We start from the raw sequence: 72,089 nt of genomic DNA, 5'->3' as shown, positions 1-72,089 counted from the left end.
AGTTCATAAGAAGAGCCATATTCCATAGACACTGGAAGACAACGTAGAGACACTCGACCTCCACAGTGGTATATAGACTTGGTCGCATATGCATTGTCTGTTGCAGAAGAAATAGGGGGAGACAGTGAGCATCTACATATTCAGACGCAATTCAGCGTGATGATTCTGTTAAGTGGATAGCGGCAACGAATGAAGAAATTGAGTCTCTCCACAAGAATAATACTTGGGTTCTTGTGAAACCACCTCCAGGCAAGAAAATTATTGGAAGCAAATGGGTCTTCAAGAAAAAAGAAGGCATTCTAGGGGATGATAAAGTAAAATATAAAGCACGGTTGGTTGCAAAGGGCTATAGTTAGGTGCAAGATATTGATTTTAATGATGTTTTCTTACATGTTGTCAAACATAGCTCTATTTGTCTTTCACTTGCTTTGATTGCCATTGAGGATTTGGAGTTAGAACGATAAATGTTAAGACTTTCTGTATGGAGAACTTGAAGAATATGTTCATATAAAGCAACCTCAAGGTTTTGAAATCAGAGGAAATGAAAATCATGTATGTTTACTGAACAAATCCTTATATGGACTGAAGTAGTCTCTGAGACAATGGTATAAGAGGTTTGACTCTATTATGTTGAGTAGTGGATATTTAAGGAGTACTTACGATAGTTGTGTTTATTTTGGAAGTTAGCCGACGGTACTCACATTTATCTATTGTTGTATGTTGAGATATGCTTAGTGCCACCAAAAATATGTCCGAAATTCACTCTCTGAAGTTGCAGCTTAGTAGTGAATTTGAAATGAAGAATTTGGGAGCAGCGAAAAAAATTCTTTGCATGAATATCCAACGTGATTGTGGACAGAGAAGATTGGTCTTGACTCAAGAAAGCTATGTTAAGAAGGTCTTGGAGTGTTTTGGCATGAATAATGCCAAACCAGTTAGTGTCTCTTTTGCTAATCACTTTAGATTATCAGTTGTTCAGTCACCACAATCAGTTGAAAAGGAAGAAGAAATGGCGTAGGTTCCCTATTCAAATGCAATCGGCAGTCTTATGTATGCAATGGTATGCACCCGTCCAAATATTTTGCAGCCAGTTAGTGTTGTTAGCAGGTATATGTCTTATCATGGAAAAGCACATTGGCAGTCTGTGAAGTGGATTTTGAGATACTTACAAGGTACTTTGAATGTCTGTTTGGAGTTTGGAAGAAATAGTAGTTCTCAGGTTGGATATGTAGATTCTGATTATATTGGCGATCTCGATAGAAGAAGATCTCTCTCATGCTATGTATTCTGCATTGGCAGCTGTGCAGTTAGCTGGAAAACATCCTTACAACCAGTTGTGACATTGTCTACTTCAGAGGCAAAATATATGGCAGTGACAGAGGCAATTAAAGAAGCTTTGTGGTGGAAAGGTCTTTTGAGCGAGCTCAGTCTACATCAGGGTACTACTGTTATTCATTGTGATAGTAAAAGTGTGATACACTTGACTAAAGACCAAAGACGTTATGACAGAACGAAGCACATTTTTCGATGTGAAGTATCATTTTATCTGAGATATCATTGCTGAAAAGAAGGTCTGCGTTCAGAAAATTGATACAAAGGAGAATCCTGCTGGTATGTTTACAAAATCTCTTCCAGTCCTCAAGTTCAAATAGTGCTTGAGTTGGATTGGAGTCCAGTGTTCGTGATTCAGCCCGATGGGGCTTTCGTGGAGAAAGTGGAGCAAGCTCACCATTTTGTCAATGTTGGACACGCCAAGGTGGATATTTTTTTATGTGGCTTTGTCCCACATTAGGGTATTTTAAATTAAAGAAAATTATTTTTCCACATTCCTTGTGGTGACAAATTTGCCATAAGTCGTTCCCTGTAAATTGGGAGTGTTTGGTTGAATTAGACACACCAAAAATTAGACAAGTAGTCTTTCCATACATATTTGTGGGTCACTTGTTTTGCCTTGAGGGTGTTTTGGGAGTTTGAGAGTTGTGGGTTTTAGAATTATTATTTGAGCCTATTTTATATTCTCTTTTGATAGTGAAAGTTTTCTCTGTCTTTGCCCATGGATGTAGGTCATCTTGATCGAACCACGTATATCCTTGCGTCCTTTAAAATTTTTGTTCTTTTTTTTTTCATTGTTTAGGTTTTGCAAATATTTGTTTAGGGTCATATTCCTAACAGTATTTTTTTCTTATCCTTATTTACTTCTGGAGGACTCGACGGCTTTAGAACTATGGTCCATCTGGCATGTATTAAAGTATCGATTACGACGGTCATCATGTACAATTTCTTTGTCAAATTTCCATGGTCTCCCACACAAAATATGACATGCTTGCATTGGAACTACATCGCATTTTACCTCATCGTTGTAACCTTGTAGCTCATTTCCACCAACACTTGGTTGGTGACGTTGATTTTCCCAAAATTATTAAGCCATTGTAGTTTGTAAGGCCTCGCGTGTAAATTCAACCTCAAATTGAGTCTTTTCACTACGAGGTCACTAATGACATTAGTACAACTACCACCGTCAATTATAAGATTACATACCTTAGTCGCGATCTTACACCTTCCATGGAATAAATTTTATGTTGTTCGGCATCATCAACCTTATTTGGAAGGGTGCTAAGAGCTCAGAGAGTGACTAACATTAAATTGGACTCTAGTATAGATTCTCCAGTCTCTTCCGGGATTTTGCCTCATTGACTTTTTCAATTTCAGATTCAGAATCATACTCAACAGAGGTCGCAAGAACCATAGTACGCTTGTTTGGACATTGATTCCAAAATGTGGCATTTTAAACATAACACATCTCATCTAACAAGTGGTGGTCTTTTGGGTGTTTTTTGCAGCTTAGGGCACATCGAATCAATTCCCGCTACCTTTTTGCTTTTGTTGATATGTTGTGGAAGCGGCGCTTTAGAAAACCCCACAATTTGAGAAGGTATAAATGGATTACCTTGCATCCGCTTTGGTATTAGTTGTTTCTCCACCTTTATGGCCAAGTGTACTATCTCTTCGAGATCCACGTATTGGTATATCTTCACCGCATCAGCAATATCCTTTTGAAGGCCATTCGGAAATCTAGACATTGTTTGCTCCTGATCTTCACATATATAAGCTTGTAAAAGAAGTGTTTCAAGCTCCTGATAGTACTCCTCCGACCGGGAACCTTGTTGTATATTTTGTAATCTCCGCAATACTTCACGATGGTAATGAAGGGGCACAAACCTCTCTTGCATGAGTGTATGATGTTCAGCCTAAGTCTGCACTAGAGCCTCTCTATTTCTGAAGAGGTTGATGTTCAATTGGTCCCACCAAGCAAGGGCATAATCTGAAAACTCCATTACGACCACATGGAGCTTTTGTTGGTCAGTTAATTGTTGAATATCAAATTTTTGTTCTAACATTCATTCCCATTGCAAGAATGCATTAGGTCGGATTTTCCTTCAAACGGTGGCACTTGAAATTTGATCGAGTTGATAGTCTCATCTCCATCTCATATGTTATCGTTATTATGATGCCTAGGTCATTCCCAATTTCCTTCAAACTTCTCATCATCGGGCTCGTCAAAGTTGTGTGAGGGTGGGGGTGGGGTGGGGGCTGGATGTTGCGTCTTGGCCTCAAAAGCGGTTAAACATCATTTCGCCTATGAGCTTCAAGTAACGGTCTAATATTCTCTTGTAACTTTTGTTGATTCTCTTCCAGTTGATCCATCCTATTATTCATCAATTCCAATCCAAGATGGGAAAGAGTTTTAAACTCTTGTAAAATGGTACTAAGAATGCCCTTGTACATCAACTTATTAGGAATTGGATTCTTCGCCCCTACCATTAGAAAAAGAATAAAGAAAGAATAACCTCACAAGGACTCTCGTGTATCACTCCACACCCTATGTACATCTCTGTCTCTCAAAAAGGACTCAATTCAAATCGATATAATTCTTCCAACGACAATAGCCAAAAATCCAAAACAGTAGTGAAAGCAAAAGAGATTTGAGTTGAGAATAAAAGTAGAAGAGAAATATGAATAGATTTGTTCTTTTATATAAAAGGAAGTATGGTTTGAGAATAGAAGTAAATAAAAAATATATTGAGATTTGATAATAAGTTTTTTTTTTTTTTTTTTTGCTTTTTCTTGGCTTTTTATTTTATTTATTTTTTTTGCTTTTTTGGAACAAAACTTGACTATGATCGACTCAAATTGATAGAAACTTGAGCGCAAGGCTCTGATACCATATTACATGGCCCGACTGTGTATACTTATAATCAAAGTATTTTTTTATCCAAAAATTTCAATAGAACCAATGGATTTAGAATATAGATGAAAGAAAAGAGAACGAATAAGAAATGATAGTGAAGAAAATGTGAATTAATATGGATGATAACCAACCAAGAAAATAAGTCTCGGACTTAAAATCAAACCATACGCTAAAATACAAACAATAGGCTAAATCCCGCTGCAAAGGATTGGAAGCCACGAACCGATGGAATTACTCCAAATGTCCGATTTTTTTAGACTCTAAAAGCAATAAAATCACTTCCTAACACTAGAAAATTATAAAAGTAAAATTTGATTCAAGATGTAAAATTGTCTCATTACAATGATAGGCAATGACCTTATATAGAAGTCCTTTAGGAAATAATGGCGAGGGGTTTTTTTATTTATGATTTTAAATTTAAATTTAGGCAAAGTAGCATAAAACAAAAGACGAGGGGTTTTTTTTGTTTATGATTTTAAATTTAAATTTAGGCAAAGTAGCATAAAACTCCCACGTGTTTTTCAAATTTAGTGAAAACCCTCATGGTGTTAAAATTCCATAAAACATACTTGTTGTTTAAAAAATATTGCAAAAAATTCCATTTCTGTTAGAAGTTAATGGTGAGTGCATCTCACGTGTCCAGATTGAGATTTTTTTTTGTACAAAATTGAATATTGCTATGTAAATTTACAAAAATACCCTTCGTAAGGCATTTCAAGATCTATTAATGAAAAGAGAATGGCATTTTAGTCATTTTACATATATTTTAAAAAATTCCTAATTAAATAATAATAATAATAATACTCTCTCCATCCATTGGAAGGGTGACATTTGCTTACAAAAATACCCCTATTAGTATGGTGTAATATAAATGTAATGATATTTGTGTAATATATTGTAAGTTTGAAACAGTATTTATCATGTTAGGTAGGTAGTAAAATTACTAAATTAGGAAATGGTAACCTTGTTTTGGGACGGACGAAAATAGAAAATGGTAACCTTTAAATGGGACTGAAGGAGTAATAAATTTAATTTCCTGATTCTTTTTCTTTGTTCTTCTTCGATCTAATATCGCGCACCGCTCTTCCGCCGTCGTCCGCAGCCGCCGATGGCCGAGTTTGCCCATGCCGTGCACCACTCCTCCGCCGATGACAGCCGCACACCACCACTCACCTATCTTCTTCTTCTGTTTTTTTTTTTTTCAAACACATTATATATTATTCATAAAAAAATGGTTGGATCAAACTACAATTCCTTCTTTGAACAAAATAAAATCGAATTCAAAGACAATCGTATCAATTTCAGAATTTCACAGCCTCAAATCATTTTCTATCATTGAGTCAGAAGCTATTGAATTTGCATTATTTTCATAGAAAATCCAAGAAATTTTCATGGAATAGAATGGTTGGGATGGAATTAATAAGTGAAGTTGGGACGGCGACAACTCATGGTGCTCCCGGGGACTTTGTGGTTCGTCGAATAGATCGGCGTCCTCCACCGTCCTCCCCAGACAATTATCAAACAATTTCCCTCAATATATTGTATTAACGCACCTGCCCCATCCTGTTCTCCTTTTCTTCTTCTTCTTTTTTGACCGACGCCAACCACCACCAGCCACCGGTTGCCATCCCAAGTCCGCCTCCAGATGCGCACCGTCGACCGACCTTTCTCTGCGCGCCGCCGCACCACCATCCCTCTCTCCCCCTCATTTCTCCTTCCAAACCGACAAGCACACCAACGTCTTCACCAAAATATGCATGTCGTCAATTTCCACAACAATCAGTGACAACGAACTCTCTGTTCTCGCCGGGATAAACCGCCACCATCGTCGAATAGTTTTGGAAGGTTTTGCAAGGACGGAGCTGCGGCTCCGATGCGTAACTGATTTTGGGTTTAGGTGTTTGGCGTTGCTGGTTCGTGCAAAAGAGTTTTAATCGGCCGGCGGCGCATGGTTTGCTTAGAATGTAGTTTAGAGTGGTAGTTGTGTATTGCCGGTGGTTGGTGGTTGGCAGCTTCTGGCATGCGCGGTGGGCAATGTGGGTTGGTGGAGGAAAAGAAGGGGGGAGGTCATGGCGTTAGTGAGAGATAAATGGTGAAGGAGAGAGAAAAGGGATGGAGTAGAGAGATTTGGGAATTTAATTTGGAATTCAATTTAGGGTTAAAGCATAGACATAACGACCAGTTCATGTAAATGTTTATCACAGTTAAAGCAGCTTAAAAGAAAGAGGCGAGTGTGCAATATTTTAAAAATTACAAATAAATTTTATGAAATTTTCGAACAACCAAGGATTTTCAGCCAATTCAGCAAATCACAAGGGAGTTTTATGTCATTTTATCTTAAATTTATTATATTCTTTACTCAATCCAATTTTTAATTGAAAAAAAATATTATTTGTTATTTTTTAATAAAAATACGATAGACTTGGGGCAAACTCCCAAATTAAAAATAAATAAATAAATAAAATATATAAAAAAATATAATATAATATATAATAATAAATATATGGATGTGCAATATATATATAATATGTTAAGTATATGCATATATATATATATGCTTTATAATTAAATATTTCATTCGTCCGTCACATTTAATCCTTTTTCGTGTTTAATCTGTGACATAAAAGATGATTCATTTTTCTTTTTAATAAATATATTTATCTTAAACATGTCCATTCAAATAGTTTTATTTATATTTAAAATTTCTCATTTTTTATAAAAATTAGATTTAAATTAATTATAAATCAATAAATTTTCTTTTATTTATTTATATTATATTAAATTTTATTATCTACAGAATATTATTCATATTGCATATATTTTATTTATATAATAATAAAAATATTTAAAATACTAACAACACTACTCATATAAAAAATAATCAAATAATATCATAATTTATTATTAGTAACTTACTAATCTACACTACCTAAAATATTGTGTCCCTAACAAAATAGTTCATCTTTGCCTCGAGGAATAAAGTATATTTAAAAGAGAGAGAGTATTGATAGAGAAATAATGAATGAAAAAAACTTTATCGGATGCAAAAATTACTTCATTCATTCTATACAATAGCCTGCTTTATAGGCAAAAATACAAAGTTTTAGTCATTACCCCTAATATCATGGCATAATAATATTATGTCATATATACTATTAAAATGACACCTACTATTAATTTGATTAGACATAACACTCCCCATTAGGTGATATTAATTGCAATGATACGACTAGCTAAAACCTTACTAGGAAAAAAACTCAGTGGGACAAAAATCATAGCGAAGAAAAAAAAGTACGTAATTCATTCATTAAAATATATTCCCTCTGATATGGACATCACTTGAAATCTTACTCTCCCGGATGTGGACATCACTTAAAAATTTCGCAACCGACGCATCTCAATGTTCTTTATCAATTTCTCGAATGTTGCAGTCGGTAAAGTCTTGGTCAATAAATATGCTAAATAATTAATGAATCGAATCCGCAGCAAATCTATTTCACCATTTTTCTGAAGATCATGAGCAAAGAAAATTTTTGGTGAAATATGTTCCGTAAGATCTCCCTTAATATATCCTTCTTTCAGTTGCGCTATACAAGATGCATTTTCTTCGTATAAAATAATATGAGGATTATCATTTTCAAATCTCACACCACAATTTTTTAAAATATGGTGAGTCATTGATCTCAAAAAAAAATATTATCGATATCCTTATGAATTGTTATTATTTAAGCATGATTCGAAGATGTTGCGGTTAATATTTGTGTAATGGATCTCCAGGATACCACCGTACCACCACAAGTAAATATATAGCCAGTATGAGACTTGGCTCTATGCAGGTTAGAAATATACCCAACATCGGCATATCCAATCAACTCATGTTGAGAATTCTTTAAATATAATAAATCAAGATCAATCGTTCCCTAAAGATAAAACTATATATATATTTAATGCCTTTCCAATGTCATTGTATTGACATTGCACTAAATCTTGTTAATAAATTTACAGCAAATGTTATATCTAGTCTTGTGTTGTTAGCTAGATACATTAGTGCGCCAATAACACTTAAATATGGTACTACAAGACCAAGTGTTTCATCACTCTCTTCTTTTGGTCTAAGAGGATCCTTAAGAGGATCGAGAATTCTAACAACAACTATTGGAGTACTTAATGAATGTGCTTTATCCATTGCAAATTGTTTCAATACCTTCTGGATATATGTAGATTGATGTATCAAAATTCTATTTTTCAAATGTTCAAGTTGTAGAACAAGGCAGAATTTTACTTTTCTGAAATCCTTGATTTCAAACTCTATTTTTAAATATTCAATAACTTTTTGAACTTCTTCAGGGACTCCAATTAAATTCAAATCATCTACATAAATATCTATTATCACAGGATTTCTCTCACAATTCTTTATAAAAACACATTGGCAAATAGAATCATTGGCATGTCACTCTTTCAATAATGAATCACTGAGACGATTATAACACATGCGACCAGATTGCTTGAGCTCGTACAAAATTTTTTTGCAATTTAATAGAATAACATTCTTTTGGCTTTGATTTGTACACTTCAAACATATTGAATCCTTCAGGGATTCTCATATAGATAGCAGTGTATAATGAGCCATATAAAATAGACAGTTACGACGTTCATCAGACGCATATCCAAATTTTCATGAACTGCTAAACTGACAAGATATCTAAATTCTATTTCATTCATTACTGTAGAATATGATTCATTAAAATCAATTCCAGATCTTTGTGAAAAACCTTGGGCAACAAGCCTTGTTTTATATCTGGAAATTTCATTATTCTCATTTCATTTTCAAACAAATACCATTTATAGCCAACAGACTTAATATCTTCAGGTATTTGTACAATGGGATCGAAAACTTTTTATTTTTCCATTGAATTCACTTCGAACTAGATCGCATCTTTTCATTTTGGCCTATTTTTTCTTTTCCAATATTCATTAAGTGATCTAGGTTCAGGATCCTCATCATTTTCTATTAAATCAAGTGTTACATTATATGCAAAAATATTATCAATAATTATATCCTTTCAGTTCCAATGTTTTCCAATAGTAACATAATTTATTAAATTTTCAATAACATAATTCTCTTCAGAAGAAATTATATCTGGATCAATTTCTTCAAGAAGTTTATTAGGATCAAGTTCTTCAGAAATTTGATCAATGCTACTACTTGTTTCGTGAGAATTTTGATATACATTCAAATCTATAACTCTTCATTTGTTCCTCTTTTCTTTTAATATTCTTATCTTTAGAACCTCAAGGTCTACCACACTTCAGGCATGCATTCGATTCATCAGCACTTTGTATTTGTCATTCGGGACAATAATTTTAGTCACTGAATTATTTGCAGCTATATATGATCTGGTGACTCTGCTGGCGTCATAAAACCATCAAGCAACTGATTTTCTATTCACTGCAAAATGAAAATTTGTTGCACTTCTAATTCACTTTGTCTATTACGAGGGTCAAGAAATTGAAATGTACTTTCCAAGTAATATGTTTTTTTAATTGATCAGTTTCTCCCCTTAATGTCGGAAAATATGACTCGTCAAAATGACAATTAGTGAATCGAGTTGTAAATAAATCACCAGTTAATGGTTCAAGATATTTAATAATAGATGGTGATTCATACCGACATATTTCCAATCTCCATTTGGGGCCCATTTTTGTGCATTGGGCGGTGCTACTGGCACATAAACTGCACACTTAAATGTTCTCAAATGTAATATATTGGGTTTTTCATTATACACCAATTGTAATAGGGAGTAGCTATGATAGCTTATCGGTCTTGATCTTATTAGCGTTGTTGTATGTAAAACTGCATGTCCCCAAGCAGATATGGGACGTTTAGATTTCGTTAACATATGTCTTGCAATTATCTGTAATCTCTTGATAAGTGATTCAACTAGACTATTTTGTGTATATACGTGAGGTACAGGATGGTCAATATCAATTCCAATAAACATTCAATAACTATCAAATGTCTTAGATGAAAATTCACTAGCATTATCAAGACGAATTTCTTTATTGGGTGATCAAGAAAGTTTACTCTTAATTTAATTATTTGAGCAAGTAACCTCAAATTTCAAATTGCGGGTGGATAATAAATATACATGCGGTCATCGAGTAGATGCATCGATAAGTACCATAAAATATCAAAATGGTTCACATTGTGTATCTACAGGTCTACATATATCACCCTGAATTCATTCTAAAAATGTAAGGAATTCAGTTTATGTAACCCACAACCCAAAATCAGCCCAAACTTGGCGATGGACAGCAGTCCAAAGTTGGCCCAGCCCCTCCAACTTCCGGAAGGTCAGGTCGTGGCATAGATTATATTGGAAGAGGTTGTAGCTGTTGAAAAGGCCGACCCAACGTAGGTGCAGCCCAAGGATATTCGCGGCTCAACATACGCCCCAAAGTACAGAGACAAACCTGCTAACTTGTCTGGCTCATCGTTCAGGGGGGTCCAGCTTGACTTGGAAGTAGCCCAGCAGAGGGGTCAAGAAAATTGTTAGAAAATTGTTGGAGTTATTGGAGAAAATTTAGGGATAAGATTTTATCCAAAAGAATTAAAAAATAACAAGATTTAAAGAAGATCAAGATCAAAACACGAGATCACACGCCATTCAACATCAATCATCTTCTTTTTCTTTAATTTTTTTTACTCTGCATTATTTTTACTCTATTTTTTCCAAATTTTTGCAGCATGATTTCATTGATTTTAGATTTTTTTTAGCTTTATTCTTGTTTTATTAGTATTTTATTCTTTCTTTTTATATTAAGTTTTTTTTATCATCACGAGATAGTCCGAATCCTTTCTTGAAGAGGCCAAAGAACCCTACAATTAAATCAATTCCGATAGGCTTTCTGATTAAGCCGTCGGTAGCGTTCTTTTATGACAATAGAATTGGCACGTCCAATAGGACACTGATGTCTCGCGACTTTTGCATGCAAATTTGGAAGAGAAAACTTACACCGCCAACGACGATGGAGATGTCAAAAAACAAAGAAATCACCAGCGATTCGTCATCGCGCCCTACGCGACGAGGCTTCCGCGGCTGCTAGAAGGGCGGACCAGATCATTAGCCTTCTAGTCAATGACTTTCAGGAGCAGATCCATGGGAAAATTCAGTTGTCCTTTCATGGATCCGCCGTAGTACTATCGCGATACATTACCAACATTTTGAAACCCGTCATTCAGAACAAGTTTGTGCTGCTACTAGAGGGAGAAACTAAAAATGGCAAGGCCCGGAAAGTCAATTTCAGTCAGCCAGAGATCTAGCCTCCCACGGGCCTTACAACCAGCTTTGCACCAGATCCGGCCTCCCAAACACTTAAGTATGGGCATGTTACTCTGTTCGGTAGGGGTGTCGGATCTGGAGGACCTCCGATCACCACCCTGAAGGTCGGAGAATCTCGGGCATTGGTCGGGCAGACTTTCTTTGGGTTGCCTTCAACCAACAGATTTGGGATGACCTTTGGGTCAGTCCTATCAACAGCACATGAGCAAAACAATCCCTTATTTGCTTGAACTACTTTTAGCACACCAGTCCCCACTCCGGCCCTTCAAAGAAACTTCAACAGCCGGACAAGAGACTTCAAATGCATAGGGGTAGGGTTGACAGCGATTCCAACATCTTTCTTTGTCTTAAAGCCTTTTGAAATGACTTGGGAATCAAGGGGACCAGTCCCAACACCATCCCTATACACTGGGGGACAAGGAGTTGCTGAGGAAGGTCAACTTTCTATTGGTTCGGGAGTGCAACAACCCTAAAAATATATTGCCCAACCAGTCCCTAAAAATACACCATTGCATCATGCTTCAGTTTTTAAAGAACCTACGGAAGGCCCCCGAGTTTGTTTCCCACAGCAGGGACCTACTCATCAAGCCTTTCCGCAGCCGATGTTTCGCAATCTGCCGTCCGTTCAGGCAACTTCTAAACATCCAGGGGAGCAGGCAGAGATGGTGCCGCAGCCATATCCCATCATAAATCCACAGGTAATCGAAGATACAATTCATAAGATGTATGGCGATCGGCGAAGCAAGGAATCAGTTGAGCAGTTCTTGGAACAATTCAGAAAGGCAGAAACTGAATTCCAGGTTTGTAAACCGGACGATCAGGTGGTGAATGTTGCGATAAATAACATGACACACCAGTTGTGTGACAGGCTAGCTCTCCAAGAGTACCATGAATTTCAGCAGGCAATGTCCAAAGATGTAGAGACCGAACAACCCTTGAAAAAGACTAAAACGGTCCGAAACCAGAAATTTTGGAGCAGAAACCACCCTGTTCAAGACCAGAGAGAAGCTGCCGAAGACGAGGCTGTACCGAAGAAGACTTTCTTGGCTGAGTCCCAATGGAATGCCATCAAAGAAGGCCATTTAGGGCTAGCTGAAAAACCTGAAATGAAGGTTGATACTAAACCATTCTCTGCACTAATAAATACCATCGGAATACGTCTGACAAGGCCTAGAAAGTTGGCATCAGGATCTGGAAAAATAACATGAAGACGGAACCTAAAAAATTGGTGCTCAAGAGGCTCAGAAGGATGATCAAACCTTCGAGAAGGAGTTCACTGTGGGATAGATTTTCCCCCACTAAAACGGTCACGGAAGTGAGCTTCGAAAAGGGTGGTAAGGTCTGGCAAGTGACCTCAGTGAATTAGGTGGTAATTACACCATATCAAACCCGTCTTACCGGGAAAAATCCAGATAATGGAAGCTGGACTAAGAACCAAAAGGGGCAGGTGATGCGACCTCCTACCAGGACCCAAAAAAAGAGAATGTAGCGACAACGCTTGACTGTTTGCCTTTCCAAGGAGGATCGGGCTGGGGGCAACAGGTCGAGAATCAGGAAGAGGTTGTTGTTGGAAGGTCAAAATTAAATAGGGAGGACTTACGCCATCAGCTTTGGGCCCGGAAATAGTAGATGCCGAAGCGTGTTTAACTAACAATGATTGTCTTGTTAATTCGCAGGGCCATGCAGCACTTGGAACAGTCAAGATCCCAGAGGATGAGCCGATGATCGGAGTATTCGATTGCGATGAGCTATCTGAAGCAAGTTTGAACATGATTGCCACTGATCAAGACCTAGAATGAGTTTTACATTTCGAGGGCAATTTCAAAGTCAAAGTGATCAAATTTTTGCCTCAAAACCGAGGCCAATACACAGCCCAACAACTTATGTGTTCGTCATAAATGACTACTTGATCCTGCAAGATCTGAAGGCAAGAGCAGACAGGTCCTACTTCCCATTCTTATAAGTTGGAAATCATGTTGCTTACCTTTCTGGCAGACATGCAGGAGCTTCTTCCCAGCCGCCTTTTTGGATCAAGGCAAAGATAAAATTTACTTTCCGATCTGACGAGCTACCCCACTGTTTGAGGCGCAAGGCCCGTTGGAGGAGGTTAATTTAGGGGACGAGGCAATCCTTCTGATGATGCAGATTAGCACCCTTTTGAATGCCGAAAAAAAAGGAGCAGGCCTTGTTCCAAGAGCTTGATGCCCTGCCCGAAGAGATATTGCAGGCCCTCGGATGTATTCAAAATCAAAAGAGAAAGGTCGAATCGACCTTCCGAAAGCGCATAAGGTCTTAGATCTTTCATAAATTTGACTTGGTACAGAAGGTCGTCATCTCGGAAGACCCCAAAGATGTGAAGCTCGGGAAGTTGTCCCCACTTGGGAAAGGCCATTCATTTTATTGACTAAGTCATGTAGTAGCGCATATAAATTAATAGAGCCCGAAAGAGAGAACTTGAAGACGTTTATCGATGGAAAATATTTAAAAGGTTCTATCCTTCTTTTTGAGAGCTAGAAGGAAGGTACGACTAGGCTGTGGGTGACTACGATCTTACGGAATGAGAAAAAACAGATGGACAAACCAAGTAACTTTTAAAAAAAATATCCAGACTATAAATTAATTTTTGTCCAGACAATTTTGTGGGGGGCATTTGTAACCCACAATCCAAAATCAGCCCAACTTGGTGATAGACAGCAGCCCAAAGTCAGCCCAGCACCTCCAGCTTCCGGAAGGTCAGTTCGTGGGAGAGAATCTGTTGAAAGAAGGTTGGAGCAGGTGGAAAAGCCGATCCGGCGTAATTGCAGCACAAGACATTCACAGCGCAACATACGGCCCAAAGTACAGAGACGGACTTGCTGACCCGTTTGGCCTATCGTTCAGGTAGGTCCAACTCGAGTTGGAAGTAGCCCAACCGAGGCAGGAAGGTCAAGAAGTTAGAAAGTTGTTAAAGCTGTTGGAGAAAATTTGGGAATAAGATTTTATCCAAAAAATTCAAAACTAAGAAGATTTAAAGAATATCAAGATCAGAACACAAGATTACACGCCATTCAACATCAATCATCTTCTTCTTCTTTAACTGTTTTTTCCTTTGCATTATTTTTACTATATTTTTTCCAGATTTTTACAGCTTTATTTCATTAATTCCAGCTTGTTTTTCAGCTTTGTTCTTGTTTTATTAGCCTTATTTTGCCTTTTCTTTACATTAATTTCTTTTTATCATCGCGAGATAGTCCAGATCCTTTCTTGAGATATCCAGGAAACTCTACGATTAAATGAATTCCGGCAAGCTTTCCGATTAAGCCGTCGGTGGCAATTTTTTTACGACAACAAGTTCTCACTTTTGCTGGTGATGGTCTGAATATTAACTTTCCTTGTGAGCAAGCAACACATTTTTATTTAATATCATTTTATTTTTTAAATTATGACCATAGGTACTTTCAACAAGTTGTCTCATCATAGTACTACCGAGATACTCAAACTAGTCATGCCAAAAAATAATCTATAGATTTCTGGTTTTTCAAATATATTTCAGTTGCATTAATCTTTATATAATATAATTCGGAAGACTATGAAGACAATTTTTTGAATATATTTGTGTCCATCAATAAATTTTGTAATCAACAAAAATTCATTATTTGTCTCACTTGATGTCTCAATGTGATATTCATTTCTGTAAATATCATTAAAAATTAATGTTGGAACATTATTTCCTCCATCTTTTTTTGGCATATGGTCAATTCATCTTTCCTGCTGCTGCCTTTTTAGATTTTCATTTGGAGTAAGATGTTTCATCAGGTTGTTGCAACAGGCTCACAACAACATTGTTTGTCTTACACTCCTCGGTTGGTGAGCACACAAGAAAAATGAATAGATGTTTTTGGTGGTCAAATTACATCAGAATTATGCAGGAATACAACATTATGTTTATGTGCAAGGGGTTTTAATTTGTTTTGTCTTACATGCACAACAATGTGACTTTATATATAAGTGTGGAGTGAGAGAGTTGGTTGTTGGAAGGTTTAGAGAGTGAAGTATAGTGAGAGAAAGTGTATCTAATCCTCTCAACTCCAACCATTATCTTCTCCATGCATTGAGTGAGTGATATACACTACTATCTCACCGGAGAGTTCGTCGGTCGAAGGGAAATTAGAGTTCCGATCAGGGGAACATTCAGAATCTGTGCAGCCCAGCTTCTTGTTAGTTGTCAGTATGCGTTTGTGACAACAAATGCCTGTTGAGGGATTTTCCTAGATAATCAGCATTGTAGTTTGGGTTGAAGGAGTTTTGAGTGTTTTGTTCATAATCAGCACTAATTAATGAACCTTTCTTGGATTGGAATCCCCCGGATGTAGGTTGGTTATAACCGAATCGGGTTACCAAATATCTTGTCATTTATTGCTTTGGTCTCTACATTTATTTCGTTGACAAGATGCCGTTATAACTGTGATATAACCACGCTTCGGGAATTGGCCCTTGAATAGGTGTTCGAAGGTGATTTGGTGCAGCACCTATTTCTTCCCAACATTTGGTATCAGAGCAGTGTTATTTAAGTTGCTGAGTAGATTCTTTCACAGTTGCAAGGATGAGTAAGGAAGGTCAATCTACGTCAAGAACTCCATTATTCGATGGGATAAGCTATCGAAGTTGGAAAAACAAGATGGAAGGGGGAGTCTGCTGTGTCTGTTGTTTTTGCAGTAAGGGGGAGCCCTGGTGATTTGTTGTTGCTGCTGCTGTTGATTAACTTTTATGTGGTTGTGTGAAAGCTGTTGTGACAACCACCTCATTCGAAAGGCTATTTGTAGCCTATGTTTTATGTTGGCCTGTAACAAATTGATGAACTTACTGATGAATTATTGGATTGATTGGTTTATTGTGGGAGTAATTCTCCTACACATTGGGCGAAGTCCCATATGCCAAAAAGGGGGAGAATGTTGGAACGTTATTTCCTTCAACTATTTTTTGGCATATGGTCAATTCATCTTTCCTGCTGCTGCCTTTTTAGATTTTCATTTGGAGTAAGATGTCTTATCAGGTTGCTGCAACAGGCTGACAACAACATTGCTTGTCTTACACTCCTCAGTTGGTGAGCACACAAGACAAATGAATGGATGTTTTGGGTGGTCAAATTGCATCAGAATTATGCAGGAATATATCATTCTATTTATGTGCAAGGGGTTTTAATTGGTTTTGTCTTACATGCACAACAATGTGACTTTATAGATAAGTGTGGAGTGAGAGAGTTGTTGTTGGAAGGTTTAGAGAGTGAAGTGTAGTGAGAGAAAGTCTATCTAATCCTCTCAACCCCAACAATTCTCTTCTCCATGCATTGAGTGAGTGATATACACTACTATCTCGCCGAAGAGTTCGTCTATCAAAGGGAAATTGGAGTTCCGATTAGGGGAACATTCAGAATCTGTGCAGCCCAGCTTCTTGTTAGTTCTCAATACGCGTTTGTGACAACAAATGTCCATGGAGGGATTTTCCTAGATAATCAGCATTGTAGTTTGGGTTAAAGGAGTTTTGAGTGTTTTGTTCACAATCAACACTAATTAATGAACTTTTCTTGGATTGGAATCCCCCGGATGTAGGTTGGTTATAACCGAACCTGGTTACCAAATATCTTGTCATTTATTGCTTTGGTCTCTGCATTTATTTCGTTGACAATATGTCGTTATAACTGTGATATAACCACGCTTCGGAAGTTAGCCCTTGAATAAGTGTTCGAAAGTGATTTGGTGCAGCACCTACTTCTTCCCAACACTTAACAATATTTTTGGGGGATTTGCTATAATATAGTTCATTTTCAATATCAAATTTTACTCCTTCGAAGAGAAATATTATTGCTCTTTCAATATCTTCAATCAATTTTCGCATTACTACATATTATATTAACATATTTTTTTCCAACTTCAGGTTGTTGAAATACTTATTATTTTTCAAGATGGTGTGTGTTGATGTACTATATATAAGTCATAAATTGTCTTCGGTATTTATTATCGCACGTTCAGAATTCATATATTTTTCTTCTGGAATAAATATCTGAAAATAAATGTATCAATAATTTAAACAAAATTCATAGCTGTTAAAAATATGGGAGTAAGAGTAATTACGTATAAGGAGTTTTATATATTGTCACATGGTATTCAAAATATAAATTATCGAGAATTTAAAATATGCACCTTCAAGGCACACAACATACAATATTGGAATATTTCAAAATATGCACTTTCAGGTGTTCCATATGCAGCATCGGAGATTTTTAAAATATGAACATTTAGGGTTTTCAATATGCACCTTCATAGTGTTCAAAGTATAAAACTTCAAGATAAATTCAGTTACTGGATATTGACATCTTCGGTTGCCTTTTTTTTTTTTATAATAATTAGTGAGAAAAATCAAAGATTTATGTTTATTATAATTGTATGAAAAAAAAATTAATAAATACCTTAAAATTTTTGCAGAGTTTTCCGCAGTACTATGATGATATCTTAATAGAACTTTAGGATGAAACTTTATTTGAACATAATTTTTTCAACGTGTTAAAAAAAATTTAAAAACATAAAAAATAACACTTTCTCAACAAATTCTCCTGTTGATAACGTATTATAAAATATATTACTAAATAAAATATAATAATATATACGTAAATGAATATTATAAAATATATTACTAAATAAAATATAATAATATATACGTAAATGAATATATATATATATATATATATATAAGGATGGTCATGTGTATGTGTATATGTGTTTGCAATACAAAAGGTAAACAAGTAAGTGTCTATATATTTATGCCTAGAGAGAGAGTGAGAGGAGACAGATCCGAGAGATAAGAGAGAGACGATAGAGTGTGTAAGATTAAAAATCGTTTGTCTCATTTCACAAAATTAGCATATTTATATGGACATTACAATTAGATAAGTCATTAAATAAATGATGTGGCAAAGGTAATCAAATGACACCTATAAAAAATTGCGAGGAGTCGTAACAAATAATAAAATATATTTTTTTAAAAAAAAATTAATAATAATAAAATGATTGAGTCCCAAATGGAAATGGTCCAGATTAATTCAATGACAAATTTAGGTGTCGGCACAAATAAATAAAACCTTAACGATTTAGACAGTTACCTAACCAAATTTATTTAATTTGCATAGGAACGCCCCTTCAGATTCCACAATAGCAATTTATGAGAATAATAAATTACTGTTTACTTTCCCGTAGGGGTAAGCATTCGGATTTTCGGTTCAAATTTTGTCAAATCCGAACTGATCCGAAAATTCAAAATATTTGAAAAAATCAATCCGAATCGATCGAAATAACCGAAATCCGAAAGCCAAAAATCCGTAATTCGAACTAAAAAATTCGAATCAAACCGAAAAATTCAAAATTTTAAATATTTTTATTATTATTTTTAAAATTTTTAAATTCTTTTATATTTTATTATTATTTTATAATATTAAATATATATAATATATAAAAATTAAATATATTAAAATATAATTAATAAATTTGAGTTTTTTATATTAAAATATAATATTTTATAATAAAATATTAAATATATATAATAAAAAAATATATATTAAAATATTATATTTCGGATTTCGGATTGGTTCGGATTTTAAGTATACCGATTCGATCCGATTCGAAAATCCAAAATTTATTAAAAATTCAATCAGATCCGAAAATCCAAAATTTATTAAAAATTCAATCCGATCCAATCCGAAAATCCGAAAAATCCGAACCAAATTTTAAATTTCGATTTGATTCGAATTGAATTTTCGAATTTCGAATATTTTGCTCACCCCTGCTCTCACGTACGTACAGTTATGTAATTTAATTTAATGTAATTTGTAAGTTGAATATTTTATAAAAGCGGCGATTCGAGAACGCAGTGGACCAATTAATTAATTACACACAGAGTGACCTAATCAACAATTAATAAATAAATTATGTGTGCACTTAACCTGCCCACCTTCAATATTCAAAAGTCAGATATAATAATATCTCTTATAAAATTTAAAAATAATAATGAAGGGTTTGATACAATCTCTCATTACATCCACATCGTGATGTGTTATTTTTTGAGTTTGATATTAATTTTTTTATTATAAATTATTATTTTATGTAAAAGTATTTAATATATATAAATAGTTTTGTTTAGTGAAAAAAACAACACTCTTATGATTTATGTTTATTTTTAATACCATAGTAATTTTATAAATACATAAATTTTGCATACCATACCCGGTTCGTATAGTGTGATTTGTCTTGTGGGTTTAGTTTGTAGATTATTAGATTCGATCACAAACTTACCCAAAGCACACTTGAATGATAGTGACTGTGGTATTCCACGATAACTATCTATATATATATATAGAGAGATATTGCTCTTAGGCTAAATGTCAAAATAGAAATCATTTATAATATTATATTTTTATCTCTTTCTCTAATAAATACATGTATATCTAAAAATTTAACATTTTTTTTAATAAAATTGATAAATATAATGTAGATTTTTTCTTTTTATTTATATTATATAGAATTTTTATATATTACAAAATGATCGTATTTATATTTATATAGTCATATATTCATATATATATTTAATTAAGCTATAACTTTCAATATAGTTTAATATATATCTGAATTAAATATATCAAATATATTTCAATATTTAATCAAACATTACGAGTATTTTTCTTTAATATTTATAATTTTAGGTATTTTTTATTGTGAAGTATGAAAATTATAAAAATATAATATGAAATAATATTTTAGGTATTTTACTAATTTTTATTGTTATATATATGTATATATATACATAAGTACTTATGTTCGGCTCTAAGTGTCATATTTATTTATTTTTTATTTTTGAATATTAGTTATTAGATTAAAACGTAGTACAAATTAAGGAAAAATAACAAAAATAAACAATAAAAAATTCTATTGATGTCTTATAATAATAATATAATGACATTTGTACAAAAATTTATATAAATATAAAGATATTTTTAATGTTAAATATAATGACGTAAAAAGTAAGATTTTTCTTAAAAACTGACGGAGAGAGTATTATATATATATAATATTATACTCGCTCTTTTATTATTGTACTTAGGTTTTTATGTTTGTCAATTAAAATGGTTCTTATTTTTTTATTTAGTAAAAAATTATATATTCTCTGTTCCACTTCCATCATAGACTCTCCATTTTTCTTTTTAGTCCGTTCCACCAAATAAATTTTTTTAACATTGTTAAATATATTTAACAAATATAACTTAATTTAATTACATTTCAAACCTATTACACATTAGACTCATTCAAAATCTATTTATTATTATCTCTCTTCAATAGACAAATATTATTATCTATATTTAAAACTCTCAAATTTTTTTGTAAAATTAGTTTATATTAATTATATATAAATAAATATATTTTTTTATTTATTTGTATTATATAAAATTTATATTCTATAAAATGATATACATATTATATATTTTTTTTTATTGAAATATATAGTTTAAAATATTTAAATCCGTATTTCAATTTTTTTTCAATAATATATACTAATTTTTATTTTAAAAATAATAACAACACCACTTATATAAAAAAAAAAATTAAAAAAAAATAATATTATAACTATTGTAATTAACATATTAAATTACACTATCTAAAACATCAGTCTTTCTAACCAAATAGATCATCTTATTCGTGACAGAGGAAGTACTACTTTTCGTATTTTTTTACTATAAAAAAAAAATTACAGATCATATAAAAATTCATGCTAAAAAAAAATTAAACACATTTTTATTTGTGACGGAGAAAGTATATGTTTAATTTCTTAAAATATAGTAGTATCTAATTCAAATACTATATAAAATAGATCATCAACACTAATACACTATTCAAATTCTCAATACAAATGCTCTTTCCGTCCCATTGAAAGGTACCATTTTTTATTTTCGTCCGTCCCAAAACAAGGTTATCATATCCTAATTTAGTAATTGTACTACCTACTTCACATAATAAATACTCTTTCAACTTACAATATATTACACAAATGTCATTACTTTTATATTACACCATACTAATAGGGATATTTTTGTCTTTTTCACTATAATCCAATATAATACTAATATTCAAAAATCTACGTGCAAAAAGCAAACGCTCCTTTTCACTATAATCCAATATAATACTAATATTCAAAAATTTACGTGCAAAAAGCAAACGCGATCCTTCCAACGGGACGGAGGAAGTACACTGAATGTATATGTGCTGAAAGCAAATAAAAGTATTCTAATTATATTAATAATATAATTTAATTATAAAAATTTAAATAATTAATTTACAAAGTATTCAGCACTGAATCCATAGTCTATTAATACTACATTTCAAATCAATTTAAAACAGAATCGAATCCGAATATTCTTATGAAATCAAATCCAAGCACCAATGCCAAATAAGCTCCCAAAATTATTTCTCAAATGTCACATCAATTGGGAAAAAACGTGGGAGCTCGATACCGCCCTTTATTTGAACTCATTCAATAATAATAATAATAATAATAATAGTAATAAAAGATAGTTTTAGTTAGCAACAGGCTGAGTCAAACCGTGCAAGTCGTTGCCGTAATACTACTCAACGAATTTAAGCAATTCCCATTTGCTGACTTTTGAAGAAATTTTAATAATAGTTTTTGGGAATATATGTAATTTTGATTCCATAAGTAAAATTCCAATCATTTTAGTTATTTTATAGCATCATGGATGGAAAATTTCTCATATATAGCTTTATCCAAGTTAAAAGGGTGTAAGAGTAAAATATAGAAGAATCTCAAGGTTTGTCCATTTCAATTCGTCTTTGGATCTTGGATTTAAGTTTCAATACTAAACATTAAAAATATCTTTATATTTGTATAATTTTTTTTTTTTTTTTTACAAATGTCCTTCTATTAGTATTATAAGACACTAATAGAAATATTTTTGCAACTTTTTCTTAACTTGTACTACGTTTTGATATAATAACTAATATTAAAAGATAACACATAAAAAAGTAAATGAAACCTGCCTAACGGATGGATGTAGTATTATTTCTTAATCTTGCAAAATATCATTTTTTAATATAAACGAATTTACATTTTAGGTGTGTTCTATTATCAGATTTTTATATATTTATACTATTTGTCGAATACAGAATGACCGTCTCACCTATAAGCTCGAACTTTTAGGAAAACACAACCATTAATTATATATCCCCAACATGATAGCAGAGTGGACCTTGACGGTGGTGTTAGCTTCCGGCACGTTATATATGGTATCAAAGCGGACCTTGACGGTAGCGGCGAACGAAGTGACAAAGTGGCGGAATTGCTTGAGTGAAGGATCATGTTGGTGGCACGTCAAAGATGAGCATGTCATAAGGGAATTGGACATTCCAAAGAGGGAGTACTCATAGGGTGAGAGAGTATGCTCGACGTTGTTGGAGGGCCAAGAGATCTGAGCTTTGTTCGTGAGGGAAAAACCACGTTAAGGGCGATATTCGGACGAAGAATGCATAAGCCGCAACAAAGGATGTCCCAGATGGTGTGCGGAAACGAGTGGCGGAATGTGGATCTCATGTGGGTAGTCAATGGCAAAAAACCTCGCTGGCTGTTGGTGAGCACAAAGAGTGAGGGTATGCAGATAAGTGTCAATGGAGTGACACCGGAGGCATACCGAGGGTGCAAGAAACAATGTCAGTGCACTTGAATAGCGTCACACGAGGGCGTTTGCAACTTGAAGTGGGAGAGTATTATCACGGGTTGACATTCCTGCCCAGATTCTCAGTCATAGTCTGTCCCATGTGTGCGAGCCCATGTCCTATACGGTTGATCGACAACATATGTCTTAGTGCAGATACGTGTTCCGCATAATTCTCTCATACTGTATGGTATATCCCAGGCGTGTTGCACACAGGGGATGGCTGGTCTGGGCCTCAACGCGGGCGTAACCTATGCGTCGGGCCTGTCAGCTTCCAGACACGTTATATATAGTATTAGAGCGTAAACGACGTCAGTGCACTCAAGTGGTGTCGTATGAGGGTGTTTGCGACTTGGAGTGGGACATAAATGTTAGTCTGTGACAGTCTCCCCCACTCCAAATCGCAATTGTTCTAGTGCGAGGGCACTTGAGTGCACTGACGTTGTTTCTTGCACACTTGGCATGCCTCCAGGCGTCACTTCATTGACCCTTTCGTGCACACCACTTTTTGTGCTTACCAAGGGCCAGCGAGGTTTTCCATAGCCGACCCACAACTTGCTCATTCCGCCGCTCATCAGTCCGCTTCGTTCGTCATCAACGTCAAAGTCGGCTCTGATACCATTTATAACGTGCCGGATACTGACATTATTTATAAAAAAAAAATTAAAAACATGAAATAAAATATTTATTTTTATTTTCTATATTATAGTATTAAAAATAAATTTTACATTTAAAATATCACATCAATAGTTATTTGTGTAACATTGTACAATGATTTCAATTAAAAATTTTTACAATTCAAATAAAGAAAATATATACATATCGGAACCCCAAACAAACACACCCGTAATTGTGTTTATTAATGAAAAATATTTAATGATCAAATAACATCCTATGGAAAAACTTCAGCAAGTAAATAATACCATTCATTTACATTTTTAATATTCTTTTTATATCATGTTCTCTCCACATAAAATAAATATTTTTATTTATATTTAAAATTTTATCTTTTTTATATAATTAATTTATATTAATTATAAATACATAAACATATTTTTTTTTTACTTGTATTATAAATTATTTTTTACAAAATAATATTTATATTATATGCATATTTTTTTATTACAATATAATTTTTAAAATATTTAAATATATATTCTAATTTTTTAATTATATAAATATATTAAATTTATTTTTAAATTACAAATATTATTAATTATAAAAAATAATAAAATAATATCACAATGTACTATTATTAAGTAAGTAGACATTATTATTATAAATATTGTGTTATAAAAAGTGTCAGTTCATATTGAATGTAGGGAGTATAATTTAAAATAGTAATTTTTAAAAATAAAAAAAAAAAAACAAATATTGAACACTAAGACTGTTATTTTGTTTTTTATTTCCATTTTTTTAATCGAAAATATTAAAGTGAATACTTATTTTTCAATTAATCAAAATCAATTTTTTTTATTTAAAATATTGTTCTTTTAATATTTTTTTCGACACGATTTTCAGAAATATATATTATAGTATATTTTATCATCTCACAAAAATTCAACAATAATATAAAATATTCTTTTTTATATTACTTACACAATTTTCTATATCTTACATAATAATAAAATAAAAATAAAAATAAAAATAAAAAAATTTCTAAAACCAAAACACTCAAATCATTTGCAACAAATATATTCATCAAAGTATATCTCCAATTTTATTTTTTATTTCTTTCTTCCACCTCATATTATCTTTCCTCCAACTCAACAAAAAGATATCTATATATTTATATTTATATTTATATCAAAATTATTTTTTTTTTAAATTATTTTTTAAAAAAAAATATATCAATATATATATATATCATTGTGTATAGAAAATAAAATTTTATATAATATAAGAATGCAAAAAGGCATTTCTCCATAGATGCCCATGTCTGTTTAGTTGTGAGATTTTGGTTTTGTATTTTGATTTTGAATAAGAAAATTTTGAATATAAATAGTTGTTTGATGTGATATAAATATGTATTGATGTGATGTTTTAAATGTAAAATTAGATTTTAGTGTAATAAAAATAAATAAAAATTGGGTGTTTGATTTGATATTTTTTAAGGGAGAAGAAAATTGAAATAATAAAATCTTACAAGTTTTTTAAAATTTTTGTTTACTAACACTGATGTAGAGAAATGATGTGAAATTTTTGAATAGAAATCTCCTTGATCGAGATCTCACCGTTGCAGGTGCTCTAATTAAACAAACTTATGTTAAAAAGTTATTTATTTATTTAAAAAAGGAAGAAATTTGAAATCCAAAACACAGATAAAAGGGGAATCAACATCACTAAGCAACAACTTGACATATAAACACATTTGTTTATGTATGTATTATTAAGTCAATAGAATAGAGCAGAAGCCAACCAAAATAAAGCTACGTAGCGAAGGGAAGGGAAGAGAAAAGACGCAGAAAGTCCCAATAGTGACAGAGAAAGCAACGTCCATCCAATCAAATCAAAACTCCCATTGCATATTCATAACCAACATCATCCATTGGTTTAAATTTTTTATTCTAAGATTTACAAGTATAAGTCAGTCCTTGTTGAGTGTATAAATAGATGGATTGGAAAGGGCCTCTAACTCTTACTCTTGCCATTGCCCTTGTTAATTAATTTTAAAGAAAATTAATTTTGGTTTGATTTGAAGTGAATGAAGGGTGGGGGTGGTTCGTTGAGCTTCCCGGCGGGTTTCCGGTTCCACCCGACGGACGAGGAGCTGATGGTGCACTACCTCTGCCGCAAATGCGTTGGTCTGCCCGTCGCAGTTCCTATTATTGCCGACCTCGATATCTACAAGTTTGATCCATGGCAGCTTCCCGGTACCTATCTATATTTTCAATTTTATTTTTTTCTTGAAATTAATAAAAACAAATTTTGGAGGCAGATTGTCCAGTGGTGCTGATTTGAATAAAAGTAGACAATATATATCTTATATATGCAGTATATATTGTGTTCATCAAGTTAAATCAGTATTAATTAGTTGAGATTAACCTAAAAGAATTTTAGGTTAAAAAGTATTGCATCTATAATTAATTTACCTCATATCAAAAACCCCTTCCGTCCTGTCACACGGATGATTCATTTTTATTTTTTATTATTAATAAATTTATCAATATTAAAGACACTTAATAAATATAAATCAATTTAATTAAATTTTTAATCTTACACATAGACTCATTCAAAGCCGATTTATTTCTACATCGCTAGTCAATTAACAAAGATTTTTTATTTACCTTTGGTACCTTTTTGTTTTATAAACTAATTTATAATAATGATAAATAAATATATATATAAATATTTTTTATTTATTTGTATTATATAAAATTAAATGATAATCATATTGTATATATATTTTATTAAGACATAATGTTAAATATATTTTAAATTTCTTTTAATAGTTAAATAACTAATTTTTATTATTTAAATAATTAATTTATACTATCTAAACCCAAACAAAAAACTTATTCTTTGTTGGGACAGAATGGGTATTTTATTTTGTTATTATTATCAAAACAATTCAAAATTTAAAAAACACCTCCAAAACATACATGTAAATATATCCCAAGTCTAACACTTCGAAATTTTTGATAGATATGTCGTTATATGGCGAAAAGGAGTGGTACTTCTTCTCACCAAGAGGTCGCAAGTACCCGAATGGTTCGCGGCCAAACAGAGCAGCCGGGACCGGCTATTGGAAAGCCACCGGGGCCGACAAGGCTGTAGGGAAGCCTAATGTACTAGGGATCAAGAAATCACTCGTGTTTTATGCCGGAAAAGCTCCCAAGGGAGTAAAGACCAACTGGATAATGCACGAATATCGCTTGGCCAATGTTGATAGATCTGCCGGAAAAGGCAACAATTCCCGGGTATTGTGACTTCAAATTATCAACTTCATCTTTGCAATACATGATCTAGTATATATATATATTTATATATTTATCAAGTGACGGAACCAGCCCTAAAATTTAGGGGGGGCAAAATGTCAATTCACTTTTTCTTTTATTTAATACTATTTTTTTTTATTTCTCCAAATGCAACCGGATAAACAAGAAAAAAAAGGAAAAAATAGTTAAAAATTAAATTTTTAGAGAAATATTTAATAAAATTCAAATAATTTCTACTAAAAAATAAAACCTAAAAGTATAAATCAACAAAACTAAAAAAATATTATTATTTTTTACACTATAACATAAAAAAATTGAAAAATATGGGGCAAAATAATAAAAAAAAAAATACATAATTTTATTATTTCTTACACTAAAAAAAAATCTTATATTTGAGTGGTTGGGGGTCAACTACCCTCTAGTCCCTGTGTAGTTCCGTCTCTGTATTTATCTTATTGTGCTCTTGTATAATTAAATTGCAGCTTGACGATTGGGTATTGTGTCGAATATACAACAAGAAAGGAGCTTTAGAGAAGGCCAACCACAAGCCAAACAATGTGAGCGCGTACAATTGCAACGGCGAGCAAGTAATAGATTTGTCACGAGGAATGAATTGTTTCACCAACATCAACCCATCCGACTCAAGTAGCTCTGAGCACATTGCTTCGATTGAGTTTAAGGAAGTCGAGAGCGGCACCAAGTGGATCGGGTTTGAAAATCCACTTGAATTCAAACCAGAAAAGTACGATTTTAGGGACGATTCTTTTAACTACCAAGAGATCATGCAATATGATCAGGACATGTTTGGTTACATTCATAAGCCTTTTTGAACAACCTAGCAAGGATGTTACATTTTATAGCAGAGCCAAAGTTAGTTTAATCAATGGCGGCAAGGATGTTGTTCCATCTAATCTATTAGTAAATTAAATGCACCGAATCGATTTCGTCCGATCCATTTTATAATTGTCTATTTATAGAATCGAAAAATGAAGGTTTCGATGAATCGGAGACGAAGAAGATAAAATTCAGGGGAATTAAACAAAGTACTATAGGTTTGGAGTTGTCTTGAACTTGTAGAAATTTTCAAGAAAAAAGCGCCATAAATTCTGTTTAAGTTTGTTATAAATTAAAACTAAACTGAACAAAGAGCGGGATGGCGGCGGCTACAGTGTTAATTTGAAATTCTAGTATAGCATGCTATTATTAGACAACACATAATAGTACTAAAAACAATATATTGTATATCTTAATATAATAAAAATACAACACATGTTATAGTCTCAACAACACACAATATTACTACAGACAACATACAATATTACTACAGATAACCCATTGTATACGTTAATATAATACAAATACAACACATGAACTAAAAACACATGCTATAGTCTTATACAACACATAACAGTTGATTTAGCATATGACGTACTTGTATACAACACATTTGTTATTATTAAAAAACAACACATACATTTATTATACACAACATGTGCGATGTCTAATACTAACATGTGATATTTGTATATATAATGCGTGCTGACGTGAAAAAACCATCCTGGATGAGATCTATTACATATAGACAAGTTATCTGGGTGTGTTTGTTTGGGGGATTGGATTTAATTTTCACTATTCATCCCATTTTCCCCCCCCCCAAAAAAAACATCAAAATCAAACATCTAATCAATTTTACATTCAAAACATCACATCAACACCTATTTATATCACATCATACAACTATTTAAATTCAAAATTTTTACTATTCAAATCACAATTCAAAATTCAAACCCCCGAACAAACACACTTGCAATACAGACAAATGTATAAGTAGCAAGCCAAAGCAAATCCATCCATGTATTATTAAATAAACACAGAGCAAAAGCAACGTATATAAACGACAATCATTAATCAACAATAAGGACAGATACATAGAACCTGTACCTCCCTTGTGTAAAAACTTCTAGGGCTGCCTGCTGCAACTCAGGTTTTACTGTTCCAGTTATTATAATTATAGCGTCTTGAACAGCGATCACTTCAATCTACAACTAGCATAGCAGAGAGCATCGCAGGAGAAAAGCTAGCAAGAAGATTATTTGAAAAATGAAAAGCGGGGGAAATATGATAAATGATGATGATGAAGGAGAAGAGATAGAAATTTAGAACAGAGGCCAATTTTACTGCTCCGTGGCCATTTTTACTAACATCACCACAATTCACCTACTCTCAATTCTTTCAATTTTCCATGTTCCCACTAATAAAACAATTGACAGGTGGAAGAGAGAATATGAATAAAATTTTAATTTTTAAGTATATTTTTATTACTTATTAATTTAAAAGAAATAAAAATAAAAAAATAAAAATTAGATTCAAACTTAAAAATCATTAAATTCTTTTTTATTTTAACTTTTTATTATATTATTTTAAAATAAAAATATATTGAATGCATTTGATTTGTATTTTAAACTTAGAATTACTATTCAGCTTGAAAAGTACTAAGTATATAAAATATATAAAAATATCCTATTTAGATATATTTCAACTAAAATATTTTAATTTAATGTGATATTTTTTTTAAATGATATACATTTTACAAAAGTTGTAAAAAAATAAAAACACAAAGCAAAAAAATGTTCTTAATTACAAATCAAATTTAGATTTTTTTTTTAAAAAAATATCACTCACAAAAATAAAAAATAATGAATTTTTTTTTAAAATACTACAAAATATTTAAAATTAATTTTTTATAATATTTTAAGAATTTATTTGTATTTTTTATTTTGAGTATATATTCTATAATATATATACTATTTATTAGAAAATTTGTAAAGTAATAAACATTTGAAATTTAATTTGGATATAATTTAATTTATTATTTTGGAAAAAATAATTAAATAATGAAAATATAGTTAAACAAAAATAATTAAATCATAAATTTTAATTGTTATCTCTTTTATTTTGTTAGCACATATGTCACCGTCACTACAAGAAAAAATCATTTTTGTAACAAAATTTTTTTGTCTCTAAATCTACTTTTTCCGTTACTAATAACATTAGAGACGGAATTAGGAATGAAATTACGTTAACTACGTGAACTTTAGGGACGGAATTCTGTTACAAATATATTATTTTTTTGTAGTGCGTTTTATTAGCTGAAAATAGAGGAAATAGAGATATTGAAAATAAAGAATTTAATGTGCCATCTTGCCGAAGCTTTCTACTTGTTGGTATGAAATTTTGTTGATGTATTGGAAATCCGCAAAATGTTCATACAAGTAACTGGTGCATGTGTGTGGTTGTTAAAATATACACGCTGGTTGCTGATGTGGAATGTTTTGCCGCATATTTTGAGTTGAATTTTTTTTTTTTTTTTTTTTGAAAGATGAAAATACAAGTCAAATCCTGCATATTTTAGAAGGAAAACGTCCAAGTAAAATTGTGCTACCATTTATTTGGAAAGTAAAAAAGAGATGAAGAAAAAAAAAAAAATGGACACTTCTGTTGATAAAACAAGATTTGTTAGTAGATATGAGAAGTGATGAAATTCATAACAGAACAAAATCTATTATCGAAATTGAATATCAGATTTAAGTCAGATCCGAGCCTCGCGTAGACGCTATTTTCTTGAAGCGAATTCGGTCCGCCACCGATCGCCTCATATGATAGAACGAATCACACAGAATAACATATTACGCAAACCGAATAAGGAGGTAGAAATTTCGTGGAAGAATTTTTGAAATAAAATTTTTTTAGCAAGAAAAATTTCATATAAGAGATTTTTTCAAGAAAAAAAAATCCGCTTGTGAAAATTGATGAGGAGAATGTTTTTTAATGTGAATTACTTTAGAAAGAAGTTAAATTTAAGATAATTTAAATTTTTTAATCACCCCACTTTATTTTATGCATGTTGCATTCAGTTGCAAATACTTTAATTTATCCAATTCATCTAACATTAATTAGTCACATATATTTAATTGGATAAAAAATAAAATTAAATTACTTAGATTTCAATGCTATTGGGCTCGGCCCACGAGCCCTACGACTCCAAAGCTCAAGTCTTGATTAATTAATTATGAGCTAACCCAAGCCAATGCTCAAGCTAAGCCCAAATCAAATCAAGCTCAATCCAATCTACATCCCATTTGGTCATTTTATTGTTATTATCATCAAAACATAAATAAAGAGGGGTGAGTTTGTTTGTGTTTCTATTTTGGGACACAACCTTTTCATATTCATTTTTTTCATCTTTCACATATTCATCTAACAACTTTGTCCCTTTTGGATCTGCAAACAGATCAGACAACCAACGTGCTACATGCAACTCTGCTCAAGGTCTTGGTTTGAGGTGTAATATTTTGAACAATGATAAAATCTTAACAATGTTAGACAAAATGTATATCTCACTGTCCTACTGCATACAAAGACGAAATGGTTTTGTCCCACGAGTTTGCATGCAAATAGGGAGGTTAAATTTGAAGGAAGAAAAAATCTATCACTCTGATTACCAAAAAAATGTATTATTTGACTATCGTCTCTTCCTATAATATTTATGAGGATATAGACATGTCAGATTTTGTCCCTTATAATTAGATACATGTATTTGAATATGTCCAAATTTGTTTGACCCATTGGAAGCTTGATGTATTGATTTTTCATTAGCCAAAGGAAGAGGTGTATATTATATATATATATATACATACATATACTTTATAGGTTTATTTTTCTTTAAACTTTCCATCATTCATTGAGAGAGAAATCAAGAGTGAGTTTCATGAGCTTAGAGCTATAAACATAGAGAATTTCTTCACATCATTATTTCCTTATGAAAAGCTGAAATCTCATGTTGTAATAGTTAGTCATACTTATTGTTGAGGGGGAGTATACTCTTTTATTTTAAGGGATTTTCGTTGTGAGGTTACACCATGTTTTGAGTAGAAAAATTTGGGAAGATTTTGTCTATCACTTGGATCTAGACCTGGTCGAAGTTGCTGAAAATTCGAAACCGAAATCATATTCTGAAGGAATCACAACAGTTTGTTGTGTCGACAAACTGCCGAGTGTTTGTTTGGTGTAAGGGGATTCCAAGGAGAGTCAAAGGAGAAGGAGGCAACAAGCTGCCTACACCTTTGTCCAATCTCAAAGCACAACTAATGGAGGTCGAGGCATTGCATATTTGCATTTCCGAAGGAAAAATGCACTTGTATGTGGTAGGGAAATCAATACATTTAAGTTGAGTTTATGACTATTGATTTGTAGAGTGTGTGGGAAGAGTTTTTATATCTTGTTCATGCCTTACTCGTAGTGGAATTGCCCTGGGTTGGTATCCCCAAACGTAGGCCGATTGAGGGCTGAATTGGGTCAACAAATGCTAGTGTATTGTTTGCTTCAATTCACTCTGCACTGCACTTCTTGTTTCTTATTTGTTATTTGAATCTCAAGCAGACGACATCACCCTGAGCGTAGCAAACCTTTTGGGTTTGTATTCCATTCCGCTGCATCGTTTAAGAGTGATCGAGATTAGAGTTTAAGGTGTAAAAATACATCTTTGTGGGACGTCACTACCAAGTTAACAAAAATATCATTTTTTTTTTTATAAATACATTTCTTTGATTTTAGTTTGAATTTGAGTTTATATGTATTATATATATACTGAATTAAATACTTCCTCCGAAAGTATACATATTTTTATTTTGGGTTGTCGAATTGCTTAGGCATTAAAAATAAATTTCTAAATTTAATTGAATATCATATATTTTGAGAGAAAATAAGATTTGAAGAAAATAAATATATGATATTTAATTATGAATATATGTTAATTTTTATACAATAAATAACGAAATATGGTTAAAATGAAATATAGTATAAATATTATGCACTTATATAAAGCCATACTAAATTTGACAATAAATTAAATAAATTCTTTCGATAAACAAAGTATTATAACTAATATCTTCCAAAAATGAAGATATACAATCAAATTCTTAAAAAAAAATAAAAAAATGACAAAACGTCATTCAACAATAAAGAAAGGATTACAAAATCTTTCCGTTCGCCAATCGACAATGTTTCCTTATATTTGGGTTTGTGTGCTAGTTGCGCTTCTATGACGAGTCTTTTGTAGCTTGGGTCTTGGATATATGTGATGTCGGTTTGTTTTGATAGTAAGGTAAACTGAATCCGAACTGCTTGCTTCCGTTATAAATCGAAGTTTTGTTCAAATTTTGTTCAACATTAATATGTTAAGCAATGTATAGAACTTCAAATAAAATATTTGCTGAAATTTGTTGAATCAGCATTTTTGAATTCGATTCGATCGCGCACTACAAACCAAAAATATAAATTTATTCCTCGGGTATATCTTGTCTTAAAACTTTTCCTTTCAATTTCCTAAATCGTAATATAAATTATGAATTTCGCAACTAATAATTGCGACACGCCAGCTTCTCAAAGACTAATAAAGATCAAAATGAAGTTCAAATTGTGAATCTGATTCATTTCATTCAATTTCATCTTATTGAACCATCCCATCTTGAAAACCTGGAAAATGTTCCTTCAAGATTTGGTGTTGCTGCTGCTGAGATTTAAGCTCTTCCCATTCTTCTCTAAACAAGCCATAGCTCGACTTTTTCGACATTACGTCCACCGATACTTCCATTCTATCGATCATTCCAATCGCATATTGTGCAAACCTTTCGATGTCATCCAACAGCAGCAAACGTTTCCTCATATCCATTTCGTTCGTTGCTTGAAAAACTTTGTCCCGGGCTTCCTCCACCCGAGCCCAGAAGCATGGATCTTGCGTTAGGCCCGCATACTTGCTCCTCGGTTTCCTCTCCTCGTCTCCAACTTTTCTGTCTGCCCACCACTTGTCGAATATATCAAACCGTTTGTTCCTCCCATGCTCGATATAGTGCCCTTTCTTCGTGTGCATACCTGTCGAAGAAGACGGAGTTAGAAACTTCACATCAAGAAGTTATTAATAAGATCAGCAGAGCTCACTTCATGCTTTTACTAGAGTTTACTTTAAAAAAAAAAAGACTGATGGCAGTTTTGAATGAAAAATTAATTTTGCGCCAATAAATAAATGATACCTGCTCTGTAATAGTCGGCTATTTCTAGTGGCTCGACAAGGAGCTCGTAGAAACGGGAAGCGTTGACGTACTTTGGCTGTTTGTGGAAGTCGGGAGTGAGTTCGTTCTTCTGCATCTTGTCAATCAAGTCATCCCAGAATCTTCCGAGTTTGCGCATGTTCATCACAACCTTGAAGTCCCTTCGCGAAGCACCCCTGCGCTTGAAGGCGTCGTAATACCCTAGTTGATATTGGGCATCACAATAGTCTTTGTACCACTCTAGCTCGGCCCTAAATGGGGTGATCTTCGATAGCGAAACAGCCATTTTAGCGTTGTTAAGGTTGCGCCTCCAGTTGAGTTGCCGGGCTTTCAACAAACAATTTGTGGCCTTGCCATACACAGCATCCTACCAAAATGTATACATACACATATATAAGCCGTCATCATCGAAGCTACAATAGAAATATAAAGGAAGAGTTACTGTGCTGATTTGAAAAAATCTATATGATACTGATTTCCTCAATCAATACATCATAAATAAGCCGACACCATATGGTTTCAACTAATATAGCGCATGCTATGTTAATTGAAATCATATACTGCGTTCTCTATATAGGTGTGCTACAAAAATATATTTTATGTGATGAAATCAATAATAATATATTCTGTGTGGATAATCATCATATATTTATCGGTTCATATTAGCATTTGTATTATATTAACATAAATGATGTGTTGTATATTATTTTATCATGGGTTGTATGTTATTATATACCACTTTCGTCAGATTTTAAGGGTCTCATTTACTTTTTGTGTGTAGATCTTTCGATATTAATTATTATATCAAAATATAGTATAAATTAAGAAAAAAAATTGCAAAAATACTTTCAGTAGTGTCTTATAATACTAATAAAATGATATTTGTACAAAAAAAAATTATGATATTTTTAATGTTAAAAGTACAAGTAAATTTGACCCTCAGATGCAGATGGATTGAGTAATTTTCTGTTGGTATTGTGTTAAATTTAAAGATTCAGCGTAATAACTAGAAACGAAACATAAACTATATAAACAAACCTCATAAGATATCCCAATGGATTGCAATGCCAATGCGACGCCGGCTTCACTACTTGAGTCGGGAATAATAGTTGGGCGAAAGCTTAGCTTTTGCATATATTGCGCGCAAACTCTCCCAACATAATCCCCATACTTGAGATGATCCTCTATACAAGAACTAACCCAACCTCCGGAAAGCATGGAGTAACCAAGAAACTCGACTATAGCCCTCGAGTCATCCATGCAAACCGCGCCTTTCTCAGTGCAAAACACATAACTACCAAACGGGCAATACAAGCTTTCCTTGTCCCCGGACAATTTTAACCAATCCTCGACACGGCCCAAAAGCTCGGCAAGCAGCTCATCTCTCTCGACATTAGAGATAGGAAAATGTTGTAGCTGATCAAAGCTTGTAAACATGGCAAAGATTCGAGGGAGAAATGGAGAACGTGGAGAGAAAAGCAGTGTAGGGAAGATGTCTGTGGGCGCGACAATGTGACAGAAATTGCCGGCCCATCTTTGCTGCAGAATGGCTTTGGAAAATGGGTGGTTGGCGAGCATGGGGGAGCCGAAGGTGATGCAGAAAATTGGCGCGCTCTCGAACCGGGAAAGAAGCCAAAGGGCGGAGAGGGCAGCCACCGCTCCACCCAGGCCATGACCCGCCAAAACCACTGACTTGCAATCCTTCAACGCCTCCTCTAACTGCAGTTATTCATTCATTCATATTGTTAACTACAAAACACTTCTTCAAATTTACTTCCTCCGACTTAGATAATATGGGTCTATTACTGTAGATACTACAAGGTAAAATATAATTAGTAAGTAATTAAAAAGTGTATTAGTAAAAATAATTATTATAAAATAAAAGTAATTATAGATTAAGATAACTAAATAGTTTAATTAAGATTTAAAAAAATTTAAAATATGATTAAAGTGTATAATCAATTTTCGAAAAAGAAAAGAATACATGATGTGGGACGGACAAAAATAAAAAAATAGGGACAAATTATGTTGGACGGAGGGAGTAGTAGTATTTTTTCCGTCATTAAAAAAATAAAATAAAATAAAAACAATAGCTCTTTCTTTTTTTCTGTTTGCGGTGCCAAAAAATCAGACTACTCTATTCCGTAACTAAATATTTGTTCATCTTTTAATATTAATTATTATATTAAAATGCATTACAAAGTATTTATATTAGTATCTTCTATTATAATAACATTTGGAAAAAAAAAATTATACAAATATAATAATATTTTTAATGCTAATTACAATGACGTTAAGGGACAATTTTTTATAATTTTTGTGATATTTTATTATAAAAGGAAAAATTTACATGATACATTAAAATCTTTCCTAAAAATTAGTTTATTTTTCGGAAAGTACTACAATTACAATATATCATAATATGCTATGTTTATTTGTTTTTCTAATTTTGTTCTTGACACTATATTAAAATTTTCTATTTATTTATTTTTTTTTAAATACTCTATGTTTATATAAAAATTTTGAATTTTTGAAAATTTAGAATTAATCAAAATATAATTATATACTGTGATATATATATATATATGAAAGAAAAATATATTTCATTTAAGTTTTTGAAATACAATAAAAAATAGTGTAGAAGTTTTAAAAAAATCAATATATAAAGTTTAAATTTAATGGTATAATTTGATAAATAATTAAAAAAATGTATAATTAAAAATAATTATTGTATAATACAAATAATAATATACTAAAATTAAAATAATTTATTAATTTAATTAAGATTTTAAAAAATATAGATTATGAAATTAAAAATATGATTAAAATATATAATTATGTTTAAAAATGATGAAAGAAACAAATTATGTGGAATAAAGGAAAATAGAAATATTGAATAAATTGTATGAGATAGAGGAAGTATAAGATTATTCGGCTATGTTCGAGTTATGGGTTTGCTGACCTGAAACAAAATTAAGTCGACATGGTGTAATTTTTAAGGCCAAAAATGATGTTCATAAAGTATACAGGTTTGTATATTTTCACTCCAACTCAAACTTGCGTTCAAACTTTCATGAATGGCAAAAAAAATTGAACTAAATTTTCGATTAATTGAGCTAATTCTGTTCGAATTAGAATACTATATATATATATTATATTTGTTCGCTTAAATTCGGTTTCGATTTTTTGATGTTTTTCGATTCAGATAACCGAACCAAATATATTTATATTATTACATTTTAAAATTTATATTAATAAATATACTTGGTTCGTTTTTGGTTTGAAAGTTTGAAATATTTGCGAATATTTTTATTTAATTGGAATTTTAATTAGTTTTTAATGTATTTTTTTTCTTCATTTTAGTTCCGTTCGAATTATTTGAAAATATTTTTTATTAAATAAAATTCTCGATTTGAATACAATTCACAATTTCGAATATTTGTTCGATTTATTCGAAAACCAAATATTTGTGTATTTACGAATAACTGAACCATGTCCACCCTGAAGTCATTCTTGCACTCTATTATCTACCATAACTATTTTTTATAAAAAACATTTTTTGCAATTATTTCACTTAAAAACATGCAAACATAAATAATAATAATAATAAATAAATAAATAATACGAAATGAAAAAAAAATGTATTTCTTTTTTTTTTCTATTATTATACGTGTAATAGATAAAATTAATATATATATATAATTTGATATTTAATGTTTCTATTTATAATATCATAGGAAATATAGTTTAAAAAATATCACATAAAATACATATTTTAATATAACTAACATTATAAATTTATTTTTTTTTAATTATTTTAAAAACAATCTAAAATACCTAAAACACAAATAATACACCTATAATTTGACTTCAATGAAAAACAAACGAATCTGTATATGTGTTTATATTATATGTAATTATGTTATGTTATGTCATATATGGGTCCAAAAATTGAAAATGGCGTGCGAAAGGAACATGCTGCAGTAACGTGTCCATTTGGCACAGATACTTTGATCTTAGACGACAAAACCAACAATCCTATTTTTTTATTATATGTCCAATAATAATAATAAATATAAATTTATATGCAAAGAAAACGTGCATGCATACAAAAAAATAAAGCTGATTGAAAAGTTAAGACGGCGGTCCTCAGTAAATTGTCATATTAATAAATTATATGCTAAGTGAATACAACTGCGAAACTAGCATCTAAATTAATATTATAATTTATTTAATATTTAGTTAATAAATTTAAATAAATAATAATGGCAAAAATTATGTATAAATTTAGATAGTTTTTAGGAGACAAATTATATATAAATACATAAAAATTAATATTTTTAATACTAAAAAAATCATAAAAAATTTGAATTGGGAGTCCTAATGTAATTCCGTCCAATCCCCTTGCAAAAAATTTAAGGTTGTCTATTTGAATTACTTATATGATGTGGATTGATTTTCAAAATAATCAAATTTTACAAATATAGAATAAACTTATAAATTATACTCTCTCCGTATTTATCATTTTTGTCAGTCTTATTTTAAAGTATGTATTTTCTATTTTAATATAAATATACACCAACATAAAAATATATTTAACTTTTATTTAAATTAAAAACATATTATGACGCATACATTTATTTTTTTATATAAAATCAAATGAAAAAAATATTAAAATTTTTTACACACTTTTACTAACTAATACATTATTATTATACTTCAAATGATCTTGGACCGGGAGAAATAAAATTATCAACTTAATAGGAATTACAAGGCGTACTTACTTTCATGTACTCTGGTGGCCAGCAAGAATTTTTTTTAAATTATCCAATAAAATATTACTCCCACCGCCGTATTTTTTATTTATATTCCTTTCACATTGTATATTATTTGTTTTTTTAAAAAAAATATTATACATTCAATCGTATTTAAATATTTTAAAAATTTTAAATTTTTAAAATATTAATTATATTAATTAATTATCTTAATTTTAATTTATAATTATTTTTATTAATATATTTTATTTACAATAAGTGTGACATTATACGACGAGTAAATACATCCGATATTTCCAATCTTTAACGATAATGGTGTAATTAAATGATGAAATTAACCCAATCCCAATCCCAATCCCAATCCCATTGATTACCGCCAAATAATAAATTAATGAATTAGCCAAAACGAATAAAGAGGACAAAAAGGAATACCAACCTTCCGTTGAAAAGAGGGGGCGGCGTGGTACGACTGGAACACCTTCAGCACGCCGCCGTGAACCCTCGCCGCTCCACCCTCAACACCCCCAAACATCCCCTTACCCTCCACCTCCACAAAATCCGACGACCATCCTCCCGCCGTCGGCTGCACGGCGGAGAACGCCACCAGTGCCGTCGGCCCCACCCTCTCCACCGCGAATCCCTGCTGCTGCCCGGCCACGGCGGCACACAGCCGCCACGACTCTTGGAGCAGCGGCGTGGAGAAGAGAAATGCCGCCAGCATTTCGCCGGACTCGAACCTGCCCGCCAAATAGAAAGAATCAAATTAGATAGAGCAAAATCAAAGAGATGAACAAGGGTGCGATTGGATTACTGGGAAGCTTCGTGCGCCATTAATGCGACCGAGCGAGAGCTTATTAGGACTTTTAGGAGTGTGTTTTGTGGGATTTGCAGAATGAATAAAAAAACAAATAATTGAATTTAACTAACTAATTAGTTTTCGGAGCACCCACGCCACGCACACTCATAGTGACTGATATTTGATGTTACTAGTAGCAAGCAAGCACCATCACTTCACTTATCCACCACGTGTAAAAACCCGGCCGAAAGTGCACACTGATAAACCTCCGGCCGAGACTAATGTCCAACAAACTAAGCCCGACAAGCTACATTCTTAAGTTCAATCTCCACGCCACCACACAATTCCTTGCCGGACCAAACTATGAGTATTAACCTGACCCGACTATGATTATTATTATTATTTATAACGTAGGAATCTGCGACCGCTACCCGAAAATGCACAATGAATAAACCTCCGACCGAATCTAATACCCTGCAAATCAAACTCGATGGGCAAGTCACACTTGGCGAGACTATGATTATTATTATTATTATGAGTTGGAGTTTGTCTTTCTTTAGGTCAGTCAAGCATAGCACAAACCTCACGCCACGCCCATGCCCAATCAATGCAGCAGAAAAAGACTACTTCCCTGCGGTTGCCAAAGGTTGGTTTTGCCACGATGATCACTGTCAGTTGTTGAATCCAAACACACACCCAACCCAATCATGGCTGCTGGATCTTGATCTTGATGGATGGATGGTAATAAACTCTATATACAAACAAGCAAGTAGAATTGATCTGCAATTCCTCAACCTTGCATATTAAAAAAGATTTCGAGGCAGCAAAACAGACTGTCTGTCGCTCAATAACTAATTATCAAGTAAAGTAATGTCTAAATGACTGGAAGACAGTAGCATGCTTTCTTTCTAGGTAGAACTAGAACTACTACTCTTCTTCAATAATGTTCGCCCAACCAAATTCCTCTTCTTCTTCTTCTACTCTTTTTTGTATCAGATAAGATAAGATCAATAATGCCAGGAAGAGATCCAATCAGCCATACATACTACTACTACACAAGCCTGATAGTCCAATCATCTGCGATACCAACATTAGGCTTACGGATGGTTGGGACAGATGGGCTCTGTCCTCCTTGAAGCATGAGTGGTCCGAGTTCAATGTCTACCTTATGATTGCCTGGTTCGATGACCGCAGTCTTTGGCACGGAAGACAGGCCTACAAGTATGATTCTCTCGACACTGCATTCTGAGGCAAATTTTTTGTTGTTAGATCCCAGAGGCTGAGAAGTGAGCTTTCCGTTGGAGAATGTGAAATGACGGTGTATGTAAGCTCCCTTCTGGAATTCAAAGCTCTTTCCATCATCCATGTAGAGTTCACCTTCAGCAGCATACGAACTGTTGAGAGCAATAACCTGCAAAGGGGATGAAACTGGAAATGAAAAACCAGACATTGGAATCGGTAGTAGATGCATTCGTGGATTCTAGGGGAAACTGGGAACTTAGCCTTGATGAAAAAGTACTGTTCAAGCGACCATTCCAAAAGCCTTTTCATCCTACTAATCAATATACATTTCCAGAAAAGACTAGTGCAATAAGTGGAGAAAAATAGTACTTTAGCTAACAGAGCCCCCGAGGGTATATTTCCCCCCTACCAACTCAAGGTTTCAGACAAGGCTAAAAAATGAAGGGTCTGAAGGAATTAAATATAAATAAACAAAAAGCATAGATCTTTCGGTTGCAGAAGTTTTGAGATGAAATTGTTCTTAATATTTATATATAAAGGAGCTGAATAACTAACATTGCTCATACTGCACAACAAGCATTGAATAGATGCGAGAAAAAACTGCATTCAAACTCAAAATTCCCACATCATGCAACCCAGCCAGTGGATTAATTAGTTCACTTTGCACGTATATTGCATAATATAGAACTACAGGGAGCTGAAGTTGAAAGTTGAGCAATACCAGAGTGAATGGATCATTTTCCATCTGTGTGGAGCTTCTTCGGAATCTATCTTTTCTAGGTATGATAGAACCAGCACGTTGGAAAGAAGGTATGTTATCTTCCGAAACTGACAATTGGTGTGTAACTCCTCCTCTGTAAGGAGCTCCTGTTTTCAGGTCATACCAAGGCTGTTCTCCAGGAAGATACACCGACACTTTCTTGGCATCCTGTTTAAAAATTCCATTTACTTGTGAGTAAAGTGTTGAATATAATATAAATAATATTAACAAGAGAAAAAAATAGATGGAATGGCACCTTGGTGTAGATTCCTTGCACCAAAAGACTGCTTCCCACCATAAATGCTTCATCATTACTGAAAGTTTTCTCATCAGAAGGAAATTCCATCCAAAGCGGGCGTGCAACAGGCATACCACTGACATTCGCCTCCCTAAATAGCGTGTAGAAGTAAGGAAGTAACATATAGCGGACATGTATGGCCTCCCTCATGAGTTGCGTGTTGCGTTCCCTGCAACAGCAGGAAAACCCGAATGTACAACATTAGATACATGACTAATGGTAGTATGGTACAAATTATCCATCAGAACTATCAAAGCCAGCTCAGCTTCATCTATCTAGTTACATATATACAGTTCAGCATTAATGGAGCTCAAGTGTGCATCAAAGCATAATGACAAAAATATGGGTATAAATTATTTACAACCCAGGGGGGCAACGAACTGTAAGAAAAACGTGGAGTTGAGATTAAGGCATGTTTCTCTATAAATCACAAGTTACAAGACCCCACAAGATTTTTCCTAGCCATTAGCAATAATGATAATAGAATAAAACTTAAGAGCAAAATATAATTTTGGTCTCATAACACTCATTATTTGGCAAGTAACCTCTTATCACCTTGGTCTTGTATTTGCACATAACATTCACGCATGATTACAACAAGTGAAACTTGGAGGTCCACGATGCATGGTAAATGTCACAAGCAAATACACAACATTAAAGCGGCAACAAGTGAGATTTCACGCATAGTCTACTTAAATAACTAGAATGATAAATGTTTACAGGAAAAATTTACATTTTTCTCCCAACAATAGAGGACATGATGCTATTTCTAAGTAAAGGAAAAGAAATTATGCGTCACTTCAGTTGAACGGAAATTATATGAGAAATACGAAGGAGAGAATGCCCTCGAAACATTGATTGCTGCTGCTACTATTTGCATTACACAAGAAGATCAATTTGCAAACAATGAGAGACAAAAATAAGAAGAAAGGAGAGATGCAGATGCAAAACAAAAAGAAAAGAGTTTGTAGAAGATCAAGAGACCAAAATAAATATGGATGAAACATTATGAATTTAAGTATACCTCACTTAAAAAGCTCTAAAATTTGTTTGAAGTAAGTGGTGATAAAGATTCAACTTTGAGACCTTGTGACTTTGATAGTAATTAGAACAGTCAAATGTCGTCCAAATTGGAAAGCTTAAGGTGTAGAAGAGGTAATCATGTATTGTTTTTTAGTTGTTCAAACAGACAACAAAAACAATCAGACACCAGCCCCGTGAAAAGTTACATATGCTCTTTAGTGTTCGCTAATGATATCTTACTGAAATAAAGGGTGTTTGCTCATGATATATTAGCGAAATAAGGGCGTTTGCAAACAATACCTATTGCCCTAAAATCTAAAAGCTAAAGGGTGTTTATCTTACCCAAATAAATAAGGTTCCCGCCTTTTGGTGTCATGATGAGCATGCCCTCTAAAGAAGGGATAGTAGGCACCAAGCTGATACCATCGAACCAACAGGTCAGTATCAGGATTACCAAAAAATCCACCAACATCAGCACCTAGAAAGCATACAAAATATCACAACAAACGAAAGAATAAGATGTCCAATGATGCAAACAGAAAAATGCACTGACCAGAGAAAGACAGCCCAGTGAGACCAAGACTCAAGATCATAGGAACAGAGACCCTCAGTTGATCCCATTCAGCTGTGTTATCTCCTGTCCAGACTGCACCATATCTTTGGCTTCCAGGGAAAAATGCTCTTGATAAAACAAAAGGTCGGTCTTTACCATCTCCTCGTTTAACAAGGCCATCTGAAGTAGCCATGTGAAAATAGTATCCATAGGCATTATGCAACTCTCGATGCTCAACATTGCCATAGTGCAAAGCATCTCTGGGCATTGAAACCTGATGATCATACACAGACCTTAATTTGTCAGGGAACCGGAATCGATGCAGCAGTAGACTTTTAATACAAATATTTTGACATATTTATGATATTTTGTGAAGAAAGTCCAATTGCCAAAATCATTATAACTTAAAAAGTAGCAGCCTCTGCCCAAGAATTTCAATCTTGATCAACCAGTGCAGTAAAACGGCTAGGAAATTAAATTATTTGCAGCTGATATATGTGCTTGAGGTATCTAAAACCAATCCTCAATATGTAAATCTAGTAATATATCAATAGAGTGGATAATCATACTTGATTCAAATTAATATCAAACGTTAGATCACATATTTGGAAGAACAATTTAGCTTGAGAGAGTTAAGTCAACAATGAGAACACTATCATATTAAAAAGAGAACAAACCAATCTAACTCATCTTACTTAGAGTGGATTCAAAATGTTATATTGCATGACAGAAGGAAATCTAAGTTGAAATTTGCACTATCATTGTGTGTCCCCTAAATAACTAAGATCTAGTTCAGCAAGTAACTAGTCAAACTGCAATAATCTTTAGAACGAGCAATTGGATCAATAAGGCTTAATAATAAAGGTTTACCTCTGGGCCATTGAAGACAGAAGGCTCATTCATGTCATTCCAAATGTAGAGAGAAGGGGTGGATCCGATGTAATTCTTGTATGAGAATTTATCTCCCCACCATTGCCTAATCTCTGGATTCACCATATCTAAGTATGATGAGGAGCCAGGCCAGCACCATCCATCAAAATCCTTCCCAGTTGCATCCTTCACATAGTATCCCTTTTCAGTAGCCTCCTTATGTATATAGTATGAGTCATCCCTCTTTATGTGAGGATCCACAATAGTCACCATGCGTCTCCCTTTCGCAGCTAATTTCTTCTGCATTTCTTCAGGATTTGGGAATAACAGCTTATCCCATGTAAAATATTTTTTTCCATCAGTATGCTCGATATCCAGCCACAAAACATCATATGGAATGTCATGCTCGTCAAATTTAGAGTCAACGTTGTACACATCCTCCTCGTCTCTATAATTCCACCGGCACTGGTGATAAGCAATGGAGAACAATTGTGGCAATGCCGAAGTCCCTGTCACACTCGTATATTGCCTTACAACATCCTTCGGACCTGGACCGACAAAAAAGAATGCATCCACCACACCAGCCTCACTCATCCATAAGGTATCGACCTTCTTCTTATCCGAAGGTAACCTTAACACTGATGTGGATTCCTCATTCCAACCTGACCCCAACACATCAATCTGCATTTCGGCAGCATTCAGCCAGAAGAAGCCAGAAGTTCCCCTAGACTTGCTGTGTGAAGTCATGAAAGGAATGGATCCATACAGGCCAAATGGCGAATCGTGCAAATATTCAAATACATCTAAGTTAAAAAGCCTGTAAGGTTCGGATTCCTCAATTCCAGGCCCTCTAGTTGGCTTCAAAGCCAAACTTGCAGCATGTTCAGGGATGCCATAAACAAAATCAGCCTCATAAAATGACACATCAAAGCTTATACTCTGAGGTCCATAAGGCCTCGAATCAGTGTGGCTCCTGAACCTCTCTTCCCAATTCTCGTCCTCCTCTTTTTGGTCTTTCAACTGCTCAAAATCAAACAACCCGTTTGAATTCAGTGACAAAACCTTTCTCCCATTCTTCCCACTCTCTCTCACAAAAACCTCAAACGGATCTTGCCTAATGACGCCTTCATAACCATCAGAAAGATAAACTACAGACAGAACACCAGCATCATCATTCTCCTCCTTCAACCTCTGCAGCCACAGCTTCTTATTCAAAAACTCAGGTACGATCACATCCGGCACCTCAAATCTTTTCTTCCGTGGGTTTAAACTTGGGTCTTCGTCAATCTTGACCCTCAGCACGCCATCCTGATACGCTGATAAAACGAGAACCAATGGCTTCACGGGATTCGTTCCATTTTCAGCGCTCTCTGGATCTTTCTCTTTGGGAATGAGTTTAGCCACCAGATCGCCATCGGAGATGTGCACACTGGCGGCGATCAATGAGCACGCGGCCGGCTTCCGGGATCGGGCCCGCTTGCAAAATGGGGTCTGATCACAGTTTCTGAACTCTTCTTTCTTCCAAGAGAAAACGGAATTTACGAGAAGAAAACAAAATAGAAAAGCACACAGAAGCCTTCCCATTGCTTGTGATTGAATCACTCAGTGTTCAAGGCTTAGAAAAACCATGGAAGCGGGAGAGGGTAGCACGAATCCTGGGCAATGTGAAAATAAGTGGATCGGGGAGTAGGCGATGGAGGCGTCGCCTTTTTCATTCAATCCCTAATTCCACAGATAAACTCACTCTCCCTTGTGGTTTTCGACCAGATCAATGGGTAGTACGATATTATTTGAGTTTATAGTTTTTACTCTATTTAATTTTGATTTAGATATATTTTTATTGATATTTTATAAATATATATATATAAGTATTTTTTTTATTGAAATTTATACATTAAACAGTATTTCATCCATCTTGTTACAAGATTTTATTTATTTATTTTTATTAATTTTTAAATATTAATTAATAGTATTTTGACGGTGCATTGCAACAATGGTATAAATTATTGAAATAATAAAATAAATAATTTCTTATATTGGTAAAATATTTTATAAAAATATACAAATATTTTTCGTGTTGATGAAAGCAGGACTGATATTGTAAATATATAAGCAAAAAAATAATTAAGTACACAAATTAACGTTTAAATTACATATAAAATTATTATATATATATTTTTAAAATAAATACAAATTATTTAAATTTTAAAAAATAAACTAAAACTGTTTAAAATGATTTACATATATATAACTGAGTATTATATATATGATATGTAAACGCTCCCTTTGTTCTATAATTACGTATCCGTTTACTTTTAGATTTTGAGTTGAAATTTAAAGAATAAAATTTTTGAATGTTTGTATGATATGATATAAATGAACGTTGATGTTGACGTGATATTTTGAATGTAAATGTCATGAAGCTTATTTTGTATGATCATAGAAAGCGTACTTTTCTCGACTTTTGTCATATACTACACGAAATATCATCCAGTACTTGAAGGGTACTGTGATGCTAATGGAATATTTGATATGAAATATTCATTGTTTACCAGCGGATATTCTTGATGACCGGAGTTGGAGCAATTTCGTGAAAGTCCACGAAATAAAATTGTAAAGCTCGATCCATTTTGAAAAAAAAAATCCGTACCTCCGGTAATGATATATTGTGATAGCCAAAATACAAAAACAAAGGCTAAGAATGGTATTTACAATGGTAAATCTCGACATATCTATACATACATAACACTGTGTGACAATTGATCACTAGTGGTGTTATGAATATTGACTATAGGTCAATGTAAAACCTTGCGATCCGCTAACCAAATAGTTATATTGATCAAATGTATAAATTGCTAAAGGGAATGGATCTGAAATCCACGAATTAAGAGACAATTTCAGTGGTAGTCCTACCAAATCACTTGGAGATCTCAAGCCTTGGTTCAATGGGAAAACTAAGCTGTAATAGTTCGGCACGAACACTTGACTACCATTCCCTAAAAAATTAAGAGTGTTACAAAGTGCAAAGTGGTGAGGTTGAGTCACTGACTCTTAATAGTCCTAAAAGTATAGTTGAATACTTTAAGACATGATTACCTATATAAGTGTGAAGTGAGGGTCGCTTCAAATGGAACACTTATGAATCCAAAGAGTGATCCATGACCGAAACGGATCAAAACGTGAGATTAAAATAAGATTGAGATAGCGACATGTCAATATTATTGACTAAAATGTACACAAAGGTGGAATAGTTCAATGCATCGTGTCAACTAGGCCATCGGTACATACAATAATATTGACTAAGGAAGGTTCAAAGCCACAAACTACTTATCCAGACATGTCAGTGTCTCTGGAATTGAGCTGTGTGTTGTCCTATTAATGGACATTTTCACTCATGTGGGGGATTGTTGAAAAATCGGTTAATTATTTAATTGATGAAATTTAATTTTAAATTAAATTCATAATTTCCGAAACCGATTATTCGGTGAGTTACAATGCATGTGGGTTGTAGGGTGGTTATTGATAATGTGGTTAGGCATATAAATGCCGGTAAGTCACAGACGCGTGTGCCACCTATTCAGACCAGATAATTATATGCATATATGATAAATAATTATTTGAAATTTAAAATTCAAATAATATATTTATAACCGAAATTAAATTTGGTATTTATGACTGAAATTTAATTGATATTTATGACCGGAATTAAATATAATGTTTATTGTCGGACGTTACCGAAATTATGGCCGACGATTACAAGCCATTAAAAACCGATGGTTTCAACTCGGCATTATTTAAACTCCAAAGAGTGGAGTGACTTATAAAGGCTCTCTCCACCACTTCATTCCACACCACACCAAAAGAGATGAGAGATTCTCTCATCTCTCCCTCTCTAATCCTCTCTTCTCGGGCAAAGTTTTCGGCGAGTTCTCTGGTTAAGTTTTCCGGAGAATTTTTGACCTCTGATCTCCCAACACAGTGTGTTTCCCTCGTTTTAGTTCGCCAGAGCTCTGAAATATTGGGGTGCCACTTAATTCGGAGACGAACGTCGTTTTATCTTTAAGAACGTTATGCCACGAACCGGAGGCACTACCGGGGCGTATTCATTTTTACGGAAAGAGGTTCTACCTCGACTCGACGTGATTATCAAATTTATTTCGATAAAATTACTGTGATTATCAAAATTATTTTGATAAATTGATTATCGAATTTATTTCGATAAAATTATTAAATTCGATAAAACTAAATTATTGTGATTAGCAAAATTATTTTGATAAATTGATTATCGAATTTATTTCGATAAAATTATTGTGATTATCAAAATTATTTTGATAAATTGATTATCAAATTTATTTCGATATCAAAATTTATCTTTCGATAATTATTTGATATTGTCGCCGTACAAAATTTTTTCAACATGTGTATGCGATTTTTGTGTTATTATCATTTTTATTTCTAATAGTTGAGCTACTGCATGCACTCATATAAGTTATGAAATTTGACAGCACATATTTATGGAAGTGCCTAAAATACATTACATGTGCTTATGTGTATGTGATTTTGATTGTTATGAAACTTAACAATCATGTGTATGTGATTTTCAGTTGGGACAATTGTGATAAAGCCACCATTTGTGTATGTGATTTTGATTTTGTTATGAAACTGGTTAACAACATCACGGGGGTTTTAGAGACTCTAATTGTAGTATTGATTCAATGCAATTAGGGATGACAATATATATATATATATTATAAGTTTGGATATAGATGAACCCAAGACCCTACCATATGTATATTACTGGGCTCAAGATCCTATCAAGACACTAATATATCCGGTTCCGTATGTACCCGGACCCTACACCTGATGTACCCGCCAGACTCGCTGGACCCGCTAGACCCGTCAAATTCAAAAAATTTCAATACGAACTTGACTCACCCGACTTACCTAAAAAAATAATTTTATTTCAAAATAATAAATTAAAAAAATATATACAACAAACAAATCTTCATCTATACGGCCTTGACGCCTCCTCCGCCACGCCGCCACCACCACCACCACTCATAAGGGATGGACTTGTGACCGTGAGATTATGGGTTCAAACCCCCGACGCCTCAAGTCACCTGCTACACATGGTTCGCCTAGTGTGACTTTCCCGTCGGGCGTAATCTGCAGGGTATTATGTTCGGCCGGAGGTTTGCCCAACGCGCACTTTCGAGTAGCGGCTGCGGGTTCCCATGTCATAAAATAAAAAAAAAAAAGTTATAGGTTCAAACCCCGACGTCTTAGGTCACCTGCCACACATGGTTCGCCTAGTGTAACTTGTCTGTCGGACCTAGTTTGCAGGGTATTAAGTTCGATTGTGGGTTTACACAGTTCGCATTTTCAGGTAGTGGCTGCGGGTTCCCACGTCCTAATAATAATAATAATAATAATAATAATAATAAGTCCCGTAAGGGATGATTTGGTGGCGTGGGGAGTAAACTTGTACATGCACATTCATATCTTACTGCTCCAAATTTATCATCATAAGTCGTTTAGGCTTGCAAATACAGCTGTAGGCATTTCATTAAAATGATTGTACATCTAGATTTACATAATTATTTTCTAAAATAATGGGACATTACCAAATTCTCATTATATAGTTTTAAAGAAATATATTCCCACCCTAAAGGACATATGCACAATTGATCTATGATATTAATTTAACACATCATTCGTCAACATGGATCCTTCCATTGAATCGAAATCCACCAAACATAAATAATTCTGCTCAAAGTGCTAGCCAACAATAATAATTCTATCATAAAATGGATCCCCAACAACAAACATAAAATACAAACAACATTTCCAGATAAATATGTAATACACAACAGTATTGTATCTCTGTGTCGAACGAGGTCAAGCACAGACAATAATATAGGGGAAAAATAATGAAATCAAGCAAAACATAAGTAAATTCACACATGCTGCTACAATATTTATAATACCAATAGTCAAGTTCTTGAAATGACCATTCAAATCGTTTTGATTCCATACTAGCATGTAGAAAATATAGCCTAAATAATATTAACCATTTTCGGCAACAATGTTGTGTCTCTGAGTCCAATTCATTCAACACACAATAAATTGATAACAATATTAAGTAATTTCAATCAAATTGAGATCGATTTATCTCATCCACTATCCATCCTTCTCTCAATGTTAATGTTGGGGGAAATATAGGAGGATAACACAAATGGAATCTACTGTTTGAGAGATCCATGCAGTGGGTGATTAAATACAACGAGACAAAATATATAGAAAGTGTGTACATAAAAAGATCATATTTTACTCAATTTTGTAAACACTGATGCTATGGTTTCTTGCAACATATGTTTAGTTTGAAAGCAAAAGAACCATTCATAACAATTGCATGATTGAAAAAGGCTATGCAAAATCATAGAAACATACGATGGTGAAGGAACTCCGAATGCAAATGTAGATACTCCTTGTCGATGCTTGTGTTTGGGATTGGCATAACACAAGACATAGACACGCCCACAATGTTTTCCTTTCCGAAAAAACTCACATAATTGTTTGACTGATGATCGAACCTTCTTCCCTGTGAAAAGGCAAAGGATATATGCACAAAAAAGAGTAATAGTTGAGAACAATTATCATTGAAATAAATAATTAGCTTATGGCAACCAAGACATAATTCAAAATCCATGAAATTATGCTAAAATTGGGTATTTTAGAGGGGGTGCGAAGGTAGAAATATAAATAAATCATACAATGAGAGTATGTCCTAAAGAAACAAGAGAGAACTTGAAACTGATATTTCCACAATGGATTAAACTCTTTTATTACTACAACATTACATGAATTCTCCATCCTCTTCTTACATATTATAATCTCAAGTGAACTTTTTTCTCCCTCTGACACAAAGTGGAGAAAACTACTTATCTTCGGGCCACTAAAAAGAAAAAAAATGCAAATTGCTAAACAAGTTTAAGCAGCAAAACCACCAAATGACACAAAAAAATTGAATATAATTGAAGGTGGACTGAGAATTTAAGCACATATTTGTTTTTAAGCACATCAATATTTAATAGAACAAACATGCAATCGAAGAACATATCATATATAAACCTAAAATCACTAACAGTATAATAGGCTATTGATTGTATTTTAAAATGCATAACACCACACCACCATATAGAGATGAATAAGAATTATTATAATTGTATTGATGTATGACAACAACACTGCTATCAAATAGAAGAGTTATTTTTTTGCACCTCCATAAGCTCTACAAGCTAAGATCCATTCCATTGTATCGAATAAGCCACTAAATCTACTATCAACTGTTTTTCAAATGAAATTCAGACATTATTTTCTAAATTGTCAACTATGGATTGTCTTTGCTCACAATTGAACCAAGCCATCCAATCTAAACTCCTTTATTGTCATGAATCTAAAAAAGAAGAAGACATTACAAGCCACTCATACATTAAATTCAAATCTAATCATCCGGTTAATTGCATAGTCCTATGTTACACAAAGTCAAAGACACATTTTCATGTGATGCAATTGGAGCAATGGTAAAAAGATACAAACAGAAAAGGCACCATTTTCATGTGATGCATAGAATTTCCTCAACATTATCAAATTGAGAAGCATTGAATGAACGCAATTGAACCAAGGACCTTACCTAAGATGATGTTTCTTTGTATAGTGCAGATCTTCAATCTTCATCACGTTACAGTATCCGCAGCCTGGAGCTTTCTCTCCTGCCTGAAATTCAATCACTTTAACTAATTAAAGCCAAAAAAAAAAATACTTGTATCAATAACCGAATAAACAAACATAGAAATATTGCATACACGGAGGGGCTTGTTCGTAGTCTTTCCCATGGAGGTGAGAACAACAATGGGCCTTTCCTCAGGAAAGCTGAGGATGAGATGAGCAACCTCTATCATTCTCTCCGTCGACGCCACCAACGACCCGCCGAAATTCATCATGGAAGTCAATCCCTCGGAAACATTTTCCCCAAAAGAGAGACTCGATTAATCAAATGTATCAACATCCATATCTTTTTTGCTGCAGATCAACGTTCTCCGAAACGCCGTTGAGGCTTTTGTGGAAGAAGCCCCTTCGCACATTTTTGTGTAAAAAGAGAAGGGACAACAGAGTGGTGGAACAATGCAGGATGGCGGAAGGAGGCCAGCGGTTGCGGTGATTGGAGAAGGAGGCAAAGGGGAGCGGGTTGGCGGTAACAGTGCTGGGTTTGGGGAAGTTTGGGAAGAGAATAGAGAGCCACCCAATGTGGGGGTGGGTGGAGGAAGAAGGCGGCCCAGATTGTGCTTCGCCACCAAGCCCAATCAATTTTTAATCAAAAGGAAAGTTAAGACCACTGTGTGAGATTTTTTTCCGAGAGAAAATGCCTCAAAAAAATTGAAGATGGGCTTTATATATGTGAGGTATGAATTGAAGCGTATCTACAAATAATTAAAAATTTAATTTTTTAAAAAAAATAGAGTTCAAATAATAAAAAAATTGATTCGCTAACTAAATAAATATATTCTTATATTTTTTAAGTTCTAATTGTTGGATTGCAAACCCAAGTCCCATATTGGAAGTTGCGAAGAAAAATTCGACACTTTATAAGTTCTAAGTGAACTCCACTAGTATGAGGCCTTTTTGGAGAATATCCAAAAACAAATCTGTGCGGACTCAGCCCAAAGCAGACAATATCATACTAGTAGTGTTGAGTTGGCCCAGTCCCAATACTACTTGTAATCCACTTTTTCATTTCATTCTTCCAACAATTAGATAATGGATAATTATTTGAATGGATATACTATACTCATACGATTAGGTCTTCCTTTTCGAGGCCATGTAGTTACTTTTGTTAGGCCTTAATTTTTTTTTATTGAATTGTTAGGCCTTAACTTTTGAATACGTGGGCGCTGGTGTGCTAGGGTTTTTCATTATTATTGATATTTATTTTTCAAACTCATCTAAAATATAGGGTGCTTATATGAAAGTATTTTTACTCGTAACTTTTTATGAATATTATTAAAAAAATGTAGTACATATATAATTATACATAATATATAATACATATTGATTTATAAAAAGTTAAAAATGCAACATAAAATATTACATTGTGTGCACGATAGAGCATTTCATATTATATTATACAACTTGATACAACAATCAATATTTTAAAAAATGTGTGACAACATTTTATTATTTAATATACATCATATTGTTTAACATTTTTCAACATCTATACAAACAAGATTCAATGATGTAATTAACAAATCGAGATGATGTTTACAATTTCTAGTGTGCGTATAACATAATAGTGGTTTGTAGTTAAGTTTAAAATGCATAAAAAAAAAATTAATCATTTATTGTTGTATAAAAATATTCAGATTATTATTAATTAAAGTAAATCAATATTTTGTTTCATTGATATCAACATTTATGTGTGCATGAGAAAGCATTTTATACTTATATTATTAAGCATGACATTACATATGCTTTCCTACTACTCTTCCTATCAACATCACCATCCTTCTTCCACCATCGTCCCCACCTCCACTCAATTCTCCCATACTACTAGAACGCAAATTGTCACCCACCATCACGTCGCTTAACACCAACGATCCGCCATCCACCATCAATGACTTCCACCCATCAACCAAGGCCACATACACTGCCGGAGAATGAAGATCGCCACCAGGAAAACGGCGGTGGCAGCGGTTGAGACGACAGCAGTGGCAACGATAGCGGGGGAGACAAACAACAGTGGCGTGAACCACAACAGAAAAGAACTGCAAATAATTACCCTAAAAAGTTTGAATTTGATAAAATATTTTAAATAAAAAAACAATTTCACCCCTATTTAATCTACACCAATTTTGTATCAAATTTGATTAATAAATAAAATTAAATTAGCATCTGCCACACCCATCAGCAGGGATCCGTATCCAAAATACACACTTTGTCATCAAATTTGTATTTGTTCTCTTTGTATTTTACGTAAAATACAAAGAGAATGAATACATAATTAGATGTTGATATAATATTATATAAAAAATATTTTACACTTAAAAAAAAAAAAAATCTCAATCTAATAAAACTTATTTGATATAATATAAATTAATAATAAATATATGTCTGATTTTAAGTGAAAATGTAAGATATTATACTTTTAATATTTTATTTTTATTATTTCTTGATTTTCTTAAATGTGGTTTATTTTTATTGTATCTTTAAACAAATATTATTTCTCATAAATATTTTATGTAATTATGTATACGTATATATTATTATTATTTTTTTTTTCATTGTATAATGTAAATAATTAATTTTTTTAGGTACAATTATTAAGGATATATATATGAGTTTTTTTTTTAATTTTTTATTTTTAAGGATAATAAATTAATTAAAACAAGAAACTACAATGTAGAAAATATACCATCTAGCTCCAAACAAGGAGTCCAATATCATGCTCAGCCTAATGTTTTGGTTCTTGTTGTTCAATGAGAATGGAAATTACATAAGTTTGATGTTAAGAATATCTTTTTCAATGATTTTCTTTACAAATCAGTCTTCTTGACCCAAACTCTTGGGTTTATTGATCCTAGATTTCTTGAAAGCATTATATGATCTTTATCAAGCCTGTCTCTGTTTCAGCAATTTAATGCTTATTAATGCTTATTTTCTTAGTATTGGTTTTTGCTAGAGTCGAGTAGAAACATCTCTCTTTTACTACCATTAGGTAAAATCATACTCCCTATGTTCAACTACAAAGTATACATATTTCTATTTTGGGACGTCCAATTACAAAGTAACCATTTCATTAAATACCCTACTTTTTTCCACAAATACCCTTACTTTACATCATATCATTACTTTTATACCAAAAAGTAAGGGCAAAAATGTCATTACACTATTTTTACCTACCCACTATAATTAAAATACTATTATTTCTTAAACTTTGCACAAAAAGTAAATGTATACTTATTGTGTGGACGGAGGGAGTATTTTTTTTTTTCTCCTTTATATGAATGATATCATAATGACGGATGACGATCCATTTTGCAAGTTCATCTCGCAAACTCATAATGAGTTTGCCATGAAGAATCTTGGCCTTCTCAACTACTTTCTTGGTCTTGAGGTTTCCTACACTCATGACGGTCTTTTCATTGGTTAGAAAAAATATGCCCATGATATCCTCGAACGTGTTAGGTTATTGGACTTGAAATTCATTACTACACCTTTGTCTACAAGAAAATTTCTTATTATTGACCGTTCACCATTTTATGATCCAACCCTTTATAGATCTCTTATTGGGGCACGTCAATACTTAACTACCACTCAACCAGATCTCTTATATGTTGTCAATCTTGTCGGTCAGTTTATGCACTCTCCAATAGAAGAACACTTCCAGGCTGTAAAATGTATCATTTGGTACATAAAGGGCACGATGCACTCTGTCCTTTACCCAGCCCTCTGATTCATGCATTGTAGGCTACTCGGATGCCGACTAAGCTTCCTGCATTGATATTTGTCATTCTACATATGATTATTCCATTTTTCTTAGGGGCAATATTGTTTCTTGGAGTTCTAAGAAACGACCTATAATTGCTCGTTCTAATTGTCAATATGAATATCATACTATGACTAATATTGCAGCTGTTAAAACGGGCTAACAAAACAAATTAGCCCATAACCCACTATAACATGTAAATAACCGGACTGTTTGCAGACCAATCCACGACAAGGCAGGGTAAGGTTTAGTCAATCCAAACCACCGGGCTGCTGGCAAGCCAAACGGGCCAACTCACAAGCTTTAAATAATTTAAAAAGATATATATTTTTCTATAATTAATATCTAAGAAATAGTTATATCTTATACTTCAAATAATACATATTTTAAAACAAATATCTAACCAAAATTGATTCAAAATTTAAATATAATTAGTTAATATATATTTTTTAAAAAAGTGATCACTACAAAAAAACTCTTGATTTGCGCGGGAAAAATTCCCTCGCAAATCAAATTATTTCCTTCGCAAAACATGTTAGTGAGGGAAGTTGCGAAGGAATACATGTCATCGCTATACACTTGCTCGCTAATTTCGATCCGAAGAAAAATTCCCTCGCAAATGTTTGTGAGGAAATTTTGCGAAGGAATTTTGCGAAGATATAGTGTTCCTTCACAAATTGATTCGAAATTTGCGATGGAGTTCATTCCTTCGCAAATATCCATTGCAAATTGATTCAAAATTTGCGAGGAAGTTCATTCCTTCGCAAATATCCATCGCAAATTGATTCAAAATTTGCGAGGAAATTCATTCCTTCGCAAATATCCATCGCAAATTGATTCAAAATTTGAAAGGGAATTCATTCATTCTCAAATATCCATCGTAAATCATTTTACAAATTATCATCACTAGTTCATTTCAAATTCCTACACTTCCAAAATAATTACAAACTAACAATATATTTATTTTAAATTCGTACACTTGTCTCAAACAAGTACAAAATAACATTATAAGAAATCATTTTAACCATCCAAATAGTAAGCACCATGTAAACAAAATAAACTCCATCTCCAATGCCATATGATAACATAAAATAAAGCAAACATTCCATCAATTCTGAAAATACCAAAAAGTAAACGAAATATGAAGGAAACATTCCATCAATTCAGAAAATACCAAAAGTAAACGAAACATGAAGCAAACATCCATCAATTCAGAAGATACCAAAAGTAAACGAAATATGAAGCAAACATTCCATCAATTCAGAAAACACCAAAAGTAAACGAAATATAAAGCAAACATACATCACGCGATCGGGGGAGCACCGGTATCGCCGTCCGGGTTACGATGGTCTAAGTGAGCCTGAATCTTCCGTAACTGTTCCATGATGGTCATATTTTGTTCCTTCATAATCTGCTGCTCGTGTTCTATTCTCATTATGCGTTCCATATCTGTAGGTTCAACTGTAGGGGTGCGGCCGTCACTGTTAAACGATGATTGTTCAGTAGGAACCGTTGATGCCAACGATCCCAACCTAAATATACGTTTTTTCTTATCACAGGGGACTAAGCTTAGAAACGCCTCGTCCTTGCTATAGTCATTGTCCCCAAGTTGGGACATCCCCTCTTCAATATGTTTCATTCCATCCTAAAAATACAAATATATTCATGAATTATATGCAATACTTTAAATAGTGCTTTAAAACATATGATTTTTATACCGCTACTCGGGTAGCCTTCGTGTTGCACCATGAATTTTTATCGTGCTTCCTCGTGTGAGCCCACTTATACGTTTCCCATTTCTCAAGATTCTGCATTGCATATCGAATATCAAACCAAAAGAATACACAATTATACATAAGTAAAATTACTACTAACCAACTTTTTTGCCGTCTCCATGAACGAGCGTGATCCCCCGGTATGCGTCGACTCTGGATTATTTGCTAAATTGTCTGACGTCTATTAGTCTTGGCAGTCTTTGACCTTTTTCGTGCATCATTGGAGCTCCAAGCCCTTTTCCATGCACCGAGCACCGCAGTGGGAATAATCTTGTGTGAGGTTTTATCCCGCCCACCTCGAATATCACTCATCCACTTGTTATAGGCCTCTTGTGCCCTAGTATTAAGTTTCTTTAAGACTTTTTCCTCATGAGCCGGATCCCACCTGATGTACTTCTGCATTGATTAGAATACACAATACAAAAATGTTAGAGGAAATGGAAGTGAATCTAAATTAGTATGTTAAGAATTCACATAATTAGTTGGCATACCTTCATCTCAGTTGTATACCACCGGCGTGTATCTTCTGGTACGGAGAGCCACTTGCTTCCTTCCTTCACTAATTTTGATTTGAAAACATCTCAGAACTTAATCGAAGCATCACGTGGCCAGAAGATGCTGTAAGTTTTATACATTTTAAATTAATACTACAATACCAAGTTGAATGCTAGCAAAAAGATCTTATACAAAAACATACCTCCTACCCGATTCGACTCTCACTTCGACACGTGGGTCATCTCCAACAACAATATCCGCTTGAGAATCTCCAACATCTGTTCAAATAAGAGCTTCATGTAATCTAAAAAAAAATTAACTATAGCATTCTCATAAAATTTACTTACGTGATGTGGTAGCATGTGTATTCTCGGCCGATGTAGCATCTGCAGATGTACTTGCATAATGAATAGTTATGAATTTTATTTATATTTGCACAACTTTAAATATATTGAAATTGTTATATCTTTCTTACCTGACCCTTCTCCTACTTGGGTCTCAGAAAAACTCGGCTCATGTTGCTCCTCTTGCGTTTCCGCCTGCCACAACAACATTTGTGACCTTGCCAGACGGCGGATGTTCTGGCTTCGTTGTTCTTCATTGGATCCTTGCGACATCTACAATTGAAAGTACATTATCAAAAATCTTAAATATAGTTCGGAATTATGAGAAAATATAAATAAGATTAAATCTTATAAAGTTATAACCTAGTCATAAGGCACATCATCATCCGAACTCAAGGAGTAAAATTGATTGTCATCAGAACTAGATGTCTCAAGAAAGACTTCTTCCTCTGTATCAGAGGCATCAGACATTTGCAAGGGTATACCAACTCCACCACCTGTTGATACCAAATTTATAGATTCCCCGATTCTAACAGATTCAATCATGCATGCTTCAACAACTGGATCTTGGTACGTCTCAGTTTCTAGTTGAGTGAACACTTCTCCGTTTACCAATTCAATCCAACCTCGAGGTTTCACCCGACAAACAGCCAGCCAATCATCTTTGTCCTTTCTCAAACTTGAGAATGAAATATAGCTGACTTGTGTAGCTTGCAGCCCAAGTATAAAAGGTTCATAAGTGCATAATTTTTTCCGTTTGTTTACCTCAACCAAGTTGTAATTTTCAAGCTTCTTTGTTCCGACACCACTAGTTGGATCGAACCAATCACAACGAAAGAAGATGCATCGTTTTATGGGTAGTGCATGAAACTCAACCTCCATAATTTCTTGAATATTTCCATAATACTCTAACCCTCCAGCATCTACGCAAACCCCGCAGTTATAAGTTGACCTGCTTGATCCATGTGTCTCCGTGTGGAAACGGTAACCGTTGATAAAACAAATTGGATATGTGGTAACCTCCACCAACGGGCCGTGCGCAATATCTTGAAAATTTTTATCCAAAGCATGTTGGTTCTCCGCCTAACATAGAGAAGTAGATAATTATACCATATTATGTCAACACCAAATACATACATATTCGTAGAACCATGTTATAAAGTTCTTTTGAAGCTGCGAAGCAACCTCGACCTCTGAAATACGTGGATTCGATTGCCTCAATTCATTGTCAAAGATCCTATAGTAAAAACATCAAGTTTCACTAATACATAATAACATATAGACAAAAATTGTAATCAGGAAACCCAAAAAGCTTACGATATGAACGGATCTATTTCGGGGACATTCAGGAGAAAGTATGTCTGAATTGCATTCCATTCTCTAGGAGTTAGAAACCGTTTCTTGGGTTCGCCTTGCAATCGGGCTGGATGGTTGAACACAGGCAATGTATCACTATTTCCATAAATAGGTGCACCACCGTCATCTTGTCTAGGAACATTCCTCGCACGCGTATAGACGTGTTTAAAGGGACCCCCAACAGCTGATGACAATCTATGGAAGAGCTGCATCACTGAAACAGCCTGCACTCCAGTGGTGTCTCCAACCAGCCTTTTAGTTGTTCAAGTAGTTCAGAAAGAAGTAACGAGTTCACAGCTCTTTATTATAACAACAGGCCTGTGGCAGATTTGTCATTTATTCATTTATGTATTTATTCATAAGTTGCATCAATCTCTAGGATAATTCACTGCCGAATTGATGTGGTTTGACACAAATGCACATATACGGATGAACTAGTTGAATAATCATCTTATTTAAAAGCATAAACAAGGCCAACATTTAATTTTGTTGTGCCAGCATCATGAATACAACATCGTAAGTAAGCAAAAGAACACAACATTATTATCATTGATGCGGATTGAAAAATCTGTCAATGTTAAACAAGTAGAGCAGATGAAGAAGCTAACCTACAGCTATAATGCTCCCTGAATCAACCTCGTACATGAAAGCCCCATTTCTGTACGTAACAAGCCCCATTTCTGTACGCTGACAACAAGAAAGCAATTCAATGTCCAAATTTATTCCTCGAGTTTAATCTAGCATGAACTTCACCTAAATTTACATAATCATCCAAGTTCATATAGCAATTATACAAAATTCTAATGGAAAAGGCAATTTGAAGCTCATATATATATATATATATATCAGAATAAGAACTCCAAAAACAGATCATATATAAATTACCATAGGATTTAGAGCTCATCTTCGAGTAATCTGATATGTAGGGTTAATTCGAAGCTCTGGACATCTTAGGAACACATAACAAAACCAATAATTGCAAATCAGAACTCTAACTCTTCGTAATAGATGGATTGGAGAAAATGAAAACAAAAACAAAAACAAAGAGGAGAAGAAGAAGACGACGAAGAAGAAGAAGAAAGACCTGTGGTGTGGCGGCTAGGTTAGAAGTTTGGTATCAATAATTTTAATAATATTTTTGTAATTAAAATTATTTTATATTATTATTTGTTTTTTATATTAAAAAAATGATAATACTAATATAATAAAATAAGTATTTTATTTGTTATATAAAAATATGCTTATTTTTTTATTTAAAAATATTTGTATTTTTTAATAAAAATTATATTATATTTTATAAATTTTCATAATAATTATTTTGTTATTAATTTAATAAAATCTAAAATTATTAAGAATTTTTTTTTTTTTTTTTTACTTTTGATCCATTTAAAAATAATTTTAAAAATATTATTTATTAATAAAAATACTAATTTGTAATTTTGTGAGGGAATATAAATCTTTCGTAGAATTCTTCACTAATAGCAAGGAATTTTTAAATTCCTTGTAAATTATGTTCGTTAGTTACGAATTAATTAATTCCCTTATAAAATTTCTTCGTAAAAACAAAATTAATCGGTATTTGCGAGGGATATAAAATTCCTTACAAAAATCCTTCGCTAATGTATATTTTTTTGTAGTGGATAATCGAAAATATGTAAACAATAAAGAAAAAGTTTTCCTTTAGATCTTCCAATAAAAGAAGAAAACTATAAGACAATGGGAGATGAAAAGTGAGCAAAACAAACAACAAAAAACTAAAAAAAATAAAAAAACCCCAGATGGTGAAATCAACGACAGAATCAAAAAAAAAAAAAAAAAAAAAAAAACCAATGAGACATACAATATTGATTAACTGTTAACACAATGTGAATTCTTCATATTTAGCTTGCTAATATTTTCAGGAAGGGTTTCATTAGACCGATTTTTAAGTTTTTCAGCCAAAGCTTTGTGTCTGTCTTCATCCCCACCCACACCCTATTTTAGGGTAACAAACTTGCCTTGTCGGGCCTAGTTTGCAGGTTATTAGATTCGACCGAAAGTTTATTCAGAGTTCACTTGAAGAATAGCAGCTACACATTTCCACGTTATATATATAAAAAATAATAGTTATACTTTAGATAATTAATAATTAAGGGCGTGGATTTCATAGATCCGGTGATCAGAATATGTCATAAAAGTAAAAAAAATATAAACTTCTACGTAATACAACATATTGTGTTATGAGATATCATAAACTGTATTATAACATAGCATATGCTGTATTATAAATATACAACAACATATAGAATATATGTTATTTACTTGTATTATAAGAGATTCATGCCCAATACTTAGGGTCAATTTGTTTGAAGGATTTTGAAAAATTTACACTATTCATACATTTTTTTCTCCAAAAATACTAAATCAAACACTTATTATTTTTTTTTATATTATACTAAAAATTAATTTTACATTCAAAATATCAAATCAATACTTATTTATATTATATCATACCACATTCCAATTCAAATTTTTACTATTCAAATATCAATTCAAAATGCAAACCCCCAAATAAACACACCAAGTACACACTTGATGATAACTCCAAATATGAGCATATTATCTGCTTAGCAAAACTATGTATTACTTGAATTTCGGTATGAAAACCATCACAATGTCTGATTTATGGTATAATTTATCGATCTATTCCGCTTGGCATGATCCAAAATTGGTTTTTTTAGATTATTCTAGTTCAAAAACGCTAAGGCATGAGAAGTACGCGACGGCCCTGCCCGCTCAACAAACGACACCTTCATTGCTCATGTCAGCGACTCAGACACCTACCGCAGCAAAGTGACGACAACCCACTGCAAATAATGCCTAAGTATCTAACCCACAACGGAACAACTATTCCACTACTAGCCAGCAAAGATAGCTCCTCTTAGCTGCACTGATGCCCTCCAGCTATCTGGGCAAGCGAGGAAGATCTGCGCCCCTACAAGCCAAAGCAAGCGAAGCGAGCACCCTGGGAGTTATGGTCAGCACAACTGCTTCAACAGAATAACCGCCACCAACTGCCTAACTGCTCAGCGGTTGAAACCACTTCTTAACTGCTCGCAATTGCTATTTCGATCAGTTATAAATAGGGTCAGATGTCTATTGTAAAAATATACTTCGAGAGCAGTATACACACATATCTTCTTGCGCAAATTTTGTAGTTTCCTTCCTGCCTTCCGAGAGCTCCAACCCTGTACGGGAGTTCTCAGCAGGAATGGCCAGGGGAGTCGAGACTTTCCTCCTCCCTTGGCCGCTACTTTATAGCTTTTTAGTTCTAGTTTACAGCTTTGATTTACAACTTTTGTAGTAATAGAACTTTACTGTTTTTGGTAGTAAGTAATGAAATATCAGTTGTTCTTCATCATCACTCCTCTCCCGCTTTCATATTCATATAAATCTGAGTTATAAAGAATCTCAAATTGCTACGACAGAACAGAGAAGAATCGACTATCTAAGCCTTTTTTTTCGCGTCACAAACAGATTTAGGGTAGTTTAATGTAGTTAAGTAAGCGGGAGCCTTGTCGACCTGCTTAATTACTTATCTGAATTCGATTTTCATTAAAAAGAGGTAACATAATGGTAAAACCACTAATGCGACGGAAATTGAAATAATTAATGGGGCATAGGCGGTGGTCTATTGGGTCGCAGGAATTCCTAATGACAATAGGGTTTCTTTCTTATAATGTTCTAATTTTGGGCGTCATTGAAGTCTTGTTGTAAATTCCTTAAGGTCAAGTATCAGCGATTTAAGTTTTGTATGATTCTGTTTATATGATTACATTACTACCCATTGCCGCTTTCGAATTATACATATATTCTTTGGCTAAGCACCATCCCGACTCGCTCATTCCATCAAGGATAATCTAGCCATTAAGGAACGCACAAATCAGACACAGCGCCTTTTTATCACACTTCACTACTTAAAATATACATAAATATATATCGCACCCTTCGCTCTTGTTCCCTTCCGCTCACCCACCGCTTGCACTACCTTCGCTCACCATCGCTTCGCTCACCCCCGCTCATCTTTACCGTTTTCCTTAGTTTTTGTTATTTTTAGTTCTGATTTTTGACTCGCTCCCGAGCGGGTCCCTCAATCGTTTTCCCATCGCTTTTCATTGCATTAACTCTTAATTTAATTTCGAGACTTAAAATCCCTATGTTCAACCTAGAAACTCACCAGCTAAAGAATATAAATAATTATGATAAACAATTTAGGGTCTACAACTACATACTTTTCTCTATATTTGATTGCTCACAATAGTCTATTACACCTTACTTTCCACCAAAAATTCCCTGTACTTGAACACACAAAATCGTTCATATCACTTGACAATTAATGTAATTAATTAATTAATTATTTTTATTTATCTTCCCCTTAATCATTTTGTATATGTATACAATTGTTTTCCTATCATAAAGGAAATCGAGATTTCTTTCACTACTAAAACAATGAAATTCAGCTTTGGATAATTGCCTTGGAATCAATTTCGAGACTGTAAAAATACATATATAATATATATTAAATCAACTAAACTTATTTGGTCTCGAATAGTTAAAATAGTCTCGAAATTATTGAAGCCATATTAAATATATATTTTATTATATTAAATGGTCTCAGAATTTTCGAGGCCAAATTAAATATATATTTATTTGAAGCCATATTTAAAATATATTTTATTATATTAAATAGTTTCAAAATTTTCGAGGCCAAATTAAATATATATTTTATTATACTAAATGGCCTCGAAATTTTCGAAGTCATATTTAAAATATATTTTATTATATTAAATGGTCTCAAAATTTTCGAGGCCAAATTAAATATATATTTTATTATTTTTAGAAAACAATCTAGAACAGAAATCAAAGATTCACCCAAGAAATTAATAATTCTAACCCGAATCGCCAACAACACGATTTTATGAATTGCACATCATATACCTCAAATAAAACCAGTTTATTACAAATAAAGCTCAGGCCCTTCACAAACCCAACCAAAAATGGTGACCAAGCCAAGAAAAAAAGGAACCAAACCAAACTATGCAGCCAACAACTCACAATCACCACAAACCCAAAATATTCGCCAACTTACACTGCTTATTCGCGACTAAATCTTACTGCAGACAACTTACACTGCTTCGAAGAAAGCTCGTTGGACTAGGAAGGCACGGTCGATGGAGGCACGCCGGAAAACCTGAAGGAAATCGATTCATTGGTGAGCTCGTGAGAAATTGCGATGAAGGAGAAGGGAGATTAGGGCTGCTGTGCGCGTGAATGAATGATAATACCCTTCTCAACCCACAACACACATATATATATATCAAAGAAATTAATGACCCAAATTAACTCTTATAAAATGGATGGATTGGATCATATTTTGGATAAATGGGTTGCAGGTTGGGATACACATGTTTGGGTTTGGGTTTCAGGGTATGGGTACTAAAACCAACACATCCTCCATTTGTTACGTGGCCAAAGTCACGGAAGGGCTATAAAGGATCATCATCGCTTTATAAAACCTGAAAAAGAAAAAAAAAAAACACAAAATCAGTTTATATTGTACATTATACAAGCTGGAAGTAATATCATCTCAACCATATATCACACAATTTAAAGTTTTTAAACATGATAAAAACTTTGAAACATATAACACTTTAGTTCCCATATCCGACGGATTAAATTGAGATGGAACCTTTTCCAACTTCACCAAATTCTTAGACACTATATCTCCAATAAAATGAAACCGAATATCAATATGCTTAGTTCTATCATGAAATACCGGATTTTTACAAAGTTAGATTCCAGATTGACTATCAGAATAAACTATAACATCATTATTCAAATAACCTATTTCAGACAAGTGCCCCTTTAACCAAATAGCTTCTTTTAAAGCCTCAGTAATCGCAATATACTTAGATTCAGTAGTAGAAAGGACTACAATATGCTGTAATTGAGACTTCCAACTCACACAAAACCCACAAAAAGTAAACATATAAGAAGTGGTTGATTTTCTACTATCTTTACCATTAGCATAATTAGAATCAACATATCCCTTTAAACTTAAACCACAATCAGATTTAGAATAAAACAGTCCAACATCAAGTTTACCAACAAGATATCTAAATAGCCACTTTAAAGCATACCAATGTTCCAAGTCAGGGTTAGACATGTACTTACTCAAACAACTTACTGCGGAGGCAATGTCGGGCCATGTACTTACCATAAGATACATTACCGAGCTAATGACATTAGCATATGACACATTCTTCATGTGCTCAACATCACTTTCATATTTGGGACATTGCTGTTTACTCAAAAAAAAAAAAAAAAAGTGAGAAGCCAAAGGAACACTAACAGATTTTGCATCAAACATCGAAAATTTATGCAAAATTTTATTCATGTATGTTGTTTTGTTTTAAGAACAATGAGTTGTTTTGCCTATTTCTTTTGATATTTATTCCAAGAATCATTTTTGCATCGCCTAAATCTTTCATATCAAAATTTTTACTCAAACAACCTATTATATGATTTATAATCTCTAAACTTGGGCTAATTAACAACATATAATCTACATATATCAACAAGAACACATGATGTTTATCAGCTCTTTTATAGTAAAGACAATGATCATATTTGCTCATGTGAAGTTCAGTGACATCATACACTCATCGAACTTAATATTGAGATTTCTTTAAACCATAAAATGATTTATTAAGTAAGCATACATGATCATCCTTATTTTTATCAACATAACCCTCCGGTTGCTTTATATAAATTTTCTCTTTCAAGTCTTCATGTAAAATAGCTGTTTTTACATCTAGTTGTTTTAATTCCCAATTAAAATAAGCAACAAGAGACAACATAATGCGAACAGTAGTAAACTTAACCACCGGTGAGAAAATTTCATTATAATCAATCCCCTATTTTTGAGTAAAATCCTTCGCAACTAACTTTTCTTTAAACCTAACCCTTTGTGCTTCTTGTTTTACTTTATAAACCCATTTACAATCTATAAGAGAACAATTCATAGGTTTAGGTACTAAAGTCCAAGTATTATTCACATGCAAAAATTATATTTCGTCATTCATGGTTTCAACCCATTCTTTTTTATTTTCAGATTTAATTGCCTCTACAAGAGACTTAGGTTCATTGCCATCTAATTTTTCAAACACATTGAAAGCATAACAAGAAAGATCATATTCATTCAGCCTAGGAGGAGGTCTAGTTTCTTTTCTAGTTCTATCCCTAGTCAATCTATAACCTTCTAAATTTGGGGATTCATTTTCAACACTTTCAGGAGTATTTTCAGGTTGAAAAACAGGTTGTTCGGGGCTAGAAGTCAGTCTGAAAAATCAATTTCAGTTTCATTTTCAACATTCTGAAAATTCTGCTCGATTTCAGTAGTTTCAACAGTTGGGTTTAAAATATATCGTTGCTCCACCTCATTTGGGGTAGAGGTATTTTTATCTAAAGAAACAAGTTTTTTGTTTATTTAAACAGGGCATTTCAAATTCATTGAAAGTCACGTCTCTGCTGATAATGGTTTTAAAATCAGGTCTAGCTCTTAACCACAATTTATAACCTTTGACTCCCTTGACATAACCTAAGAACACACTTCTCAGCCCTAGGTTCCAATTTATCCCCTTTAACATGAACAAAAGAACTACACCCAAACACTTTAAGATTAGATAAATCTAATTGTTTACCTGACCATTTAGTTTCCAGACAACCTCCATCCAAAGGAATGGAAGGACACCTGTTAGAAAACAATCTAGAACCTAAATCAAATATTCGCCCAAGAAATTAACAATTCTAATCCGAATCGACAACAAACAACACGATTCTATGAATTGCACATCATATACCTAAAATAAAACCAGTTTAGTACAAATAAAGCTCAGACCCTTCACAAACCCAACCAAAAACGGTGACGAAGCCAAGAAACAAGGAACAAAACCCAAACTAGGTAGCCAACAACTCATACTCACTACAAACCCAAAATATTCACAAACGAGGCAAAAGAAAGAACACGCGAATTGTTTATTCGCGACTAAATCTTACCGCAGACAACTTATACTGCTTTGAAGAAAGCTCGTCGGACTATGAAGGCACCGGTCGACGGAGGCACGCCGGAAAACTTCAAGGAAATCGATTCACATATGAGCTCGTGAGAAATCGCGATGAAGGAGAAGAGAGATTACGGCTACTATGCGCGTGAATGAATGATAGTACCCTTCTCAACCCACAACACACACACACATATATATATTAAAGAAATCAATGACCCATATTAACCCTAATAAAATGGACGGACTGGATCATATTTTGGACAAATGGGATGCCGGTCGGGTTACACATGTTTGGTTTTGGGTTTCAGGGTATGGGTACTAAAACAAACACAATTATATTAAATGGTCTCGAAATTTTCAAGGCCATATTAAGAATATATTTTATTATATTAAATGGTCTCGAAATTTCTGATGCTATATTAAAAATATATTTTATTATATTAAATTATCTCAAAATTTTCAAGGCCAAGTTAAATATATTCCCCCAATCTCTATTCATTTTTTTTTATCATTTTCGCAAGTCCTATTTTAAAGTATCTCATTCATATTAAAAAAAAAATACAATTGTACACTAATACTAAAATACCTTTAACTTTTATTTAAATTACAAATATATCATTACACATGCAATTACTTTATACATAAAATCAAATGGCAAAAATGTCAAAAACTCTTAAACACTTCCACTAACCAATAAAATACTACTCCCTAAGGATCACATTTATTTTTTACGTCATTGTACTTAAAAATAAAAATATCCTTATATTTGTATAATTTTTTATACAAATGTCCTTATATTAATATTATAAGACACTAATGAAAGTATTTTTGCAATCTTTTCTTAGTTCGTACTACGTCTTGATATAATAATTAATATTCAAAGATCAACACGCAAAAAGTAAATGAGACCCTTAGGGTATGTTTGGTTCAAATGAGGGGAGGGGAGGGAATTTTACGAAAGGAAGGGGAGGAGAAGGGAGGGAAGAGAATATTAAAATTGTAATAGCGTGTTTGGTTCATATGGAAGGGAAGGGAGACGAGGGGAGGGAAAATAATATTTTTGTGTTTGGTTGGACAGAGGAGGGAAAGGAAAATAGAATAATTTCACTATTTTACCCCTATATTATATAAATAAAGAAAAATAAAAGTATTTAATAAAATTTGATTAATTTATTCATAAAACATGACATAAAATTTCTTTGTCTAATATAATAAAACAAAAACTACATTATAAAGCATCGGAAGAACCAAAATACCAAAAACATAATACCGATCTGCGCGCTTCAGGTGGACATTCAATAATCGCTCGAAGTTGGACTGGATTATTCATAAGAAAATAATATATTTGAGCCCATCGTGCTGTTTCAATTCCACATTCCTTAATGAAATTCCAAGTTTCTTCTCCTGAAAGTGGACATAATTTGCTATTCATTTTCTTTTCCATTATTGCATTACCGTGTTCTATTGTATGCGCTACTTCTTATAATCCTCCCCCGATCTCCTCAATTTCATTAACTTTCTCCTTGAACTTATTTTGTTTCTTGTTTTTATTTCCACTAGTTGCGCCACGAGTATTACTTTCATGAGTTGAGAAATTGTCCATATCATCATTAGAAAAGACATCATTATGATCTAAAGTGATGTCATTTTGAGAAACAAGATTGTCTACGTCTTCAATGCTAAAGAAATCTTTTTCAGTGGTCAGATGTTGACGCCTTCTTATCATAGATGCAGTTTCAGCACCCTCTCCAGTTGCTCGATCATTACCATAAAGAATCCCCATTTTTTCATAATTTGGAAAATGAGTATTTTTCCAATATGCAGCTTTAGGTTTAGACTGCAAAAAAAATAAATGAATTAGTCACACAATAATTATAAAAAATTAATAAAAATATTTATAATAAAAAAACATAAAATTTTAAAACAAACCTCTATTAAAGCACTCCAAACTTCTGGTTCGGCATTCCATAATTGAGTAGAAGGGTTCCAAGCAAATCCACTCATACCATTTTTAAATATATCATAAACCTCAGAAAAAAAATTTCTTTAATATCTTCCAACGATTTTTTACTTTCTCTTTGTCAATGTTCATGCTAAAAATAACATTTAACTCCTTAACAATATTTTGATACGCCGTAGAAGTGAAAGAACCATTTACTTTGTTTCATTTATTGAACTCGTGCAAGAATGCATCAATGAGAGCACCATCTATTGTTGGTGTCCAGTTAAAATTAGTTGATGATTGTCTTTTAGATGACATGCTACTACTTAAATAATTATACCAAGATTAAAAATATTTCAACAAAATAAGTAAGATAATACACAATAAATTATTAATGAAAAGAATTCAATGTCACGAATACAACTAAAATTACCAAAAAAGAAAAAAAAAACTTATTGAAAAGAACAAAAGCTAAAATTAAAACAAAAGTGGAAAAATATATATAAAAAGTTGCATATTATTCATCTGAATGATGATCACGATTGATCTGACCACATTTGGTTAGCTATAGCATCTCTTACAAGCGCACCCTGAACCGTTTCATCACTTTCACTTCCTAAAGTATCATCGTTGCTATCAAACATAATTTGAGTATCAAGTTCAGCATCTACTTCAGCTATAAAATCTTCGTCGGGATCTATGCTCATAAGGTAATTGTGAATAATACAACATGCAATAATGATTTGATTTTGAGCTTTGATTCCATAAGTAGGCTATGTGGAATTTGATAAAATTGCAAATCTTTTTTTCAGTACACCAAACGCTCTTTTGATTGCATTGCGTAATAATGCATGACGAAGATTGAATAATTCTCTATAATTTCGAGGCGGATTCCATGTTGAATATTCTTTCAAATGGTAACGAAATAAATAAGTCTTTTTGTCAACATAAAGCCAGCATCAACAAAATAATATTTTCCTATAATTAACACAAATAATCAATATAATTATTTTCAATCAAATATAAATTATTAATATCACTTATCATATTAATTACCTTAAGGTATTTTGAGTTTATCTTCATGTGTTAATGCATTTTTAATAATTCTTGAATCAGAATCTGTGCCTTCCCAACCCGTAAGTACATAAGTGAACTTTAAGTCAAAAGTACACGTAGCTAACACATTTTGTGTTGAAAAATTTTTTCTACCACGATATCAAGGAGCAAGGGCAAAAGACACTTTAACACGTATATGTGTCCCATCTATGACACCCGTACAATCCTGACATTACATATTTTTATTAAAATAATATAAAATTTTTAAAATTATATAATTGCATACTAAGTGTTAATACCTTAAAGTAGGGAAAAAATCTACTACTTCTAGAGACTTCGAAAGGAGTAGTTGAGCCATTAGGTTGCACAAGAAACTTTTCTTTTAGTTCAATGGTAGCTTTCAACACTTGATGGAGATGACGGCTAATCGTCTCATTAGAGCGATGAAACCAAAAGTTAACTTCCCGGACTTTAGCATTGTGGGTTAATATATAAATGGCTTTCGCTACTTGTTCTTCCACACTTGACCAACGCGTTGGTTGCAATCCACCATCGATTTCTAACATTCGACACAATGATATGAAAGTTTGAGGATCCATTCTTAAAATATTCCTACTAGTTTCACTATTACTAATTCGTCCAATTATTTCTTCGTGTATTCTTTCTCGCTCCGCACTCAAACTATAACCTAGTCTCTTCTTGTTTTTCATTGTAATGAACTGATAATATGCAATGAAGCATGCAACTTGCACTAAAGCCCGTCGACGAATAC

General features: G+C 33.1%; 4 protein-coding genes across 5 annotated transcripts; 1 reads left to right on the top strand and 3 right to left on the bottom strand.

Annotated features, from left to right (window-relative positions):
- The first annotated feature begins 25,766 nt into the window (after positions 1 to 25,766).
- Positions 25,767 to 28,311, top strand: LOC127242194 (protein ATAF2-like). Its single transcript, XM_051261638.1, has 3 exons — positions 25,767 to 26,211; positions 26,984 to 27,258; positions 27,759 to 28,311. The coding sequence occupies exons 1-3, from the start codon at positions 26,043 to 26,045 to the stop codon at positions 28,104 to 28,106; spliced, it is 792 nt and encodes a 263-aa protein (XP_051117595.1). The 5' UTR covers positions 25,767 to 26,042; the 3' UTR covers positions 28,107 to 28,311.
- Positions 28,312 to 33,594: 5,283 nt separating this feature from the next.
- Positions 33,595 to 40,310, bottom strand: LOC127242004 (lipase-like PAD4). 2 transcript variants are annotated; one of them, XM_051261333.1, is made up of 5 exons: positions 39,969 to 40,310; positions 39,594 to 39,894; positions 35,421 to 36,101; positions 34,365 to 34,749; positions 33,595 to 34,206 (listed from the first exon to the last, which is right to left on the bottom strand). In XM_051261333.1, the coding sequence occupies exons 1-5, from the start codon at positions 39,986 to 39,988 to the stop codon at positions 33,785 to 33,787; spliced, it is 1,809 nt and encodes a 602-aa protein (XP_051117290.1). In that variant the 5' UTR covers positions 39,989 to 40,310; the 3' UTR covers positions 33,595 to 33,784. The 2 variants fall into 2 exon arrangements, with proteins under 2 accessions (XP_051117290.1, XP_051117291.1); XM_051261334.1 differs by having other exon boundaries at positions 40,085 to 40,310.
- Positions 40,311 to 40,721: 411 nt separating this feature from the next.
- LOC127242003 (probable glucan 1,3-alpha-glucosidase) lies at positions 40,722 to 46,463 on the bottom strand. Its single transcript, XM_051261332.1, has 6 exons — positions 44,700 to 46,463; positions 43,830 to 44,103; positions 43,619 to 43,754; positions 42,212 to 42,422; positions 41,917 to 42,123; positions 40,722 to 41,364 (listed from the first exon to the last, which is right to left on the bottom strand). The coding sequence occupies exons 1-6, from the start codon at positions 46,281 to 46,283 to the stop codon at positions 41,005 to 41,007; spliced, it is 2,772 nt and encodes a 923-aa protein (XP_051117289.1). The 5' UTR covers positions 46,284 to 46,463; the 3' UTR covers positions 40,722 to 41,004.
- A 4,001-nt stretch (positions 46,464 to 50,464) lies between these two features.
- LOC127242241 (aspartokinase 2, chloroplastic-like) lies at positions 50,465 to 52,955 on the bottom strand. Its single transcript, XM_051261706.1, has 3 exons — positions 52,565 to 52,955; positions 52,393 to 52,475; positions 50,465 to 51,300 (listed from the first exon to the last, which is right to left on the bottom strand). Exons 1-3 carry the CDS (start codon positions 52,700 to 52,702, stop codon positions 51,264 to 51,266), a joined length of 258 nt encoding a protein of 85 aa, XP_051117663.1. The 5' UTR covers positions 52,703 to 52,955; the 3' UTR covers positions 50,465 to 51,263.
- Positions 52,956 to 72,089: the final 19,134 nt, after the last annotated feature.

Source organism: Andrographis paniculata, unplaced genomic scaffold, assembly GCF_009805555.1.
Source record: "Andrographis paniculata isolate CXL003 unplaced genomic scaffold, ASM980555v1 Contig86END, whole genome shotgun sequence".
Classification (NCBI taxonomy): Eukaryota; Viridiplantae; Streptophyta; class Magnoliopsida; order Lamiales; family Acanthaceae; genus Andrographis; species Andrographis paniculata.
Note: the sequence above shows the minus strand (reverse complement) of the source record. Positions and strands in the feature narration are given on the sequence as shown.

Coding starts and splice junctions, on each gene's coding strand:
- LOC127242194 (XM_051261638.1), top strand. CDS start 26,043: ATGAAGGGTGGGGGTGGTTCGTTGAGCTTCCCGGCGGGTTTCCGGTTC. Junction 26,212..26,983: donor TGATCCATGGCAGCTTCCCG/GTACCTATCTAT, acceptor AATTTTTGATAG/ATATGTCGTTATATGGCGAA. Junction 27,259..27,758: donor GAAAAGGCAACAATTCCCGG/GTATTGTGACTT, acceptor ATTAAATTGCAG/CTTGACGATTGGGTATTGTG.
- LOC127242004 (XM_051261333.1), bottom strand. CDS start 39,988: ATGGCGCACGAAGCTTCCCA. Junction 39,895..39,968: donor ATGGCGCACGAAGCTTCCCA/GTAATCCAATCG, acceptor TTTGGCGGGCAG/GTTCGAGTCCGGCGAAATGC. Junction 36,102..39,593: donor CCCCCTCTTTTCAACGGAAG/GTTGGTATTCCT, acceptor GAATAACTGCAG/TTAGAGGAGGCGTTGAAGGA.
- LOC127242003 (XM_051261332.1), bottom strand. CDS start 46,283: ATGGGAAGGCTTCTGTGTGCTTTTCTATTTTGTTTTCTTCTCGTAAAT. Junction 44,104..44,699: donor CTGTCTTCAATGGCCCAGAG/GTAAACCTTTAT, acceptor TATGATCATCAG/GTTTCAATGCCCAGAGATGC. Junction 42,124..42,211: donor TGCAAGGAATCTACACCAAG/GTGCCATTCCAT, acceptor ATTTTTAAACAG/GATGCCAAGAAAGTGTCGGT.
- LOC127242241 (XM_051261706.1), bottom strand. CDS start 52,702: ATGATGAATTTCGGCGGGTCGTTGGTGGCGTCGACGGAGAGAATGATA. Junction 52,476..52,564: donor CTACGAACAAGCCCCTCCGT/GTATGCAATATT, acceptor ATTGAATTTCAG/GCAGGAGAGAAAGCTCCAGG. Junction 51,301..52,392: donor ACAAAGAAACATCATCTTAG/GTAAGGTCCTTG, acceptor GCCTTTTCACAG/GGAAGAAGGTTCGATCATCA.